The sequence below is a fragment of the Equus asinus genome, chromosome 3 (genome assembly GCF_041296235.1).
Source record: "Equus asinus isolate D_3611 breed Donkey chromosome 3, EquAss-T2T_v2, whole genome shotgun sequence".
NCBI classification, from domain to species: Eukaryota; Metazoa; Chordata; class Mammalia; order Perissodactyla; family Equidae; genus Equus; species Equus asinus.
Window position 1 is genome coordinate 51,466,315 of NC_091792.1, and position 72,089 is coordinate 51,538,403.

The 72,089-nt window shown below is 37.0% G+C and overlaps 2 long non-coding RNA genes across 2 annotated transcripts; both read right to left on the reverse strand.

Annotated features, from left to right (window-relative positions):
* Positions 1–5,569: 5,569 nt before the first annotated feature.
* On the reverse strand, positions 5,570–30,020 carry LOC139044798 (uncharacterized). Its single transcript, XR_011502008.1, has 2 exons — positions 9,736–30,020; positions 5,570–9,490 (listed from the first exon to the last, which is right to left on the reverse strand). It is a non-coding gene; the product is annotated as an uncharacterized lncRNA (long non-coding RNA).
* A 5-nt stretch (positions 30,021–30,025) lies between these two features.
* LOC123284194 (uncharacterized) lies at positions 30,026–46,696 on the reverse strand. Its single transcript, XR_006524991.2, has 3 exons — positions 46,485–46,696; positions 34,345–34,456; positions 30,026–30,508 (listed from the first exon to the last, which is right to left on the reverse strand). It is a non-coding gene; the product is annotated as an uncharacterized lncRNA (long non-coding RNA).
* Positions 46,697–72,089: the final 25,393 nt, after the last annotated feature.

Genomic DNA, 72,089 nt, shown 5'->3' on the forward strand with positions numbered 1-72,089 from the left:
ACAGATTTAAAATATTTTTTCCAGATTTGGGAACTATTTCCCGTAATAAATCATATGGCATGTTGGCAGAAACATTTCTCTAGGCTCTATCTGTCTTTAATTTTGGATGTTGTTAGTATATTTATTTCACTGCTTCACAGGCCTGCTTCCCTGAGATCTATGGGGTTAGTAATATTTTTACGCAGAGTCACAATAGCCCTGTGTCATTCATCCCAGTAACGTGCATGAGCTGAGAAGTTGGCTTGTCTTACAAATGTTAAGAAAAAATGCTTCATGCCAAACTTCTTAACAGTGGCCTCTTCTCAGAGAATAAATCATTCTATGTTTTCTTTAAGATTCACTGCCAAAGTTTAAATATTTATAACTTCACATGAAGCAGGAATCAGGGTTTTGAAGTCCCAAAGCATAAGCTAAAGTCTTAAGTTCTGTAATTAATAATAAACTGCATGTTTGTACGGATACAACAGGTGTGTAGAAGGTCTATGTTTTCTATTTGACAAGGAGAAGTGAAAATTAAGTGTTCAACACTCAAGCTTACTTTTCCACTAGCAAAAAGGGGCTATCTTATCAATTTAATCTCACTGTGTAGATATACGGGTGGCAATGATTTGAGCGAAAAAAGTAAAGAAGCAGGCCAAGAAAAGCAGAGGAGACCAAATACAAGCGTCAGAGCAGAAATAGTTCAACGGCCTAGTAAATAACTAAGTCCAAGAAGTTGCTGACTGAGAAAGCTGAGCAAGACCCAAAGCCCAAAGTCCCTGTGGAATAGTTTCCCATCATGGTGTCCATAGGAATGGGGAGAGCAAGGGCAAGCAACTCAATAAAATGACGTGTGTGCAACACTGAGAGTAGGACAAAGTGCTTGGAACAATTAGTTTTCCCAACCTCAACTGCCTTTTCTCACTCTCTCTGGTTAGTGTCAATTCCAATATAATTTGACAACAGGAATACAGGTGAAGCTAACTGAGAAAAACTGGAGGATAGTGTGGACAGGGGTCAGGGAAAAGTCACTGTTCTCTAAGACACTTTTCTAACAATTACAAGAAGAAAGAACAAATTTAGGGTCATTCTTGAATTCCTCCCTTAAGTCAGGTTTTATTTCCAGTGTAGGAGGTAACTTGTTTCTGTGCTTTCTGGCCAATAGCCAAGAATCTTTCTTTTACTTATAAAGAAATTTCCATAAGGATGTGGAATGGGAATCAAAGAGCAAATGGAGAGTGAAAAAGGTTGTGGAGCCAGGGAACACTCGTCACCCCTACTCTCCCAGTCGCAAAGTTCCACCCTACACCCAGCGGACAACCTGCCCTGATCCCAGAGCCCAGGGGATGCCCGCCTCACATGATGGCAGATCTTTGGTCAGAATGAGTTCTCGCTCTTTCACACAACTCTGGTTATAATCCGATCATCTCCCCTACTCTCCTCACTCCTTTTAAATATTTAGCTTTCTTTGCGAGCTCCCTCAAACAGTTTAAGTTCGGAATCTTCATTCTTAAAGGATCAGCGTTGGTCCTTCACAAGAATAGTACTAATTAGGAACGATTTTTGGTCTCCTCCATTAACTCAATCCAGATCTGTCATCTGATATTGCCCTGAGAGACTAGTAGAAGTTAGACGTGCTGATTTTTAACACTGTGTCTGCTCTAAAGCCAGAGTGAATTCCAAAGATTTAAAGCAAATGTCTCTACTATTCAGGAAGAAATCACTTCCAGCTTAGTGATTCTTGACACAGTCTGGTAAGCCTTCTATAACCTCCACTATAGCTTCAGTAAATAGCTGTCACTGAGTCAACTCTCTCTGGGCCATAAAGAGCTAATGTAGACCAGTGCTAATTGATAGAAATAGAATGCGAGGCACAGATGTGAGCCACACGTGCAATTTTAAGTTTTCTACTTGCCACATTTTAAGAAGTAAAAAAGAAAACACAAGTGAAATTAATTTTAATAATATTTTTTTAATGCGTGTTTAAAATATTATCAATACAACATATAATCAATGTAAAATTTGTTAATAAAATGCCTTACTCTTGTTTGTACTAAGTTTATGAAATCTATTGTGTCTTTTATGCTTATAGCACATTTCTCTTTGGACCAGCTGTATTGCAAGTGCTTAATAGTCACTTGTGGCTAGTGACTACCGTGTTGGACTGAATAGCACTGGTCTTAAATAGAGGGCCTGGGGGTGAGAGTTTCTTTTTCTCACACGTGCTGGGATTCCTTTGAGACACACAGTTCCCTAAAAGAAACTAATTTTTCTAAATCCTATACAATTTTTTTATGACTTGAAATATGCACTAAAGATACTTTCAGACACTTTTCCATTCATTGTGATTCTGATTGATTCTAACCTCTTGCTTTTTGCCAAGTGGGTGACTGTCTTTGCATCTCTACCCTATTTCACCCCCAGCGCCTGCTCTACCACCCCTACACAGGAGCAAATTTTCCACAAATTTAAAGAGCCACACATTTTTATCATGGTGCCGAGATTTCCTCCAAGCAACTCATTTGGTTTTTCTTCAACTTAACCTGCAAAAGAGAGAGGGTGAGAAAAGAGAAACTGTGTTCTTTCTGTTTCGCTGGATCTTGCTGCTACAGTGGATTTTGGCTTGAATACCAGCTAAAAATATTACTAATCAGGTGATGGACAATCTCTATCAATTGTCACTTAGGAAAAAAATGTTTGCTGAGACTACATGACATGTGGACCAATTCTCCATGAAGGTGTCTGCCTCCACCCTAAGGCTGTTCAGGTTTAACTGATTATTTGTCGGGGTTTCAAGCCCCTATCTTTATTTGTGCTATAATCTCCTCCATCAACATGTAAATTAAGCTGTCAGTTTACTTCATTTATGTTTTTACTCTTCATTAATCTTAACTTTAGGACAAGCCAATAATTCTCTACACAATTTCAATGTAAATGAACACAAAATATTTCCGAAATACTGATGACAAGCTATTGTTTAATTTGCAGCGTTTTGGAAGAAATGGAGTTTTTTCCCCAAGATATTTTTCTAGACTCTAGGTCCTCAGTATGGTGTCTTAGCTCTGAGCCTTCAGGTCTCAGTGGTCTTGTAGATTTCCTGATAGCTATAGAGAAAAGTAATCCCAACAAGAGCAAAGAGAAAGCTGTTGTGTGTGCAAATGCCCTACTTTTTACCAAACACCATATAAAAGAACAAAATGGAGGGGATGAGCCTCACCTGAACTAATATGCTTGTCTTTAAAATAGGAAATGTCTCATTCAAGAAAAATGCACTCTCCTTATGGCTCTAACTGGTCGGGGAAGACACAATTTCTGCAGGCAGAGCTGTGCGTTCTCTTCTCTGGTCACGAGAAGGTAGACTACAGAGCACCTGGACAAAGGGGAATGTTTTCAAGAATGCCCTCCAATGGGCACACAGTGTGGGCAGAAGAATTCAGTAAGAAATTTAGCCGTTGGACTTTATATAGGATTTCCCCCACTAGTGTAACTCCTTCTCCAGAGGATTGCCCTATTAGTTTTCTTTTCTTCTGGGTCTATCTTAGCAACTGGCATCTTCCATGTCCTCAATAAATATTTGTTGAATTAATAAACCTAATACCCAAACTTCTAAATGTCCATTATGGGTACTATGAGAATAATGTTGAAAGATACACTTTCAGTTAATACAGGGTGGAGAATACACTGGTTCAGGTAAATTGTTATAAGCTGAACAGTTGCTAAATTATCGTAATTTTTTCAAAGAAGTTGGGAAAAATCCCCCTCCCCCACTGCCCCAGTCCCTGCCCATCACCCAACCTCCCAGGTCCATTCACTAGAGAATGAAGGCCTTGGTGAAGCAAGGGGTCTTCACTGGCCTTCAGTTCTAATCGGGCAGGTTGTGGACAGCAGTGCTTGGAAGAAAATGTTTTGAATATAATTCTCAAGTGTGTATGGAACAAAACCCTTTGGAAAAGCATATGACGTTAAGTGTCTTAAGATATATTTATACTCACTGAAAAACATTCCTGAAAGGAATTTTTTAAAGGTTTTTGTTGTTTTTCTTATGTTTTCATAAGTCTCTCAAGAGTAAACTATGAAAGAAACTAACTGAAGATAGGGACCTTTTTGTGAAAATAAATTCCATTCTGATTTAGTATGTGCTCTTCGAAACCTCATTCATCTCTCTTATGATTTGTTTGTTGTGTTATTAAAAGGTTTTCTGCATGACTTTGGCATTGCAGTAGTAGAATGTTTTAAATAATGTGGGAAAAACAAATTATCAGTGTTTATCGGGGTAGGGAATATTTACAAATCTTCAATTAAATTTGCAGTAGTTGGTCACATGGAGACAAAAACATGAAAGAATATCTGAGAAAAATATTTGAGATGAGAAGAGAAAAATAAAGCTGTCACGAACATTTCTGATGCCTTTTTTATAGCTGTAACTCTCTACACTACATTGTGTCATTATTTACCCTGCAGTTCAAATCTTACCTTCCATTTTGTGTTTGGGAAGAGGAAAAATGGACAAATTCTGAACAAGATCAATAAGTCAACAAAGAAAAAAGATATTTAAAGAATTCTCATAATCTGATTATGTGTTCTTGAGCTCTCTCTAAAGTTTGGATATGACTAAATGAATGAGTGTTCTAAAATCCTATTTTTACCATTGGTGAAAAAAATAGTTTGTCAAGAGTATTCCTTTTATAGAATGAAGCTTCAATACATGACAGAGCACTGAATTTTATTAGGTGACTTAAACCATAAAAAAATAATAAATTTTTTAGAGAATTAGGCGATGGAAGACTTATGAAAGTTTTATTAGCATCTATCAGCTAGATTCAACAAATAAATTTGGTTAAGCATGAGAGGAAACCCATCTGTTTTATCACAGTCAAAATGCTTTCAGGGGCCAGCCCTGTGGGGTAGCGATTAAGTTCGCACACTCAGCTTTGGTGGCCAGGGGTTTGCCGGTTTGGATCCCGGGTGTGGACCTATGCACCGCTTATCAACCACGTTGTGACAGGCGTCTCACATATAAAATAGAGGAAGACAGGCATGGATGTTAGCTCAGGGCCAGTCTTCCTCAGCAAAAAGAGGAGGATTGGTGGTGGATGTTAGCTCAGGGCTAATTTTCTGGAAAAAAAGAAAAAAAAAGCTTTCAATAAAAATTAGTGTTGGGGTCCAAATATGTACATAAAATTGCTTTACCTTGGGATACATCCAACCTTAATACTACTAGTCTCATGAATTTTAATCCTCCAAAATAAATTTATAACAAGACAAAAGATAAATAAAGAAATAGAGCCCCCAGTAAATCCATGGGACTTGGTGAGGTCCTTACCCTGAGGACTAGAGATGCAGGTGTTAGGAAAATTAGACTATATTTTGTGGGTCTGCTTTCCTCAGATACAGTCTGTGCTATCTCAAATATTTTCTCCATGTGTTACACTTTTTCTAAATCTTGTTACTTCCTTTTCTTGTCAAAATCTTGCTTAGACTCTCCCCTAAAATATATTAGTTCTATTAATAATCAGTATTATTGATGCAATAGATTCTTAAAGATACAACATAAAAATTGTTGAATGTGCTAAATAAATTCCAGTATTGATAGTGTAATTACATTTTATCTTTATTTCCAGTTTTTCAGGAAAGGAAGACAGCATCAACTGAGAAAGATATTTTGGAAGGAACTACAGAACAAATTTCCATGTCAAAGATGAGGGTACATGCTAGTTAATCTATTCTGTTTATTTCAAAACCACTTTGTAATGGACTGGAAAATAATTAAAATTTTGCCTTTAAGAATCACAGTGGAATGAAGGGCGTTAATTATTCCAAGAATTGGAAAAGATTTTAGAAATCATGTAGTCTTGTGCTCTTCATTTTATAAATGAGGATGCCGAGGCCCAGAGAGGATCAATGTTTTCTACAAGATCATGTCGCTAGTTAACAGCAAAACTAAAACGGCCACCAAGGATTCCTGTTCCCCATTCCTGTACGTTGTACCATGGCACCTCATTTATACTAGCAAAAAAATAAGTATCATTATGGATTTTAAAAACCACTATCCAACATTCACATACACCCTTAAGTGAGTGCATATGTTAGAACACACCAATTAACATTGTGTATTTTCTTCAATTACCTCAATTTTTCTCAAGGTAGTCTTCCTCTCTTCAGAAGAACAAATGTTTTGATGAAAACCTTAAACTTTTAAGGAAAAGTCACTTGATGGCTAATGTTAGATGAAGTAAAAAAGCAAAATAAACTTTTGTCAATAAGTAAGGCACAACACTATAGTAAACTGTCTGAAGAGTAGACTACTTAGTCCCAAGCACTCTGAGACTTGGCAGAGTTTGTAGCAGGTCCTCTGCTCCCACAAGGGCATTAGAAGGTTGGTTCTTTTTCTTCTAGTGCAACATGTCTGTGGAGTGGTGTTAAATAATGGTTTGGACGTAAGAGCATCTCAAAGTGGATCATATGCGACCTTGTGCATTGCTCCCACAGTCAGATAAACTCCTTCCTCCTTTCTTCCAGCCTCCACACCAGACCCTTTAAAAAATCCCATATGTTATTGCTTTGTGAAACTCAAATCTTGTGTATTCGTCCTTGAATATGACAGTAGTGTATACTTTATTTTACAGATGGAGAAAGTCTTTGTCATAAAAATCAATAACTTTAAAATATATATTAGTTAACAGTAACTTGGAAATGATTCAAAGGAAAAATAAAGCTATTTTCAACATTAGTAAATCCAAGGGAATCATAAAACTTTCAGTGGTGTTTGGATCAAAATGGAGACTGCTCTTTCTTTAGTTAATTGAAGTCACATAGGAATGTAAGATACTTCTACTATATGAAATTTCTTAAAATCTTTTATATTTTTATTATGTATTGCCTTTACTTTAAGTTTCTAGATAGAACTAAAATGGTCAAGGTACATTTCTAAATCTAATTAACTACACATTCAGAAAAGCATTTCTCTCCAAATATCAAGAGCAAAGTGTGTTAATTTCATATATCCCAAGCTTGAAAATATTTTAAGGCTTTTCAAGTTTTTCTATTTAACTCACATGTTCAGCCAATTTATATTTAAATTAAAAGTATTCTTATATTTTTGGTCACAATTTTAGCTTCTTAAAATCTAAAAAGAAAACATTTTTAAAACCTAATAGAAAGATTTCTGAGAAATAATTTCAGTGCACGTTAAATACACTAAAACCATTTAGGCATACAGGAAAGGAGATTTCACTGCCTGGATTAAATTAAGAGTTGCCTTAAAAACACATATTTTAATACATAAAATATATTTTCAGATTGTTATTCAGCTTAAGTACATGTTTATAATATCATTGCTTGAAAAGTGAAACTAATAAATTCTTTCATAATTCAAGCTGAGAAAAATACTAAAACAGCAAAAAAAAAAAATGGTCATAAAATGAAATATGTAGGTGATGGCTGATTTATGTCTTTTTCAGTCTTTTAGCTATTTCAGATGACTTGCAGTTTAATAATTTAGTTTAATAGCAACAATTAAACTCTTTCTCTAAGTATCCAATTTCTTTTTGACCATGTCACTTCCATGTGTTCTCTTAGATATGAGTTAACAAGACACATGAGCCCAGAAACTATGAGTACGCTGCAAGGGAAAATGCTCCTGGAGAACATCTGCTTTGGGTAAAGCAATTAAATTACAAAGATCCTGGTGGTGTGGTCAGGATTCTTTTCAAGAGAAGAGCAAGAAGCAAAAGAGGGCAGTGGGAACCCCTGACACCCTCCTTCCTTACGGAATTTTATTATCAGCAATGAAGGGGCCAAGAAAAATCTGTCTTCTTTTGTTTTCCTTTGTATCAATTTCCTCTTCTGAAATAAGGAAGTCTAAACAAAGTGGTCTAACTTTTGAAATTATATATATATATTTTGAAATTACATATATGTAAAATATACATAATACATACACATAATATATACACATATATACATAATGCATATACAATATACACACATATACATGGTATATCTATCTGTACACACATATACACACACACGTATTCCAGTTTTAGGTCTATTTAGATGTATTCTCTGAACAGTAAAATCTACCTTAGAGATATTATAGAGACTGTCAATTTTCCTGAGATTTCCACGCCTATTTTAATCTGTAGAGTGATTGAACATCATTCTTATGAACATGTGGGCTCAGGATCAGTGCTTCACCTATATACCTCCAAGACCAACAGTGAAAAGCTTTCTAATCAGGCTTATGTGGGGCAAAGGCTGGTGTAGGAAGTAACATGAAGTAGACTGCGATTTGTGGAGAAATAGTGGCTCATATTAAAAAACAAGATTATAGGAGAAATCAGCTATTATACCATCTGTTTAGATACCCTTCTTAGCATCATTAAAACTTTGATGGAATAACATTTGTGGGATTCATTAACATTTTTCTTTAGTGATAGTGTTTGAGATAGTAAACATTCAGAATTGAAGGCATTCGTCACACCCACTAGGATGGGCAGGCAGGAGCCAGGAGCACACAGTGGCGTCACAGCCTTCAGTAGGTTGGCAGGAGTGCCCACGTTAGTTCTCTTTCTCTTTGGTTACCCAGTTGCCTCTCAGGTCTAGACATGAACCAAGAACAACTCTTTCTGGTCAGAGATGAAGAGAAGGAAGCAAGGGACATCTTATGATACTATTCTGAATGAAATGAAAAAATGTGGGCTGTATGACAAGCTAAGCACTTTCAAAATATGGATTAATAGAATGAAGCCAGTCGTAGATGGGGATGTCTCTCAACATGTACTTCAAGGTCTACCAGTGGGCTGTGGACTGAAGGGCTTAAAAAAGATCCAGACATGCAAGTTGTTTCATTTGTTCTTACAGGTAAGTGGTCCTAAAGTTCTTGGACTTCTATTTTTTTGTATAATTAAAGGTAACTTACTAAAACTAAAAAGCATTGCTGACAGTTGCTAACATTGGGTATGCAGACACTAAAATGAACATGCTACTAAAGTTTGCTGAAGACTTTAATTCCAACGTCTTACTAGAATTCCAGTGATTTGACAATGTTATAAAACCTCTTGTACAGAGAGTAGAGATAAGGAGTGGTAAAAGTCAAGATTTGAAAACATATCTCCCACTAGCAAGTGCTCTTTATACGTCATTCAGCTGAATAATAGTTTGGATCATGAGGGTTTCAAATACCTTCATAGACTGGAAGGGGATGACAAATCTAAGAGGAAATTTAATTAGGAACAAAAATTACACAATTTTAGACCTCATTTTGAAATATCAGCTGAAAACATAGAATTAGGGACTCTCTGCTTTACATATATGTATGAGAAACAATTTCAAACTTTAGAAGGGACATTGATGAACTTGAGTTTGTGCAGGGAGCAGTGAACGGTCTGGGCAACACGTAGAGTTAAAAGAACTGGAAATGTGTGACCCAGAGAAGAAAGGATTTAGAGTAAATGAAATAGTTGTCCGATGGAAGAGGGATCCTTTATTCTATAGAGTTCCGTGGCTTCATCTGCAGAAACACAAAGAAGAAATATGTTAGACAATTACATAAAAGAGGACGCTTTCTTCTGCATCTCAGCTTCCTACTCTGAAAGAGGATAAAAATATTGATCCTTATACCAGGAAACATCTAATTAGCGTGTGAAATCTTTGGATCATATAGTGGAGGTTGTAACATACATCCTATTACCCCCCTTTAGAATGAAGGACTACTTATCCTGGCTGCCAAGAGTGCTGCTGAAGGACAGTTCTTACCTTTTTAGAAAGTTGTAGCAATGGTACATCTGGGATTAGGCACATGCAGGGCTGGCGGGCACAAGTGAGCTGCATAAGTAGGTAGTCCAGAACACTGGGAGCCCCATGTTATCTACCATTGATATCCTGGTGCCTCTCCCTCCACTCACTCCTATAGCTACATTAGGGGACCCACCTTACAACAAAGGAAATGAGACAATGGGCACATGACCATAAGATCTAGCGATTGTATCCCATACCACACCCTCCAGAAGCTGTTGGGTTGAGAGAGTGATAAGAAGATTGTTGCAGGCACAGCTGAGGCACCAGGTTGGTACGCCACCAACTTAACCATTCAGGATGCAGTATAGACTCTAAATCAACGATTGCTATATGGTGGTGTGTCCCCAGTGGATAGAATTCAGGAATTTGGGAACCTTCACTCTCTCTTATCCTCTTGGAGAATTTGTGCTTCCATTCACTGAATCTCCTGGGCTCTGTGGGTTTAGAGGTCTTGGTTCCCAAGAGGGGAATGTTTCCAGCAGGGGACATAGCATGCATCCCACTAAACTTAAAGCTACATCCTCCCCAGGCACTTCAGGATCCTCAGGCCAAGGGACCAGTAGGCAAAAAGAGGAGTTACCATCATGGCAGAAATAACTGACCATAATCATCAGGGAGAGGGGCAGCTGTTGGTACACAATAGGGGCAGGGAGGAATGTGTTTGACACTCAGGTCATCGATTTGGACACCCCTTGACCAATTTCGATGGTAAATGGATATATGCTGCAATCTGGCCTGAGAACAGCATGAGGACTCAGGGCTCAGATAACTCAGGGATGAGAGTTGAGGTCATGTCAACAAGTCAGCCACCCAGGTCAGCAGACGTGATAGCTGAGAGTGAGCAGTACCTGGAATGGACAGAAGAGGAAGGAGACAATGAGTGTCAGTTGTGGCTTTGAGACCAGCAAAGGGGTCTATAGTCAGTCCCGTTATCTTTCCTTTTTTAAGTTTTCCCCAGGAAGAGTGTATCAGAATCATGGAGGAGCTGCTCTAGGAACGTCACTCTCCCCTCACACTCCAACACCACCTCCTAGTCCATGTAACTAATGTCTTTCACCTGAAATAGTCTTTACCTTGTCTCTGCTTCCACTCTTGGGTCCTACATTATTCACCACATAACAGCTAGAGTGAATTTTTGACAACATAAATCAATCATGTTATTGTTCTGCTGAACAGACTCCAAAGGTTCCCCATTGTCCTCAAAATAAACTTCAAGTTCATGGCCCCAGGCTGCACAGAACTTATCTCCTCCTACCTCTCTCCCTCTAGCTCACGCTGGCTGGCCACATTAGCTTCACTCTTTCTTGAGCACATCAAACTCCTTCCCACATCGGGAGCTTGCTTTAGCCTATCGTCCCTTCTGCTTGGACCGTACTTTCTCCTGATCTTCACATGGCTGGTGGGTTCACTTCCTTCAGGTCCTTGAACAGATGTCACTTCCTCAGAGAGGTCTTTCCAGACCACTCTAGCTGAAATACCCCACCTCATCCATCACAACCTAATTGCTTAGGTTGCTTTAATTTTTTTCAATGTACATGAAACATTGTACATGTAACACTTTCTCATGAGACAGTTATTTAAGTATTAACTTGTTATTTAGGTATTACTTGCTGTTGAGGTAGTATTGTCAGAATCCCCACTCTGTGTGAGCTTCATGAAGATGAGTCCTTTTCCTCTCTCATTTATCTTTACATCTCTAGCACATAGCACACCGTTCAGCAGGTATTAAGTGCTCAGTAATGATTTGTTGAATTAATGAATGATGCAGACATTTATTAAATGTTGACCAACCGATCGTTTCATTGAACCTGTTGCCTTCTTTTGTGGTGAATTTGGTTTCTTTTTCGATCTAAGAATAAACCAAAAATAGGGACCATTCTTAAAGATATTGCAAACAAAAGATCGTTATATTCTTTATATTTTAAAGAAAGGGTGCTATTTACATGGCTCGGTTATACTGTCTATTGCTCTGAAGAAAATTGCTCTTGAGCTCACTTTAGTAAGAGTGTTTGATCTGCCTGGCCCAGATTTTAATTATAAACTTCCAGATGAGTCATTCTTTCTTTGGGAACATTTATCCTACCTGTTTCCACCACTTCCTCGGGGGAGGTTAATCTAAATTCTGATAATGCCAAGAAGGGCAGAACTTGAGTTTTGTTCTTATTATTAACAAGTTTAAATGAGTTCTTTTGAAGGTTTCCTTTTATTTGAAACACATTAATTGTGACTTTTTAAATTGAAGTCAGCCATTAATACATAATTCAGAGTACTGACATCACTGTTCTCTTTCTCAATGGTACAGACAAAGCACTTTGTAAAGCAAAGCCTGGCCTATTGTTACAGTAAAGTTCATGAGCATTCAAGCCTAATATTTTGAAAGCAATCTTTTAAGTAACTAGAGACACTGTCCTACCTTTGTATGCAGAAGAACTTGTTGATTTACATTTTATTTAAACAAAAGGATTTGATGAAATGTCCAGCTAATCAACCTGAGAGTTCTTTTATTTTTGTTTTGTCAGAAGTCAGGACTACTTTACATTCAATTTAGATATTAAATGACATTTCTCAGGAACATTCAGAATTAGAGACAATTGCAAAAATAAAATTGGAAATGAGCCTGCAGTTCCCTCAGTTGGAGATTTGGGGGCGTGGTGAGTAAGATGAAGTACTATTTTCAGGTGACTCACATGACCTAACAGCACAGCTTCTCTGCTTTCTCCCCCTTGAAAGGCAAGATCCTTTCTCAGACATAGGAGGACCTGTTAAACTTCACCTCAAGACAGCCTACAAGGGGCAATGTGTGTTCACCTTCTGCAGTAGACAGAATAATGGCCCACAAAGATTCCATGTCCTAAAACCCTAAACCTGTGAATATGTTAACTTATACGGGAAAAGCTAGTTTGCAGATGTGATTAAGTTAAGAACCTTGCGATGGGGAGGTTATCCTTGATTATCCAGGTAGGTCTAGTGTAATCATAAGGGTCCTGATGAGAAGGATGCAAGAGGAGTCAGAGTCAGAAAAGAAGGCAATGAGACAACATGAGCAGTGGTTGGAGTGATATGGCCACAAGCCAAGGAATGCTGACATCCTCTAGAAACAGGAAAAGGCAAGGAGCAGATTCTCCTCTGAAGGCTCCAGAAGTAACAAGCCATGCAGACACCTTGATTTTAGGGACTTTGGACTTCTAGAGCTGAAAAAGAATAAAGTATGTGTTGTTTTAAGCCACTAAGTTTGTGGTAATTTTTTACGGCAGCAACAGGAAACTAATACACTTACATTATCTTGACTAAAGCTAGGGTGGAACACGTGTTTAATAGTCCCCTAAAAGCTGCTCTGCCTGTGTGGGCGGCCAGGAAAATCCTCCCTGTTGTGGTTAACATGTCAGGTTTGCAAATAGGGGTGATGCTAATTTATCTGCTCAATAAGATAGTTACTGAGTACCTAGCACGCTGTAGGAATAACTGTAGGTACGAGGGTTACTGCAGCAAAAAGACATCCTAATGTCAGGGGCCCTACCCGTTAAATATTTGCCTGCAGCTCCTCCTCTTGGTTTTGGTATAAAATAAAAGCTCTTTGGACTGTGGTTTTGAGGATACATGATACAAGTGAGTAGAGATCCACTTCAAATTACAAGTTCAGTTTAAGCTTAAGCACTCTTTATATCTTAATTCTCTTCTTTATCTATTCAAATCTAGTGCAATGATTCTTGAGTAAAAGGCATAATCCCACAGAAGGCATAGCAAAATCTCAAGAGGTACATGTGTAATTTGAGTAAGGCCACTTTAGAATGGCCATTGCTTTAATTCTTGTTATAATTTCATACTTTTTGAATTTTCAAATGAAATTAAATGAGAACATGAGACTTAAGGTTGAGAAAGTCTGATTTAGAGTCACTGAGGTCTGTCAATTTTTCCTGGGAAATTCCCCCCCATATCTTATTTTTACTCTTTGCTATTACTGTGACAGCATCTTATTGCATTATATTGACTTCCTCAACCACGCCGTTATTTCCGCCATGATTAGCACCATGCCTTAGTCATCCATGTACTCCACAACTAGTATAGAGTTTACTGTTTAGTATATGCTTGATACATGCTTAATAAATTTGAATTCCTGTTCTGAAATTTTCCACATTCTTTGCCTAATATTTTATAATTCCCAGAGTACTTTTCACAATGCTGATGCCAGCAAGGCATTCAGTACTTCTGGTCAACCAATGAATTATTTGGCTAAGCTATAGTTATACCCTTGTATCCTGTATCAATTTTATCTTTAGGTTATTTGATTAATCCTCATTGATTATTTTTATTAAACTTTTTTTTCTGCAGTGCTAATTGAAGAGTTGTTAGAAATAATTAAATTACACGTTTATAAAATTAATTTCTTATCTTATTGGCTAGTGGTTAGGTTTTTTTTTGTATTTTGTGCTTCATAAATCATTAAATTAATATGAAAATATTTATTTCCTTGTTCTTTAACTTCTTTCCTCTCAATTTTGTCTTCCACCCTCCTCCAAGTGTGGTAATTTTCTCCTTTTAAATGTTTTGATTTCTAAATGACTCTATCCCTTAATGTATTTACATCTTATTTTATCTGTAAACTATAATGTTAATTTGAAACCTAGACTCTTCCAGGTAAAATAATCACTTACAATCTTACTAATATCGCTGTTATAAAATATTATATTAATGAAAAAATTTCAATATAATTCATCATGGAACAGTAATTTTCTTTGAATTGCTAACTGGTTCACCACCCATACCCCCAGTGTCTCAGTCCAGATAGAGCAGGAGCCAGAAAGAACTCTTTATCTCTTCCTTAAGTATCTAAAAAATAAAAACCAAAACCTTCACTGGGAAAGATCACTACTCCCATTGGATTTTTAAGCCAAATGGTTATAATTTAGAAAAATCAAATTTTGTGACTTCTTTACAGACTAAGTTCTGTGGTTTTGTCTGAAAATAGGTAACTTTGAGATGGTACAATATAGTACTTTAAAAACAGACTCTCTTATTAGCTGACAGAGCGCTTTCCAAATAGCCATCAAAGCTAATTATACCTGAAAAATGCATTTACTTTTTAAAGTATTACTTACCTTGATTACTCATAAATTTTTTTTGTTGCTGCTTCTGAGAGAAGTCTATTCTTTCTGTAGTGAAAGTTCATAGCACATAGCAGCACAATAATTTTATCTCTTTTACTCATAAAATAATTGCTGAATGGGAAAACACAATCCCATTGAAGGAAAAAAAGGAAAGACATTTTTGGGGCTGGCCTTGTGGCCAAGTGGTTAAGTTCACGCACTCCGCTGCAGGCGGCCCAGTGTTTCACTGGTTCGAATCCTGGGCATGGACATGGCACTGCTCATCAAAACACGCTGAGGTAGTGTCCCACATGCCACAACTAGAAGGACCCACAACGAAAAATATAATACAACTATGTACTGGGGGGCTTTAGGGAGAAAAAGGAAAAAGATAAAATCATTAAAAAAAAAAGGAAAGACATTTTTCAGTAATTCTGTCTATGATGTTAGCAAGATGGCAGAATAGGAAATCCAGCGCTTTCCCCACAAAAACTCCCATAAAACAACATTTGGGCCAAAAACCTTTATGACAACTCCATAATCCAGTCAAAGAGTTGCAACACCTCAGATGAGAACTAAATCAAGAAAAACACTTTGAAATGGTTAAGTAGAGCAGTTTCACTTTACCTATGTCAGCCCCTCCCCCAAGCCAGCACAGCTGAGTGCTGAATGCTGAGAGAGATCCATCCTGCCAGCAATTTCCTCCTCAGAGGAACGAGTAGAGTAGACGAAGCATGAATATGAAATCCCCAGTCATTCAGGGTGCTGCCAAAGAGACCTACTTCTGTTTCACTGCACTCAGAGCACTGAGGCAACCAACATAGTTAGTACTCCCAGGCAGTGAAGAACAAAGAAAAGGGGCAGCGTCTCTCAGCATTCTGTATGGTATTACAGGACTGAGAGAAGGTGGACAGCCCTGAGACATCTCCTTCAGGGAGAGAAGTGGAACTTGTATTCAGCCTCATGGCATTCCAGTGCACTCCCCTAGGGAAAAGGGGCAGGCAGCTCTCAACAGCCTGACCTCCTCTGCAGGATTGAGAGAAGGTGCACAATCCTGATATTTCTCCTTCAGGAGGAAGGAAGAGAAGTGGAGCTGACATCCATCATCTGGGCATTTCAGTGCACTGCCCTGTGGAAAAGGGGCGAGCGGCTCTCAGCAGATGGAGCAGCTCTGTGGACTAGGGAGAAGGCACACAATGTAGAATTTTCTCTTTCAGGAGGAAAGGACATAAATAGAGCTTGGACCAAACATCCCAGAATTTCAGTGCACTGAAAAGGGGTAAGAGGGTTATAGTGGCCTGTGTGGCTCTGTGAGATTGGGAAAAAGCATAAAACTTTGAGACCTCTCTCCTAGGAGGAAGGAAGAGGAGTGCAGTGTGCATTCAATGTCCAAGCCTATCAGCACACTGCTCTGGGGAAAAGGGGAGGGTGGCTTACAGCAGCCAGCATGGGTCTGTGAGATTGGGAGACAGCACACAAACCTTAAACTTTTCGCCTAGAAGGGAAGAAGAGGAATGGAGTGTGCACATCACAGAAAAGGTTTGAGCGGCTCCCAGAATCTCTAGCTGGTCTTATTAGTAAAGGTCTTTACCTGATGAAACCAATCTGTAAAGCCTGGAAGAGGTGGCTGCTGCTTCAAATAGGCAGACACCAATACAAAGCCACAAGGAACATGAAGAATCAGGGAAATGTGACACTACCAAATGAACAAAAGAAATCTCCAGTAACTCACTATACAAAAATGGAGATCTATGAATTGCCTGACAAAGAATTCAAAGTAATTGTCCTAAAGAAGCTCAGAGAACTATAAGAGACATAAATAGATAACTAAATAAAATCAGGAAAACAATACATAAAAACATGAAACTATCAACAAAGAGGTAGAAACTATAAAAAAACTACCAAACAGAAATTCTGGAGCTGAAGAAAACAATAATTGAATTGAAAAATTTTAAGAGAGAGCTTCAACATAACACTTGATCAAGCAGAGAAAAGAAAGAGCAAACTCAAAGGCATGCCAGTGGAAATTATCAAGTCAGAGGAGTAGAAGAAAAAAGAATGAAACAGAGTAAAGAAAGCCTATGGAACTTACGGGACATGATCAAGTAAACCAATATATGCATCAAGGGATAAAGCTGATTTAAAAATTAATGGCTGAAAATTTTCCAAATCTGAGGGAGGAAAAGGACATCCAGATTCATGAAACCAAAAAGACCAAAATAGGAAAAACCTAAACAAGTCTATACTGAGGCACATTATAATCAAATTGTCAAAAGTCAAATACAGAGAATTTTGAAAGCAGCAAGAGAAAAATGCCTAGTCATGTACAAGGAAGCCCCCATAAGACTATGAGCAGTAACCTTGTAGGGCAAAAGGAAGTGGAATGATATATTCAAAGTGCTGAAAGAAAAGAACTGTCAATCAAAAATACTATGCCCTGCAAAAGTGTCCTTCAAAAAATGAAGGAGACATAAAGCCATTCGCAGACAAACAAAATCTGGGGGAGTATGTCACCACTAGACCTGCTTTACAATAATGCCATAGGGAGTTCTTCAAACTGAAATAAAAAGATGCTAATTAGTAACATGAAAACACAAAAGTATAAAGGTACACATATAAACAAATATAGAACACTGTGATACTGTAATAATGGTGTGTAAATCACTTTTAATTTTAGTATAAAAGTTATAAGACAAAATATTAAGAATTACTATGACTATAAAAATTTGTTAATGGATTCACAATATAAAAAGATGCAAATTGTGTTATCAATAACAAAATGTTTGTGGGGAGAAGCAAAAGTATAGAGCTTTTGTATGTGAGTTGAGTCAAACTGTTATTGGTTTAAAATAGACTTATAAATATAAGATGTTTTATGTAATCCTCATGATAAGCATAGATATATAGATATATATATACATATATAAAAGATATACAAAAGAAAAAGAGAAAGGGATTAAATAACATCACTACAAAAAAATCAACAAAACACAAAGGAAGATAAGAAAGAACTACAAACCAGATGGAAAAGAATTAACAAAATGACAATAGTAAGTCTTTTCCTATCAATAATTACTTTAAACATAAATGGACTAAATCTCCAATCAAAAGACATAGAGTGGACAAATGGATAATAAAACAAGACCAAATTATATCCTGTCTATGAGAGATTCACTTTTACATTTAAAGACACACATAGGCTGAAAGTGAAAGGATGGAAAAAGATATTCCACGTAAATGGTAACCAAAAGAGAGCAGGAGTGGCTCTATTCATATCAGACAAAATAGACTTTAAGTCAAATACTGTCACATGAGATAAGGAAGGATATTATATAAAGATAAAAGATATATATATCTTCTAATTCATCAAATAGACATAATAATTATAAGTATATATGAACTCAATGTCAGAGCAGGTAAATATATAAAGCAAATATTAACAAAATTGAAGGAAGAAATAGACAGCAATGCAATAATAGTAGGTTATTTTAATACTTCAGTTTCAACAATGGATAGGGCATCCAGAAAGAAAATAAAAATGGAAACAGCAGACTTGAATGACACTATAGACCAAATGAACCTAACAGAACACCACTCAACAGCAACAGAATATGCATTTTTCCTAAGTACACATGGGCAATTTTCCAGCATAGGCCATATGTCAGGCCACAAAACAAATCTTAGCAAATATAAGAAGACTGAAATCATACCAAATATCTTTTCTGACCACAATGGTATAAAACTAGAAATCAGCAACAGAAGGAAAATTGGAAAATTCACAAATATGTGAAAATTAAACAACACATTCTCAAACAACCAGTGGATCCAAGAAGAAATCAAAAGGAAAATCACAAAATATCTTGAGACATATGAAAATGAAAAAACAATAGATCAAAATTTAGGAGATGTGGCAAAGGCAGTACTCAGAAGGAAATTTATAGCAATAAATGCCTACATTAAAAAAGGAGGACAATCTTGAATAAACAACCTGAACTTATACTTCAAGGAACCATAAAAAGAAGAACAAACTAAGCCCAAAGTTAGCATAAGGAAGGAAATAATAAAGATGAGATCAGAAATAGAACAGAGACTAGGAGAACAATAGAAAAAAAATCAACAAAACTAAGACATGGTTTTTTGAAAAGACAGAAAAATTGACAAGGGGCTGGCCCCACGGCCTAGTGTGACCTAGTGTGGCCTAGTGGTTAAGTTCAGTGTGCTCTGCTTCAGTGGCCTGGGTTCAGTTCCTGGGCACGGACCTACACCATTCATTAGTGGCCATGCTGTGGTGGTAACCCAGATATAAAATAGAAGAAGACTGGCATGGTAAATTCTCATATCTATGCCAGGTAAATCCTGGCATAGCTCAGGGTAAATCTTCCTCAAGCAAAAGAGGAAGGTTGGCAACAGATGTTAGCAAAGAAATATTGACAAACCTTCAGCTAGACTAAGAAAAAAAGAGAAAAGACTCAAATTAATAAAATCAGAAGTGAATCAGGAGCCATTAGAGCTGATGCCACAAAAATAAAAAGGATCATAAGAGATTACTATGAACAATTATAGGCCAAAAAATTGGATAACTTAGAAGAAATGGAAAATCCCTAGATAAATATGACTTACCAAGACTGAATCACGAAGAAATAGAAAATATGAACAGACCAATAATGAGTAAGGTGATTGAGTCAGTAACCAAAACTCTTCCAACAAAGCAAAGCCCAGGACCAGATGGCAGCACTAGTGAATTCTACCCTTCATTTAAGAAAGAATTAAAGCCAATCCTTCTCAAACTCTTCAAAAAAATTGAAGAGGAGGGAACATTTCCAAACTCGTTTTATGAGGCTAGAATTATCTTGATACCAACCCAGACAGAGACACTACAAGAAAAGAAAATTACAGGCCACTATCCCTGATGATTATAGATGCAAAAGTTCTCAACAAAATCTGGCAAACTGAGTTCAACAGCACATACATCATGATCAAGTGGGATATATCCCTGGGGTGCAAGGATAGTTCATTATACAAATCACTACATGTGATTTGCCACAAAACAGAATGATGGGGAAAAAAATCATATGATCATCTCAATAGACGCAGAAAAAGCACTTGATAAAATTTAACAATCTTTCATGATAAAATCTCTCAACAAATTAGGTATAGAAGGAATTTTCCTCAGCATAATAAAAGCCATATATTATAAGTCCACTGCTGACATAACAGTCAATGGTGAAAAGCTGAAAGCATTTCTCTAAGATCAGGAACAGGGCAAGGATGCCCACTCTTGCCACTTCTATTCAATATACTACTAGAAGGCCTAGCCAGAACAATTAGGTAAGAAAAAGAAATAAGAGGTATCAAAATAAAAAAGAAAGAAGGAAAATTATCTATTTGCAGATTACATGATCCTATATGAAGAAAACCCTAAAGACTCCACAGGAAAACCAACAACTGGAGATGGTTTCAAGATGGCAGCATAGGCAGGCTCTGAACTCACCTCCACCCACAGGCACAAGAAATTTACATCCACTCTTGGAACAATTACCCCTGAGAGAGAACTGAAAACTGGATAAAAAGAACCCCCGCAACAAAGGACTGTGCTGACTGAGGTGGAAGAGGCAGAAATTCCCTTCGGGAGAGAAGAAAGCCACCTTTAAGCAATGACACTTCATGGCCTGCTGGGAGCAATCTTAATGTGCAAAGCCTTCCCTGAAGGAGTGGGGGACTTGAAGGGAGAAGCATTACTGCTATACACAGCTTATGGACTCAGCACAAGCAAGATGAGAGTCATAATATCTGGCTTTGCTGGCTATTAATTACAATGGGGAATAGTCCCAGAAAAGCTATAGGATATACAGGGGAAAAAGTCAGCTCTTAAAGGCCCATGCACAAATTCACTTGTTTCAGAAAGCAACCTAAAATCACCAGAAAGAAAACTGCACAGTCCTTTTGTGAAAGAGACTCACTTGATAGGCTCTGGGTGCCTCTCACTGAGAGGTGTGGCCTCCCCAGGGACTGAGACATTGGTGGCAGCCATTATTGTGACCTAGTACAGGCGTGCTGACATACACACTGGCAGACACCATTGGAGTTCTTCCCTGGCCTGTTAACATGAAGGGGTCTGCCCCATCCACTAGAGCACCAATTTAGTCCAGCTCAGCCAGGACAGGCAGCCACCCTAGGGACTGGCTCCACCCAACGGCAAGCACTTGGGTAACTTGTGGGCCCACACAGATGGGGTGCCTGGAACCTCTGCAGCCAGGTGAGGGGGTCTGCCTCTGTAGGGCAGGGCATGCATGAGGAGCAAGTGGAATGTATAGGTCATTGGTGGAGTGTGTGGGGCCTCTGCAGGGGGGTGACTGGGTCTGCTTCAGTGGGTTGGGGTCTGCATGGGGAAGGACTGTGTTGATGGAGTGTGTGGCCCTGTGGGCAGTGGGGCTTCTCAGCTGCAGCAGACTTGTGCTTCTCAAACAACCTCATAGAGGATAAATCCCACCTTCCAAATTCTGAAAGAACTAGGCACTCCCATGCCTGGGGCCAGGCTCACTCAGTTGCAATCCTGAAAGAGCTGACAACAGCCTTGCTGTTGCTAGAGGCCTACAGCAATTGTAAGCCCCTGAGCCGAGCAACCAGTCATACTGGGGGCCTACTCACTTAACAGAAAAACTGCAACAGCAATGTGCTACTAGACATTGCAGTCAACTATTCTGGGGCTCCACATGCCAAATAAAGTGACTGAAGGGCCCATAGCAGTGACACACAGCTGAGCATTATAACCAGCTGGCCAGGGGACAGCCTAGCCTCCCCAGGCACCTGCAGCAAGAATAACCCTACCACAACAGAAAGACACATGTGCCCACAAATGGGACACTCCTGGAATGTTTGGAACTGTTTTCAAGATGAAGTACAGTCCTGGGCCTCATAAGGTATCTCTTACATAAGGCCACCTCTCCAAGATTGGGAGACATAGATGATCTACCTAAACACAGATATAAGCACAGAGAAAGAGGCAAAATGAGGAGACAAAGGAATATGTTCTAGGTAAGGGAACAGGACAAAACCCCAGAAAGAGAACTAAATGAAACAGAGATAAAAACTACCTGACAAAGAGTACAAACTGAGTCATAAGGATGCTCATTGATCTTGGGAAAAGAATGGATGAACTCAGTGAGAACTTCAACAAAGAATTGGAAATATAAAAAATAACCAATCATAAATGAAGAATACAATACTGGAAATGAAAAATTCACTAGAGGGACTCAATAGCGGAGTAGATGAGACTGAAGAACAGAGCAGTTAACTGGACGAAAGACTAGAGGAACTCACCCAAGCTGAACATATAAAGGAAAAAAGAATTAAAAAGAATGAGGACAGTCTAAAGGACCTCTGGGAAAACATCAAGCACACTCATGTCTGTATTACAGGTGTCCTAGAAAGAGAAGAGAGAGACAAAGGAGCAGAGAATCTATTTGAAGAAATAATAGCTGTTCCTAACATAAGGAGGGAAACAGACATCCAGGTAAAGGAAGAACAGAGAGCACCAAACAAGATAAACCCAAAGAGCCCCACACCAAGACACATTATAATTAAAATGTTAAGAATTAAAGATAAAGAGAGAACCCTAAAAGTGTCAAGAGAAAGGCAACAAGTGACATACAAAGGAAACCCCACAAGGCTATCAGCTGACTTCTCAGCAGAAACCTTACAGGCTAGAAGGGAGTGGCACGATATATTTAAAGTACTGAAAGGAAAAAACCTACAGCCAAGAATGCTCTACCCCGCAAGGTTGTTATTCAGAATGGAAGGAGAGATAAAGAGTTTCCTAGACAAGCAAAAACTAAAGGAGTTTATCACCAAGAAACCAGCCATACAAGAAATGCTAAAGGGACTTCTTTAAGTGGAAAAGAGAAGACCACAAATAGGAATAAGAAAATTATCAAAAAAACCCAAAAGCCAATAAAATCACTGGTAAAGGCAAATATACAGTAAAGGTAGCAGATCAATCACCAATGAAGCTAATATGAAGGCCAAATGTCAAAAGTACTAAAATTATCTATTTCCATGATAAGAGGGTAATGGATACACACACACACACACACAAAAGAGGTTAGATATGATATCAAAAACATAAAACATGGGAGAAGGGGAGTAAAAGAGTAGAGCTTTTGGAAAGAGGTCAAACTAAAGAGATCATCAACTTAATATAGATTGCTATATATGTAGGTTATTATATATGAACCTCATGTAATCACAAACCAGAAACCTATAAGAAATACACAAACAATTAAGAGAAAAGAACCCAAACATAATACTAAAGAAAGCCATCAGACCACCAAGGAAGAGAGCAAGAGCAGAAAGGAACAGGGAAGAACGACTAAAACACCCAGAAAAAAAGTAAAATACCCAGAAAAAAAGTAACAAAATGGCAATAAGTACATACTTATCAATAGCTACTTTAAATGTCAATGGACTAAATGTTCCAACCAAAAGGTATAGGGTGACTGATTGGATAAAAATCAAGACCCATATATATGCTGCATACACACCTCAGACCTAAAGACACTCACAAACTGAAGGTGAAGGGATGGAAAAAGGTACTCCATGCAAATGGCAAAGAAAAGAAAGCTGCGGTAGCAATACTTATATCAGACAAAATAGACTTTAAAACAAAAACTGTAGCAAGAGAAGCAAGAGACAAAGAAGGGCACCACATCATGATAAAAGGAGCAATCCAACATGAAGATATAACACTTGTAAATATCTATGGACCCAACATAGGAGCACCTAAATATATAAAGCAACTATTAACACATATAAAGGGAGAAACAGACAGTAACACAATAATAGTAGGGGACTTTAACACTCCACATTCTGCAGGATAGATCACATGTTAGGCCACAAAACAAGTCTCACTGAATTTAAGAAGATTGAAATAATACTAAGAATCTTTTCTGACCACAGCAGTATGAAACTAGAAATCTACTACAGGAAGAAAATCAGAAAAGCCACAAAAATGTGGAGATTAAATAAAATGCTACTGAACAATGACTGGGTCAATGAAGAAATCAAAAAATTCATGGAGACAAATGAAAATGAAAATATGACATGCCAAAATTTATGGGATATAGCAAAAATGGTTCTAAGAGGGAAGCTTACAGCAATACAGGCCCACCTCAATAAATAAGAAAAATCTCAAATAAACTAACAGAGCGCCTAAGGGAACTGGAAAAAGAAGAACAAACATGGCTCAAAATCAGTAGAAGGAAAGAAAGAATAAAAATCAGAGCAGAAATAAACAAAATAGAGACTAAAAAACAATAGAAGAAAATCAATGAAACTAAGAGATGGTTCTTTGAAAAGATGAACAAAATTGGCAAATCTTTAACTAGACTCACCAAGAAAAAAGAGAGAAGGTTCAAATAAATAAAATCAGAAATGAAAGAGGAGAAATTACAATGGACACCTCAGGAATACAAAAGATTATAAGAGAATACTATGAAAAGCTATGCCCCAACAAATTGGATAATCTAGAAGAAATGGATAAATTCTTAGAATCATACAACTTTTCAAAACAGAATCAAGAAGAAATAGAGAATTTGGATAGACCAATCACCAGTAAGGAGATCAAAAGAGTAGTCACAAACCTCCCCCATAATAAAAGTCCAGGACTGGACAGCTTTCCTGGTAAATTTTACCAAACATTCAAAGAAGACTTAGTACCTATCCTTCTCAAACTCTTCCAAAAAAATTGAAGAGGAGGGGAAGCTTCCTAACTCATTCTACAAAGCCAACATTACCCTGATACCAAAACCAGACACGGACAACAAAAAAAAGAAAATTACAGGCCAATATCACTGATGTACATCAATGTAAAAATCCTTGACAAAATACCAGCAAATAGAATAAAACAATACATTAAAAAGATCACACATCATGATCAAGTGGGGTTTACTCCAGGGATGCAGGGATGGTTCAACATCTGCAAATCAATCAATGTGATACACCACATTAACAAAACGAATAAAAATCACATGATCATCTCAACAGAGGCAGAGAAAGCAGTTGACAATATACAGCATCTGTTTATGATAAAAACTCTGAATAAAATGAGTATAGAAGAAAAGAAGCTCAACATAATAAAGGCCAGACAAACCCACAGCTAATATCATTCTCAATGGAGAAAAACTGAAAGCTATCCCTCTAAGGACAGGAACCAGGCAAGGATGCCCACTTTCACCATTCTTATTTAACATAGTATTGGAAGTCCTAGCTGAGCAATCATGCAAGGAAAAGAAATAAAAAGGATCCAAAGTGGAGAGGAAGAAGTGAAAATGTCACTATTCGCGGATGACATTTTATATAGAGAAAACCCTAAAGAATCCACCAAAGCTTTTAGAAATAATAAATGAATACAGTAAAGTTGCAGGATACAAAATCAACTATAAAAATCAACTGCATTTCTATTCATTAACAATAAAGTAGCAGAAAGAGAAATTAAGAATACAGTTCCATTTACAATTGCAACAAAAAGAATAAAATACCTAGGAATAAACTTAACCAAAGAGGTGAAAGACCTGTACAATGAAAAATACAAAACATTGTTGAAAGAGATAGAAGACACAAAGAATTGGAAAGACATTTCATGCTATTGGATTGGAAGAATTAACAAAGTTAAAATACTTCCTAAAGCTATCTAGAGATTCAATATAATCGCTATCAAAGTTCCAACAACAATTTTCACAGAAATAGAACAAAGAATTCTAAAATTTATATGGAAGCAAAGACCTCAAATAGCCAAAGGAATCCTGAGAACAAAGAACAAGGCGGGATGTGTCACACTGCCTGATTTCAAAATATACTACAAAGCTACAATAATCAAAACAGCATGGTACTGGCACAAAAACAGACACATGGATCAATGGAACAGAATTGAGAGCCCAGATATAAACGCATACATCTATGGACAGCTAATTTTTGAGAAAGGAGCCAAGAACCTACAATGGAGAAAGGAATGGCTCTTCAATAAGTGGTGTTGGGAAAACTGGACAGCCACAGGCAAAAGAAGAAAAGTAGACCATTATCTTACACCATACACAAAAGTCAACTAAAAATGGATTAAAGAGTTGAATATAACACCTGAAACCATGAAACTTCCAGAAGAAAATATAGGCAGCATGCTGTTCAACATTAGTCTTAGCAACGTATTGTCAAGTACCACGTCTGACCAGGCAAGGGAAAGAACAGAAAAAGAAAACAAATGGTACTACATCAAACTAAAAAGCTTCTGCACAGCGAAGGAAACCATCAACAGAATGAAAAGATAACAGCTGGGAGAAGATATTGACAAACCATATATCTGCCAAGGGATTAATATCCAAAATATATAAAGAAATCTTACATCTCAACAGCAAAACAACTAATAACCCAATTAAAAAATGGGTAAAAGATATAAACAGACATTTCTCCAAAGAATATATACAGATGGCCAACAGGCACATGGAAAAGATGTTCAACATCACTAAGTATCAGGGAAATGCGAATCAAAACTACAATATCACCTCACACCCATTAGAATGGCTATAATTAACAAGACAGAAATTAACAAGTGTTGGAGAATATGTGGAGAAAAGGGAACTCTCATACACTGCTGGTGGGAGTGCAAACTGGTGCAGCCACTATGGAAAACAGTATGGAGATTGCTCAAAAAATTAAGAATAGATCTACCATGTGATCCAGTTATTCTACTACTGGGTATTTATCCAAGGAACATGATAACACGAATGTGTAAAGATATACGCACCCCTATGTTCACTGCAGTATTATTCACAATAGCAAAGAATTGAAGCAATCTAAGTGCCCATCAAGGGACGAATGGATAAAGAAGATGTGGTGTATATACACACAATGGAATACTCCTCAGCCATAGGAAATGATGAAATCTGGTCGTTTGTGACAACATGGATGAACCTTGAGGTTATTTACGCTAAGTGAAATAAGTCAGAGGGAAAAGTCAAATATCATATGATCTCACTCATAAACAGATGACAAAAACAACAAGAAACAAACATATAGAGATAGATATTGAATTGGTGGTTACCAGAAGGGAAGGGAGGAGGGGGGAGGGCAAAAGCAGTGATCAGGCACATGTGTATGGTGATGGATTTTAATCAGTTTTTGGGTGGTGACATGATATAATCTACACAGAACTCAAAATATAATGATGTACACCTGAAATTTATATAACGTTATAAACCCATGTTACTGTAATAAAACATCGCAATCCAAAAAAAAAAAAAAAAACAAAACAAAAAACAAAAGGAAAAGAAAACCAAGAATTGTTAGAATTAACAAGCAAATTCAATAAAGTTGCAGGATACAAATAATCAACACACAAAAATCAGTTGCATTTCCATACACTAACAATGAACCTTTCAAAAAGGAAATTAAGGAAACAATCTTATATACAATAGCATCAAAAAGAATAAAATACTTAGGAATAAACTTAACCAAGGAAGTGAAAGACTTGGACACTGAAAAGTACAAAACATTGATGAAAGAAATTAAAGGAGACACAAATAAATAGAAAGACATCCCGTGTTCATGGATTGGCAGACTTAATATTGTTAAAATGCCCATACTAACCAAAGCGATTTCTAGATTCAATGTTATCTCCATCAAACTCCAAATGGCATTTTTTCCACAGAAATAGAAAAACCAATACTAAAATTTATATGGAACCACAAAACCTCGGAATAGCCCAAACAACCTTGGGAAAGAAGAAAGCTGGAGACATTCCACTTCCTGATTTCAAAGTACATTACAATGCTTACAGTAATTAAAACAGCATGGCACTGGTATAAAGACATACATACAGACCAATGTAACAGAATAGAGAGCTCAGAAATCAATCCACACACATAGTCAACTGATCAACAAGGGTGACAAAACTACACAATGGGGAAAGGACAGTTTCTTCAGCAAATGGTGTTGGGAAAACTGGACATCCACAAACAACAAAATGAAATTGCATTGTTATCTTACACCATACACAAACATCAACTCAAAATGGGTTAAAGATGTAATGTAAAATCTAAAACTATAAAGCTTCTAGAATAAAATATAGGAGAAAATCTTCTTGACATTGGTCTCAGCAATGATTTCTTGGAGATGACACAAAAAGCACAGGCAACAAAAGCAAAAATACACAAGTGGAACTACATCAAACTAAAAAGCTTATGTCATAGCAAAGGAAACAATCAACAGAGTGAAAAGTGAACATACAGAATGGGAGAAAATATTTGCAAACCGTATATCTGGTAAGGGGTTAATTTCCAAAGTATATAAGGAACTCCTACAATTCAATAGCAAAAAACAACCTGATTACAACATGGGCAATGAACTTGAAGAGATATTTCTCCAAAGAAGATTTACAAATGGCCAAAAAGGCATATGAATAGGTGCTCAACATCACCAGTTATTAGGGAAATTCAAATCAAAACTACAAGCTATCACCTCACACTTGTTAGGATGTCTATCATCATAAAAAGAAAAGATAAGAGTAGGCATGGATGTGGAGAAATTGGAACCCTTGTATACTGTTCATGGGAATGTAAAATAATGTAGCAGCTATGGGAAAATTTGTGGAGGTTCCTCAAAAAATTACAATGACAACTACCATATGGTCCAGCAATCTCCCTTTTGGTATACATCCAAAAGAACTGAAATCAGGATCTTGAAGATATATCTTCACTCCCATGTTTGCTGCAGCATTATTCACAGTAGCCAAGATATGGAAACAACCCAAGTGCTCATCAACACATGGATGGATAAAGAAAATGTGGCATATACATACAGTGAATATTACCCAACCTTAAAAAAGAAAGAAATGCTGCTATTTACGACAACATGGATGAACCTGGAGGACATTACGCCAAATGAAATGACCTAGTTAAAGAAGGGCAATTACTTCATGATTCCTCTTATATGAGGCATCGAAAGTAGTCCAATTCATTGAAGTAGCGAATACAACAGTGGTTGCCAGGGGCTGCAGGGGAAAGAAATGTGGAGTTCTTGTTCAATGAGCATGTTTCAGTTATGCTAGATGAATAAATTCCAGAGATCTGCTGTACAATAGAGTGCCTAGGGTTAACAATACAGTATTGTGCACTTAAAATTTGTTAAGGGGTCCAACTCAAGTTAAATGTTCTTACCACCAAAAATAAAACGAAACAGAAGGACACGAGGAAACTCTGGAATGTGTTAGATATGTCTATTACCTTGATTGTGGTGATGGTATCACGGGTGTTTGTATATGTCCAAACTCATCAAATTGTACACATTAAATATGTGTAGTTCTTTGTATATCAATTATACCTCTGTAAAGACGCTAAAAAAGAAATTCTGTTATGATGCTACAAAGCAATTCTGTCTAAAATAATCAAATACCTAACTGTGGAAATGTATTTAAAAGTAGTAGCAATGTTCCTTTAAATTTAATGCTGACCACAATGCTTTGTAATTTTCCTTTCAAAAACTGGATTTTCCCAGCATGACACCCAGTGCTGGCATCAGTAAGAGACACTTAAAAACACTCATGCCAAGGAGTTAACAGGAAATATCTTGGCAAATTCAGAGTCAAAAGGAAAGCACAAAATTGTCAGAACACATATCGTGTTTCTCAGAATTATCTGTATCATGTTGGAAGTTTTTATACGGAAGTGTGTGTTGACACAAATGATTAAGGCCAGGATTCCTACAATTGACAGGAAAATGACCTGTAAATAATGACCTGTGATGGACTTGTCATATAGTCATTAAGTGAAATATTCTAGTACCAGTTTCCTCCCTTTGGTGTCCCAGTTTCCGGCTTCTGTGAAGTACTTTTCCTCTGCAAAGATCACTCATTTTATCTGAGACCATCAAGTTTTCTTTGGGCTTTATCAAGTGATAATTTCATTCTCTCTCTTAGTAGATAACAATATCAAATAGAGTTTCACAAGTCTTTTTGGAACACATTTTGCTTGCACAGAAATTTTCTCTGGAGAGCTTCTTATTTCTCTTTGCATATAAAAAACAAAATGAAATGCTTGAAATGTTGAAAGTTTAGAATTTCTTCCATTTAAGATGAAGAATTAATTCTTATAAATCATTAAGCAACCAGTGTGCCAATTACAGAATCTGTATTTTTTTATTAAGTTAATAAAGTTCAATATAATTCCTTGGGAAATGATATTCAGAAACAAGCAAATGAGTTAAATATTAAAATTCCATTATTTTACCATATATATAATCCAATGTAAATTTCTGGAAAAATTATTTTATTAACTGAACACTGAATCAAAGCTTCTCCAACTGAGGAATATAACTCTTAAGGCTTGCAGAAGACTAGTAGTGGGGACAGTGAATGAAACTGTAGTGCTCTTTCAGTTTTGAGAGGCTCCAGCAGGGCTCCCTTCTTTGTCGTTTCTCCTTCTCAACCCAAGGAGCACTCTGCGACCAGTGGTCTACTCTTTTTCCGTCCTTCTTTCCTTCCTCCTTTTCTTCTTTTCTTCCTTCCTTTCCTTCAAGTTGATGGTTGGGGGATTACAGTGGAAAAGTAATATGTGACAAGTGCTTTCTTCTAAACCCACAAGTAAGACACATGTATTCAGGCACTAATAGGAAAAGAAAAATGGAGAATTTGAAACCATGTCACAATGGCCATATTATATTAAATCAACGTATGATGTGATAAAAGCTAACATGTAATTAAGGCTGAGAAATGCTTACAGAAATCACTCCATCACCAAACAGAGGTGAGGATTCCATTACCAAACAGAAAAAATTCAATACCCTGCAAATTGGATATTCAAGGATTCACTATGTTGCTCTTTCTAAATGCTAATATTGGGATAACATTTTTTAGAACACAAAATGACCACTTTTAAGACCCCTATGTAAATAGTCTCACATTAAATAATATCTAAGAAAGAAATAACATGTTGGTTTTCTACAAATGTTTGGAGGTGCAGAGATAAAAGGCAACCTCTCATTTTATAGATAGTAAAAGTGAATTTGAGAGAGTTTAGGGCAAATGTGACTTCCCTATTTTCACATGACCCAAAACAAAACTGGTCTCTAAATGAGTGAGATTCTGATATAATATGATATATGTCCTGTAAGGCAATTCTAATTATGAGACCAGGATTAAGATTTCTTTGGAATTGGCAATTTCTGTTCTCTCTCTGCCATCCTCCTGCACTCTCTTTGGACTGCACAAGTATCAATCAACACTGCTGTGTGGTTTACTCTAGAGGCCGGTGAATATGAAAAGAGAAATAAGTCACAACTCCACCCTTTAAAAAACTTCACAATCATGATGGAGAGACAGGACATGAAAAAATTAAAGGATAAATGCAATACTAGGCAGTCAAGTCCGTTCCCTTTCAGCTTAGTCCTCATTGGGGTCTCTCTTTCCAATATCTTCAGCCCTTGAACCATTCTCATCAAAGCTGAATGAAAACTTGTGTAAAGCACCTCTTTGACTTTACCTTTTGTCTGTTGAGACCATCAATGGGTGTCCCTTCAGAAAGAACCTACAACTACTTATCAGGTAAGCAGCACTTAACACAGCATGAACCATCCCTCTACCCAGCCTCCAAATTACTTTTCCAACCTTAGGTCTAATACGTCTATATTAAAAAATTTGCTTCCATGTTCCTGTTCACGCCATGCTATGTTGGATCCCGTATCTTCATCTTGTCTATCAAAATTCTGCCATCACCTATGGCCTAGGTTGAATACTACCTTTTTCATAAAGCTTTTCTTGCTTTATGGAGTTGGGTGTGATCTTCTGGTGCCTAGAACATCTTTAGAAACATGGTTATATTGTTCTTGAGGCACTTAACACGTTCACCCTTGAACTATACTTTAATTTCTCCTAATAGTGTATGTTCACTGAGAACTGGAAATATCAACCTCTGACTCAGCCATATTATTTAGAAAAATAGTACAGCTTTTGTCATAGGCAATCTCAAGAACTAATATAAAAAATACTAGTTAAGAAGGAATTTATCATTTATCTGGCCCAGCTTCCCACTCAAAAAAGGAGAAGCAAAAAGAGACTTGGTTTTAGTTTTGAATAGTTATAATCAAAGACAATCTTTGCAGCATTAGAGTAAGCATAAATTTCTTAGGAGAAAAATTTTGTTTTTTAAAGATTGCCACCTGAGCTAACAACTGTGGCCAATCATCTTATTTTATTTTTCCTGCTTTTTCTCCCCAAGTCCCCCCGGTACATAGTTGTATATTTTAGCTGTGGATTCTTCTAGCTGTGGCATGTGGGATGCTGCCTCAGCATGGCCTGATGAGCGGTGCCATGCCCACACCCAGGATCCAAACCGGTGAAACCCCAGGTCGCTGAAGCAGAGCATGTGAACCTAACACTCAGCCACAGGGCCAGCCCCAGAAGATTTTTTTTTTTTCAATCAGACTCAATTAAAAGTAAAAATACTTGTTCTGCAAGAAACTCTACTAAGAAAATGTAAAGTCAAGCCACAGGCTGAAAGAAATATTCACAACAATTTAACAAGATGACCAAAAAGCTGGGGGGGGTTGGGGGAGAAGAGATTTGAACAAACACTTCACAAAAAGACATACAAATGGCTTAATAAGCTCAGACGCAGAAGTTGAACTTCTTTAGTCATCAGGGAAATGCAAATTAAAACCATCATAAGATACTACTACATACTCATTAAACTAGCTAAAATTAACAAAACAACAATACAACAAAAAAACAATAATACTGACAATACCATCTGTGTTGAGTATGTGTAGCAATTGAGACTCATATGCTATTAGTGGGGGTGGAAAATGGTAAACCACTTTGGAAAACAGTTTGGTGATTTCTTTTTTTTTTTAAGTGTGGTGGTGGGATTTTATTGAAGTGACACACAACACTCCTTTTTTTTTTGTTGGTGAGGAAGATTGGCCCTGAGATAACATCTGTTGCCTATCTTCCTCCTTTTGCTTGACAAAGATTGTTGCTGAGGTAATATCTGTGCTCATCTTCCTCTATTTTGCATGTGGGATGCTGCCACAGCATGGCTTGATGAGCAGTATGTAGGTCTGAGCCCCCGATCTGAACTTGTGAACCCAGGGCTGCTGAAGCACAGCGTGTGAACTTAACCACTACACAACTAGGTGGGCCCTGGGTTTGGTAATTTCTTATAGTTAAATACATACTTTTTGTATGGATTCATTAATTTCACTTCTGGGTATTTACTCAAGAAAAAATGAAAATATATGCCCACAAAAAGACTTACAGATGAAAGTTTATAGCAAATTTACTCATAATAGTCCCAATCTAAAAACAACCCAAACAGGTAAATAGATAAGCAAATCATGAAATATTCATACATTGGAATACTACTCAACAAAAAAAAGAAATAAACTACTGATACATGCAATAAGATAGATGAATCCCCAAACATCAACCTGAGCGAGAAGAGTTAGACAGAAAAGAACATGTAGTGGACAACTCCATTCTATAGTGGCACGCGTGGTTGCCATGCCGACAGTGGAGAGGGCATTAACAGCAAAAGGGCTTGAAGAACTTTTTGGTGTGATGGGAATGCCCTATATCCTGAGTGTTGAACTCTCATGACTTCACAGTAAAAGAAAAAAGACCAAATGTGCCTCTACAAAGGGTAGATGCTTCCCCTTGGAAGTCTACTTATTTATACACTAATAAATTACTTATGAAATATGTCCCATTATTTCAACTTAATTTTAAATATATTGAATTAGTGAAACTTTGTTATATAAACTTAACGTAGCTTTTGCCTAATTGCAACAGAGCTGACCATGAAAGAGAAATGAAATTTTACAGTTCATTTTCCTAAACTCTTGGGGCCAAATGTGTTTTGGGATCCAGAATTCTTTGAATTATAGAATAGTGACGTGGTGCATATACCATATTACACACCAGCCGCAGCATCCTTTAGTTAAAATGTTAATATTCCTCGTGTGAAACACATGGAAATTCATACCAAGTAAGTTAAAGACCATATATAGCCTCATGTCATTTTAGGACATGCTTTTGAGCCAAATGAGTTCTAGTACCACACTCCTCTAAAATTTTCAGTTTCTAAAGATTTTTGGATTTTGGAATTGTAGGTAATGTACTGTGGACCTGTAGTTCAATTTACCAATAATTATTAAAATGCCCTAACAGGGGTCAGCCCCACAGCCAAGTGGTTAAAGTTCCGCATGCTCTGCTTTGGCGGCCCAGGTTTGTGGGTTCAGATCCCAGGTATGGACCTACTCCGCTCATCAGCCATGCTATGGAGGCATCCCACATACACAATAGAGGAAGACTGGCACAGATGTTAGCTCAGGGCTAATCTTCCTCAAGCAAAAAAGAGGAGAATTGGCAATGGATGTTAGCTCAGGGCAAATCTTTCTCTCACACACACACACACACACAAAAGACAACAAAGAACATGCTTACTGTGTTTCAAGGTTATATAAGTTGCTGTGATGAACTGGTACCTCTGTCAAGTATAGGAATCTTGGCCAACATTAGATTCATGGCCCTGTTCTTTGAGCGTGGAAATATAATCCTGGCCAAAGATAAAGTTTCTGGTTTTAGTGGACTTACTTTGAGAATGAAGTAACATTTTTTATTTGTATGAAACATCCTTCTACTATTTATCTTCATTTTAAAATTTATAGCAATGTCAAAAAACTACAAGAAATGAAGGATCCTTCTGCAGAAAATACAATTTTCTCCACTAAAATGGATAAACAAAAAGCTCAACATGGAATCGAAGACATACAATATTAAATTTTTTGTTAGAATCATTGCATAGTTCTCATTCAACCGGGCCTGATTTCTTCTATGTCCTGGCCAGTGTTTATTGTAGTGTGTGTTTGTGTGTGTACACACACATTTGCCTCCATTCCTAAGGAAACACTGGTAAACATGATATGGCATGGAGGTAATGTGACATAGCACAAAGAGCATGGGGATGGGAGTTAGCAAACCTGGTCTTAAATTCCAGGTCTTTGCTTAAAAACCTTATGACTGCAGATAACTTAGCTTTTCTGAACCTAAGTTTTATCATGTGTAGTCTGAGAGCTGTATATGGAACTTTTCAGGATTGTTTTTAGGATAATATGAGATACCGTCAATCCTCTAACACAGAGTAGGCACTTGATAAGTGGTAATTATAATAATGTTTATTACAGTATTATTAAAACCTTAACAAACAACTCTATGATTGATTGAAAAGGGAAGTGTAATTGTGTTAGAGATCAGCTTAAAACCTCACCTTGTGAAATGTTATTCTGCTTCTCCCTACAAGACTATTACATATTGTCACCCCTGGAATTTGGCAAGAGCTATATTTGATAGTGTTTGATGAAACTGCACACTGTCTACTGTTTTATAACATGCCCTAAAAAGCCCGTGGTCAGGAATTACAATCCAACTAGTATAAAAAGTTTCAGAATTCTAGGAGAACAGGAAAAAAGTTTTTCACTCAATAGGAAAGATGTAAATTATAACTGGACATCACTAAAAAATTAAAGCTCTGATGGAATTTTGACATAATGAATGAGATTTAATTCATTTTAAGAAAGTTTGGCTATATTATCTGATGATGCAAGGGAGGGAGGGTGTTTTATTGTAAAATGTCGAGTAGGAACAATCAACTAGAGCCCAGTAAGCCATTTATTCTTGAAATAATTCTTTCAGATTGATTACTTAAGTATCAAATGCAGTCAAGCAATTGACTTATTCCTCTTTTATTTATCTATTTACTTTTTCACTACTTAGTTCTTATGGGAGAGCCTATCCAGGTCATCATAACACAAATGAAAACAACCGATAATAGAAAGAATGCTAATTGGTTTCCTCTCTCTCTTATCAGTGATCTGTACACAAACTGACGCTTCCACATTCTTCCTCTTGTTTGTATCCAACCTCTCTATATATGTAGACTTCAAAATTTTTTGGAAGTCATCATGAACTAACAAAGCAGTGCACAGCATTGATAACTATATTGAGTAGTAGACAGTACCATTAACTCGCACTAGAAATAGTGTATTTACAGTCATTGGATCAAATATTTATTGAACGAGCATGAAGCCAAGTGCTTAGGATAAAAGCTAAGGATAAAAAGACAAGACTCAGTTTTTGCCTTTTGAGAACCCAGAGTTAAATAGGGGAAACCTGTAAATAAACAAATGCAACCCAGAATGGTACATGCAATAACAGATTGTAGTCAAAGTTATAAACATTTAGGGAAATAATAAACATGCTGGGCCAGCAGAGACAGGGCCATTGCACCACTCAAAGCTCTGTGTTCTGCTCTGAGACTTCTGTGGCCAAACCAACATGGCTTCAAGCCCTTGGGTGAGCAAGGAACTGTCTATGAGTCCCACAATTCCACCTCCTTCAAAGAGACTGTCAGGACAAAATTCATGAATCCCCAGGCCTTTAATTTTAGCTTAAATTAGTCAATGTCCAAAGTCTTAGTGACCTCTTTAAAAAAATAGTATAATCTGTTGCAAAAAAAATATTTTGCAATAGATGATTCTGTTTACCTTCCTAAGACAACTTCGCCCAGCCCATCTGCCTTCTTCTTTCTTCCCCTCATATAACAATGCCCTTGAAAAGGTCTATTCCACAATGTAAAAATTCCTCTATACCATCAACTTCTATTTAGAACATTCCTTCCATCTCTGCCTCAACTGGACCCTGACTCTCTTGAGAACCCAATTTCACCTGTAGGCTTTAAGAAGCGGCTTCTATTTTTCTGTCACCTCCATATATTAAGCATCAAGCTGTAAGCTTAGCAGATTTCAGACATTTGCTTTCTCAGTGTCCAGTGAGCACTCCTACTGCTGTCAAGCTTGCCTCAGTCATACCATTCACTCTCATCCCTTATAGGTGGCACCTCCCAGCCACTCAACAACCCCACCTCTTTCACTGAAGGTCTTGACACCTACGTTACAGATAGGCTTCCTCTTCATTCCAGATTCCTGCTATCATCCTGTAAGATTTCCAGTCCATGGCCAACCTATTCTGGATTAGGATATAACCTAACCGCTTGTTTCCAATGTCCTCCTCTACTTCACGCTGACAGCCATTCTCAAGGCCCTAATCTGGACCTGGCCATAACCTGAAGCTAATCAATTTCAAATCATCTTCTGTCCATAAGGTAATTTTTTCAGTTAATTCTATGATGACTACTCTTTGACCTTTTCAGGGTCTTTAGTCCTTTGACCCTTCCACACTCTACCCTACCCTTGCTCCAATCCTAACCCTAACACTAACTGCAACCGTAACCATAACCATAACCATGATCATGACCATGACCATGACCATGACTATGACCATAACCACAACCAAAACCATAACCATAACCATAATTCTTATCTTTACTATCCTCCTGTTTAGTTAAGGTTCCATGGTTCATTATTTCAGCTACTTTTTTCCTTGTAAATGCCAATTCCTTCTGTTTTTTCATTGCATTCATTTAGCAAAAATAAAAATAAATCCTAAAGGAATCAATTTTTAATGTCTTGGGCAGTGAATGATATTGGAGGAAATAACAAACAGAACAAAGTAACACTATAAATTTGTCATCACCGACCTCATCTAGGTCATTAACAAATCTCTCACTGGCCTCAATTATTCACACATTCGACACTTTTCTCAACTTCTATTTACACCACAATAGACTCACAATTTTTCAGGTCCAGGTGAATTTACTTGCCAAAAGAGAAAAATCGAAGCTATGGAATGGGCACACCCTTAATTCCCAACCACTCAACCCATAAAACTAATCGCGTTTGCACCCATTCTAGTCTCCTTTCCTCTTGTTCAAATAGAAGAAGCATTGTTCCTGATCCTCTTAAGGTCAGCCCTTGCATCAGCGCCCTAGATTCAATCCCCTCTCACCTTCCCAGGAAGCATGCACATTATCCTGTTGCCCTCCTATATAATCAACCTCCTTTCTCAACAGTTCCTTCTCATAAACATTTAAAGAGCTCTTTTCATCTTAAAAGCAAAACAAAAAACATAAACAAAAATAAAACTTTCCTGGACCTCAGTTTTATTTCTATCATCTTATCTCTCTTCCTCTTCTGACCTTGACAGTCATATTTCTTGAGAAAGTTGAGGACCCTCACTGTATCGTCTTCTTACCTCCCCACTCTCTCCTTAACGTACTCTGACAGGCCTCATGTTCTACTGCTCCAATAAAACAGCTCTCATTACTATCAGCAATGACCTCCACACCACTAAATCCAAAAATCAACTTCCTGTTCCATGGCCTACTTCTCTCTGAGTAGCACTGACCACTTTTGGTGAGAAGTTAGTATAAAGTAATTGTCAAAACTGTGGACTCTGGAGTCAGAAGGTCTAAGATCGATTCCTGGATCTGTCAATTACTAGCTGGGACTTTAAGCAATTAGTTAAAGAAAAATCTTTCTATGTTTCAGTTTTCTTCTCTGTAAAATAGAGACGAAAATAGTACTTACTTCATAGAAATGTTGTAAGAATAATGGAAATGAATCTTTGTAAAGTTCTTAGAACATAGCTTGGCACCTAGTAAGTGCCCAATAAATGTTACTATTAATTCTACTGAACTCCTTCTTTCTTAAATAACTCTATTTTTTGGCTCCTAAACTTCATACTCTGTTGCTTTTTGTAGAATGGCTATTTATGTCTGCCCTGGATACCATAAAAAAGGAAAATGACATGTTCAGGAATTTAACAATGTCAAATCAAATAGAGAGCTTCTTTTGTGATCCTAAAAAAACCCTCATACTTTTATATATATGTATTTATTTTTATTTGTATACAGCAAGGCAGAAATGGCTGAAAATTAAACTTAACATTTAAGTATTTGGGTTAGTTATAGAATCAAAATGTAAAGTGTATTCACAGACGATCCAAGTGTCCTAAGTGAGAATTAGGACATTGACTAGAAAGAGTGGGGATATTTGGATAGAAGGTGAAAATCTTGAATCTGCTTTAAGCTTTCTTTCAATGGGGTGCTTTTTCTCCTCAAGACCTATGCCTACCACCCCTACTGTGTCTAGACCTATAACTAGAGAGATCTGAGTACATTCTACTAGGTACAAGTGAAAAATCCAACCTAGGAAGAAATAGGATACACTCCAAAAGGTTCGAGATCTTTCTAAGTTATATTGGCATAAACCTAGGAGATATATGTGAGAATATATTATAAGAGTGTTAGACCAAGGAGGATAAAATATGACATTGGATCAGGCCAAATTAATCAACATGGGTGTACTTATTCCTGAATTAATACAGTAGGTTGAACAAATAAAAGTCTTCTCTTTGTGCCTCACTTTTTCTATATGTTCCAAGGCTCAGTTCTGTTTCCTAATTGCTCCCCAGATAATAATATCAATACATGTTTTAAAATACTGTTTTTTTCCCCCATGACTCTCAAACATATATATCATATCTGTTTTTTCTCTGAGCCCTAGACCTTTAGATTTCAAATAATCTCCTCAAAATCTTGATTTGGATATTGAAGAGAGAGAAATTTCGAACTCTATATATCAAAAAATAAACTCATAATTTATCTCCTAAAGATAGTCACACTAGAGTGCTCCTCCTCTGTAAAAGGCTAGACTATCCACGTATTTGCATACATGAGAAACCTGGGATTGACTCTTGACACTTCCTTCATCTCCACTGCCAATAACCAATCACTAAGTCTTGTCTTTTTGTCTGCCAAATAGCTTTCTAAATCATGTATAATAATAAATGTTCTTATTTTGACATTTCCTTATTCCTTGAAGATTTTAGCACTTGGCTCACTATTACTCTCTTCAACATTTCAGTATCTGTGAAGATCATCTGTCAATATCATGGACTCTAAATTCTTTCACAACCTCTCTCCCAGTGATCTTTCTTGCCCCCATCTCAGGTAATAATTTGCAAGTTCATGCTCTTGTCTTCGTAAATGGCAGCACTGCAATTCATCCAAATTTTCCATTTCAAGCACCTCATTCTCCAACCAGCAGCTCCGTCTTTCCAGCTAGTTTTAACTAGAATGACAACTCTAACAATCGTTTCACCACTCTGGCACCTCAGCACATCAGTCTTCACATCTTTGCTCTCTCCTTGTGCCCTCTCTTTCTCCTTATCCAGTTTAAATTCATAGTCAACCGCTTCTCACATATGTTCTGAACTCCCTTGCCTTGGTCTCCCTTTTGTGGTACTGCTGCAAAATGACAACCCTGGTTAAACTCTTTGCCTAGTCTCTGCTTGCATTGACAGACCGTGTCTCTTCTTTCCACAGAGATTGGCTAACAGTTCACCAAACCTATTTTCCTTTCCCCTGGGTCCAAAGCTAGACGATATTTCCTATCCTCTGTTGACTTAAGGTGTAGCTATGGCACTGAATTTTAGTCAATGAAATGTGAATAGAAATGATGCATACCACTTCCAGGCCTAGAATAAATAAAATTTCTTGAGATACTCCACATTTTCTTTCTTCCCCCGTTTTCCTACTGGGTGTCAATGTCCAGGATAACCTTGGAAAACACATGCTGAGCTTCTATCAGCCACCTCCACTGTCATGTCCCACTACCTATTAGACTTTAGGTTACCAAAATATTAATTCTATTGTGTTGGGCCACTAAGATTTCAGGGTTCATCTGTCACAGCAGCTAGCATTACCTTAACAAATAGAACCACTGTAGAACCATATCTGTAGAAAATACACAACTGTGCTAATCAGTCCCATTTTTAAATTCATGATCACTAGCCTTAATTGTCGCCTAACATTAGCACTAAATTTCCCTACTCTATTCAGTCTCCTACTTTCCTAGATAACAACTCATACTTTTCCTCTTTCTTCAAAACTCACACTTGGTCTATCTACAATTTCAATCATCAATGCCTTCAAACACATGCAGAATTTAACCATTTCTTCACCTCCAGGTCCATGCTCTCTTCATCTATTTCTACTGAAATAGTCTCCTAATTGGTCTCTTCTTTCAATCTTTTCCAACACAGCAGCCAGGATAATCATATTAAAATGCAAGACCAATTATTCCAGATCTCAAAATCCTCCAGTAGCTTTGTATGAGTTAGAGAGTAGTCAAGAAAATAGAAACAAAGCTGGATATTTCATACTGAGGGGACTCTTGCATAAGTGTTGGACAACTTAAAGAGCACAAGGGTAACACAGAGATTGATAACTGTGGGCAACAGTTGCGTCACTGGGCCGGGGAACAAAAGGAAGAGGTTGGTTCCAGAACCTAGGAGCTTAGAAGAAGGGCTCTGCAGAGCTGGTTCTCATACTTCTAAGGGAGGAGCCACTGCCAGGGTGTTGCTGTTTCCTCTGAGGGTGTACCCCAGGGCTGTACTGGAAATGTCATAAAATGCTGGAGGCCGGATCCAACTTCTGCTTCTGGGCACTGCTGTCAAAGACAAGGACAATAGGAAGGAAGTCCCTTTCTCTGTCTTCTCTCTATGTATCCTGTAGGTAGAATCTAAAAGGAAGCCAGCTGGCAAATATGACTGAGAAATGTAATTGGCAAAGTCCCAAAGTCTCAGCATCATAAAGCCACCGCTTTGTCTACTCAGCACTCATAAAACTCCTCTACACATATTTTAACTTCCATGCAACAACTCTAACAACCTCATGCTTCCACCTAGCAGGGTCCAACTCTCTTATACAAATAAAGTCACTCTCACACTTTCCCCTATAAAGAGGAGATGCCAAGTCCTAACATTTACCATGTCCCAACTCTAGGGGATATTAAATCTTCTTGTTAATTTACAATTTCACTTAGAATCCTTACACAAAGTAATAAGGAAAAAAAAAGGGTGAAAAGAATTAGTGATTCCTCTGGACTCAGATGGATTCACTCATCTGTCTGTGGTCTGCTGCTGGGATGGCTGTGCTGGTCTTTGGGCTGTCTTGTGCATCTGGGGCCTTGGCTATAATGGCTTGTCTCTGTTCCATGTGGTTTTTCATCTTCCAAATGGCAAGAACAGGCTCTTTTACGTGGCAGTTGCAGGGTTCCAAAAGAGAAAGCAGAAGGATACAAAGTCTCTTGAGACCCAGGCTTAAAATTCACGCAATTTCACTTCTGCCATAGTCTATGGGCCAAAGGAGGTCACAAGGGCAGCCCATTTCAAGACGTGGCAAAATAGATTCTACCTCTTGAATGGAGGAGCTACAAAAATTGCTATTTTGCAATATGCTATACAAGCAAAGAAGGAAACATCCACAGCTCTCCTTTTTCCACTACATCCCCCTCCTCAATTGGCCTTGTGAGTTGGATTTTTTTACCAAACCGCACAGGAACCCACTTTGACCAGTAGTCTAACATGCTTTTTGAGTTCTAGGAGTAGCATTAACTTAAGTCTAGTGCATGGTCACCAATTAAACGTGTGCAAGCATACTTTGGGAAGGCTTAGAAAAGTTTTATAGTATATAATTGTGGGAATATTGCAGGTTCTTTCTCAAAGGTATCCAGCCTCCTTTTCAACCATAGAACTCCAGGTCAATGAATTGGCTTAGGTTTGAGAATTGGGTGAGAAACTGTGAATACTCAAGGCAGTTCTGCAGTTCATCAGACCTAGAGTTTTCCTATTATATTGACTAAGTAATACTTTAGAAATCTGCCCATATATTTTACTCCTAGGATATTTCACTCTTAGGAATTGAGAAGCCATAGTCTAAGATCCTGACAAACCAAGATATTCTGATTACCAACGTTTCCTTGATGCTCATTACAGTAACTGTATAAATCCTGATTCTTGAAGTTAGTTTTGCTACTTAACTTCTGCTACTCTGCGACTCCAGGATCTCCACTGAAATTAGGGATCCCTTTTCAGTGACAGCACCTCCCATTGCCATCTTTAGCTTTTAGAGGATACATATCATAGAGCATTACAAAGACGCTGGTGCATGCCTTAGTGAGGGGAATGTCCTCTGGACCCTCTAAAGGGATGTTGTGTGGTGGTACATGTGCAATTTTCACAAGTTAAGTCCATTCTTAGAGATTCCTAAATCCCTAAGCCTTTTTTTATACTAGGTTAGGAAATTCGTATCCAGTCTCATTGAAAGAGGGCCACTATTAAATCAAATAAACCAAGAAAAGTGTTAGAACAAATTTCATGCTCAACCCATCATATTAAATCTGGAAGAATAACACTTATGTGTATTACTTTGTCCTGATCCAATGTCACATTCCATCCTCCTTGGTCTAACATCCTTATAAGGCATTCTTACATATATCCCTAGCTTCATGCCAATATAATTTAGGAAAGTATTGTAATTCTTTTAGAATATAACCTGTTTCTTCTTGGGTTGGAATTGGAATGTACTCAGATTTCTCTCGCTGTAGAACTAGACACAATAGAAGCAGCAGGTCTTGAGGAAAATAAGCATCTCACTGAAAGGAGGGCTCAGAGTAGATTCAAGATTATCAGCTTTATTTGTGTTCACCCAAACATCCCTACTTCTTCCCAATCAACGTCCTAATTTTCTTTTAGGACACTTGGAACATTTGTGACTACAACTTCCACTGTAATTTTATAACTAGCCCAAATACTTAAATGTTGAGTTTAATTTTCAGCCATGTCTGCTCTGGTAAGTACAACCTAAAATAAATACTTCATAAAAAGGTAAGAGATTCTTTTAGCATCACAAGAGAAGCTTTGAGATTGTTAAACTCCTGAGCGCATCATTTTCCTTTCATATGGTCTCCAGTGTAGTCAGAAATAGCCATTCTACCCCACAGTCATATGGTACCATTACCACGATATCAGTCCATTGCAGCAGCCACTTGGTCCCCTAAGATATTTATTTCAATAAGCACTTTATCCCAAGCAACTGCCTGTGGTAATTTAATTAAATAGTGTATGCCATAGCAATATCAGTAACCCATTTTCTATCCTAACAAAGAAGTTGGCATTAATTAAATTTAAGGTCAAGGACATGACATATCTAAAACAACTCCATAATCCCATCTTTGAGGGTTTCCTGGGATCACTCTTGGCACCTGATGCTGTCACAATCAAGAAAACAGAAACCACATTAAGTATTTTGAACAGAGGGTATTTAAACAGAAAGTTGGTAACCCAGGCACGTGAAGGTGAAGGGACAAAAAGGGAACACTGCAGTAACCCAGATAGTAACTCAGAGGGGAGTGCCATCCCTAGGTCCTGGGGACTGCGAGTAGGTGAGAAAATGACCAGGACCTGGAAGGTTAAAGGAGGAGCCCCATGGCAATGGACCTCAGACCTCAGAGAAGTGAGTCCCAAAGGGCCGCTGCTGGAAGCTTTGAGGAGGTGCCTAGGGCTGCTCCAGGAAGTGCTCAAAGAAGGTGAAGGTTGAAGATGCTGCTGATCGATACAAAGAGAAAACAGGAAAAGCAGAAGGGCGTATCTCTTCTCTCCTCCCCTTGCCTTCCAGTCTCTTTCTATTGCCTTCTATCTGCAAAACTTAACAGAGAGCCATTTGACTAACTGGGAAATGTAATGTACAGAGTCCCATCTCCATCATCATAGAGAATAACATTGAAGGACGTCTTTAGATCCAAGAGAAAATAGATAAATAACTGACACAGGCTTCTCATCTCACCCAGAGTAAACACTAAAGTCCTACAATGATCTATAGGTTCTGCATAACCTAGTCCCTTGTTACCTTCCGATTTCATCTCTTAATCTTCTCCCCCTACCCTCTGCTTTTAGCATAAAGACTCTGCTCCTTCTTGATCTCAGTATGCATGCTCTCATCTCACAGCCTTCACACTTGCTGCTCACTCTGCATGAAATGCTCTCCCCGAGATCTTCATAGCTAGCTCCTTCATTTCCATCCACTCAAAAGTTACTTTCTCAGGGAGGCTGTCCACCTAAAATTTCAATACGCAATGCCATTTCAAATTCCTCTTTCTTGATCTCTTTTTTTTCCTATGTACTTGTCATTCTGTAAAATACTATTTATTGTCTGTATTTATCGTATTGTATACCTTCTTCAGTAGAGTTTTAGATTCACGGGGCAGAGACTTTTGTTGTTTTGCTCATGGCTGAATCCCCAGGGCAAGAACAGTCCCTGGCACACATTCAACATTCAGTAAATATTTTTGGAATTAATGAATATCCAGTAACATAACCCTAGTCCTCATCAACTCTTACCTGGACACATCCAATAGTCTAACTGCTGTCTCTTCAACCATTCTTGCCCCTGTTGATCCATTTTCAACACTGCTGCTACAGTGATTTTTAAAAATTAATTATATATTAGTCAATATTCCAAGCAGCTGGAGGGCAAGAGTCCTGCATTATTTATAATTATGTCCCTGCTTTTTTGCTCCAATCATGGCCCTATGTCGAAAATTGACTTACTTTGGTAAACTTTACTTATTGCGAGTTCCTTTAATCCTTCAGATAATGTAGATTTCTACATATGGCAGCTTTACCAACAGTTCTTCATTTTGCTTGTGGCTCTAATGACCTTATTTATAAATCTTTGCAAAGTCTCTCATTATCTAATTTGGCTTTCCACACCATAGAAAACAAATGGACCATTCTTAATCTGGTCTTTGTCATATCGACACAGGATAGGAATATATACATCTTCTGTAACACAAAAGTTATGGTCTTGAAATGTTGCCTGCAGACTGACATGTTTGTCACATTCTAGGTTTTTATTTCAAAGAAGTTTCTAATAAATTGAATATGCATTCCTTTGGAAAATTTCTTGAGAATAAGACATCATAAAATCTCACTTACGATAAGCACTCATGTAAAAAACAAAAGTCCTCTAAGTCACAAAATGTGAATGTGTATTTTCTATTTGGCATAGTTGTTTAAAGGTCTAAAGGGGATAACTGTTTAACAAAAATTGTTTAGCAAATTGTTCTTGTTTCTAAAATACAGTCACACATCCTGTTATGTGTTGTCAAGCTTCATTCATGTGCTCTCTGTAAAAGCTGCATACTTTTAGAAATGAACAGGGTGATATAAACTGATGGGAGGAGAAGATGCTACAAGATTCTGGGCAACAATTCATCATGCCCGCCTGTTATTTCTCTTTGTTCTGAACTGCCATATCCTTTGAGCTTTGCTTATGCCAAGCCGGTAGTTGGATATGCGTGCCTTCTCTTAGGGGGCTGCAGTGGCCTGGAAGTTAGGTTTTATTTGCTTCGTGTCCCACAGAAAACTTTTTACAGGGTAGGTACTGAAATTGGTTGATATAATTAATATAAAAATTGGACGCAGCGAGAAATAAATGAAGCAACTCTACTAACACATCGTTGTTAATTGTTAACGTTAGGAACTTTAATAAGTTAGGAACTTATTAAAGATAACACAGGTCTTCAGATTCAATGCAAAAAATGAATGCCCAGATTGATCAAATATGTAAAATTTGATGTTCTATGCAACAAGCTAGGCTTATACCTCTTGTGAGTGTGTTTGTGTGTATGTGTGTATTTGTGTTTAATGGTTCAAGCTAAATTGAAAGGAAGGATTTTGGTAATTCTCAAAACAGTGCTGGCTATTGTTTTTACAAAATACAAATTGCTGTCCTGCTTCAAATAATATGTCTGAATAGAAATTCATGCATGTTCATTTCCTACCTTCAGCTTTTGCCCTTCAGATCCGGGGTCCTACGACTTTGCAGGGCTGTCTTTTCCTCCGGCTTGTGCTTCTCTCCCTCACTTCCTTAGAGCAGATGTTATGCAACGTATTGAAAAGCAAATCGCCTATTTCAGAAAGGGTGATTTCTTTATGAGACCCTCTTAATCTCCGAGGAAAATGCAGAGTCACGCAAAAAATGTGCACAAACAGCTGGAGTACAGGTTGACGTTGAGAAACCAAACCTTTTTTTTTAATATATTGGAAAACGTGAGTGAAGATACTTTTTATAAGACTTCCCCGCTGTTTTCACAGCACAGCATGCAGCCCTGTGAGACCACATAAGCTATATTTTCACACAAACTTTTCTTAAAATGAGCCAGTACTGATCGTCTAGTCTTACAAAATACTTACACCTTTGATGAAAAAAAATAAATCCTCCACATCTAATGGTAGGGTTGTAAAAACATATCATAAGGGAATTTTTTTGAAATACTGTGCTGCCAAAACATATGAGTACAAGAATATACTTACTTTTATCTCAGAATTACTTTCACTGATTTATCTTGAATGTAATTATTTTTTTTCTATCATGATTTAACCTTGGCTTTAAGCAGGATTTATCTGGTTGGACAGCGGCCAATATTTATGTATTCCTTTAATGTTTAGTGAGTGCTTACATATATATATTATCTTACAAAGTAGGCATTCCTCTTAGCCCCTTCTCACTAACGTTTGGTGATTACTTTTACAGATGTTTTCCAAAGATGTTAAGGTAAAATCTAAAAATCCCAAAAGCTTAGAATATTATTTTTCTAATAATTTCTAATAAACTAATAATAATAATTTCTAATAAACTTTCAGAAACTTGTGTAATAAAATAAATGTCTTCAAACTTATTAGTGTAAACCCATGAAAGTAGGAGGAGAAATAATAATAAATTTAATTTATCAGTTTGCATATGATGTTAGTATTTCATCATTGAAGAGATGTTTTTAAGAATTATACTCGGCTACTAGTGACAATTGTCTGAACAAGATACATGTAGCTCTGTCTCATGTTAAAGGAATCTGAAGTTAAGAAGCTTGGCATGGTCGAGGGAAGTATGTTATAGATCACATATATATGCACTATATATCAGAGACTATGCTCTTTCTTTCTGCTCTGTACTCAGCACATGTTTTCCATTTTCAAGGGTACAGTGTAGTTTCTGGAGCTCCAGCATCAGATCACCATTTCTGTTAGGATACAGGAGAAAGCCAAAAGTTTTTCCAGAAGCCACACCCAATAACTTCCACTTATAGCTCACAGGTCATCCTAGTTGCCAGAGGGCATGGGAAAGGTAGGTTCTTGGCCGGCCCATCATTACAGGGATAAAACTAGAGATTTGTTACTAAAGAAGAAATTAAGAATGGGTCAGGGCATATAATTTGCTGTGTTTGTCCCTCATCCATAAAGGAACATAGGATTTTCCTACTTTTCGTTTCTTTTTTTCTTTTTTTTTTGAGGAAGATTAGCCCTGAGCTAACATCTGCCAGTCCTCCTCTTTTTTGCTGAGCTAACATCCGTGCCCATCTTCCTCTACTTTCTATGTGGGACACCTACCACAGCATGGTGTGCCAAGTGGTGCCATGTCCACACGGGATCCCAACCGACGAACCCGGGCTGCGGAGAAGCAGAACGTGCAAACTTAACCACTGAGCCACCAGGCCGGCCCCACGATTTTCCTACTTTTAAGAACAGTATTTATTCCAACTATCACCCCACATGTAAAAAATGTCCCACTAACAGATTAAAAAAGATCCTTGATCAATTTAATCCTCTGATTGAAAATTAATCAGAGAAAACAAATTGAGTTTAGCAAGTGAAGGCGACAGTTGAAAATGGAAAATTATCTACTCCAGTTCAAAAGACTATGATGGCAGTAAAAAAATAAGCTAGAACTAGAAAATGTGAAATCATTAGTAGTCATTGGGTGCATAGTGATTTACTAAGAAGTTTGACGAAGAGTAGATGTTCAGGGCACAAGCAGCAGATAAGAAGCTTCCAGAAAGCACAGGTCTTTCTCCTCTAGCCCTTCACTCTCCCTGCGGCGCCCCCTGTTGGCAGAGCTTAACAGGGAACCAGCGGGCAAAGCAGAAATCTTCAGCCCCTACCTGTATTCCTACCTGTGCGAGATCCTGTCCGTTGTGCTCCGCCCGCTTCGGTGGATGCTCACTCTCTCTCTATCAGCTCTTACGGCTTCTGGCATCTGGCAAATGGAGAGTGAGCTAGAGTGGGTGAGGGTGGGGGGTGCTCCCTGGGTCCGCAGGGCTGAGCTGGAGCCTGTGCCCAGCTGCAGTGAGCAAGTTCCACCTTGGCGGATGTGCCAGACAACTGGGACCCAGGGCTGGCCAGGGAGGGGGAGCGTGTGCCCCACCATCGCAAAGCCGACTCTAGAAAGATGGTTTGGAGATGAGAGAGACAATCACTTAGTAACTGGCACACTACTTATTACCTGTCTCTCCATCTAGAAAATAAACTCTTAAAGGACAGGGTAGCTCCAGTTCTTACAGGAGTGCCTGGCCCGTAGTAGGAGCTCCATAAATATTGCTGAATTAATAAAGAGGAACTCTCTGTTGTTGAAGAAGGGAAAAATATGAAAAAATCATGGCATCTTTATTTCTACCTTTTAGATTTTCCTAGTCCAGAAATTGCTCCAGCCAACGAAAGGTCTAAGCTGAGGAACACCTCTGCTCTTAGTCGTTGCTGTTCCATCTCTTTCTAACTATGTGTGACTTTGGGAAGCTACCTAACTTTAGGAGCACCAGTTTCATAACCTAAAAATAGAAACAACACTTACTGCAAAGTGTAATTGAAAGGATTGGTAAGATGATCTACACAGAACACCTACTACCATACAGGGCACACATTTGTTCAGTGGATTGTGCTGTTGAAATGATACTCATTTCCACTCCCTTCAACCATTGTGCCTCTGGCATTATTTCCAAGTAGGTATGGTTTCTGAATGATAATATAAACCAGCATTGATTGGGCGTTTATGTTTGTGCCACATGCTGTTACAAGTGTTCTCCCTATGTGAAGTCACTCAATGCTTCCAACAATTTGTGAGATAGATGTTTTTATTTTTCCAGTTTTACTGAAGAGGAACTAAGGCACAGAAAGTTCAGGAATTCTTCTTAGGTGCAGAGTTAGAAAGGAGCAGAGCCAGGATTCGAACCCAGGTAGTCTGGCTCCAGTGTCTGTCTTTTTAGCTACTGTTACGGTGTTTCTTTAATAAAACTACTAATAATCTTACTGTTAATGCTAATTCTGGGTATTTGCAGGACTGTCTTGTGCAATTATTAATAGGCATTGCACCAGTTCCACCAAAATTCCTGAGTAGAATCATTGGCTTAGAGAAACCACATCTGACTCAACTGAACACACCAAGAATGAGGCGAGGTGGCGTCTCCTTCCACAAGGGTATCTGGACAAAGCTTAAAGTCAGTCAACCTAATTATAAACTGTTATCCCTCTATTATGGAAAAACCCTGTAATTGGATACAAGAAAATCCTCTGTGAAAGCTTGTCCCTCAGGCAAGGTTTAGCCCTGGTCTCAGAAGCCCAATTAAATATGATCAAAACTGTGTTAAAAAAATCCAAACCAGTTATACTTAAAAAAAAATAGATTGAAGGGAAATACTTCACAACATTAAGGCAGCTGTCTTTGGATGGTTATACAATGGGTATTTTTTTCATTTTCTTTTCCTTTTTTAAAACATTTTTCTTAAATTTTTCTAAATGAGGAAGTATTATTTAAAAAAACATTTCTTAAGTAAGAGAGGAAAACGCTATTAAAAGCAGAAAATTTAGATAAATAAAAATAAAAGAAATTATACATGATCTCACCATTGTATGTTAAAACTTTGCTATATTTTCCAGGCTTTCTCCAGTGTAAGGACTCTCATATATTATGTATATGTGCAGAAATTTTTACCCCCAAATTAGGATCATATTGTTCATACTGCTTTATACTCTGTTTTTCTTTTCACTTATCAGAATACTGTGAGTCTCTTCATCTATCAATAAATACACATATGTAGAATAATTTACAGTATATTTATTTGTATTAACATATTAGAATTTTTAACCATTTTTCTATTGTTGGATATTTAGGTGGATTCCATTTTATAACTATTACAGCCCAAGATTTATACATTTGTTTTAACCACTTGTCTGATTAGTTCCTCGGAATAAATTCCAAGAGTGGAAATACTGGGTTAATGGGTGTATGCTCTAAGTCTTTTAGTGCGTATTGACTAATTGCCCTCTAGAAATGTGGCTCCAAACAACTCTTTTACCCAGTTGTATGTGGTTTTTTTTCTATTGAGGTAACATTGGTTTATAGCATTATATAAGTTTCAGGTGTGCATCATTATATTTCGATTTCTGTGTGGACTACATCATGTTCACCACCCAAAGACTAATCACTATCTGTTCCCATACACATGTGCCCTATTCCCCACTTTGTCCTCCTCTCTCCTCACTTCTCCTCTAGTAATCACCAATCTAATCTTTGTATCAATGTGTTTGGTTGTTGTTGTTGTTTTTATCTTCCACTTATGAGTGAAATAATATGGTATTTCACTTTCTCCATCTGACTTATTTTGCTTAGCATAATATCCTCAAGTCACACCCATGTTGCTGCAAATGGCAGGAGTTCATCTTTTTTATGCCTGAGTAGTATTCCATTGTATATATCACATTTTCTTTCCCATTCATCCTCTGATGGGCCCTTAGATTGTTTCCAAGTCTTGGGTATTGTGACTAATGCTGCAATGAACATAGGGGTGCAAATATTTACCCAGTGGTATGTTAGAATACCTGTTTCCTTAGAGACTTACCATGCTCTTTATCATCTTTCTCAATAAAATAAGCTAAACAAAATCTATAGACATTACTTTTTATTTCTTTAATAACTGCTGAGCTTAATGTGCTTTTGTCATCTGTTTTTCTTCTGTGAATTTCGTGTTTTTATCTTTTGCTCATTTATTTATTGTGTGTTTTTAAACTGATTTGCAAGAGTTGCTTATCTTATATTATTTTTAATATGTTGCAAAAGCTTTTACTAGTTGGTGAATTAATTATATAGAAATTCCCATTACCATGTATTTCACATATGGCATTTTAAAGAAAAGACCAAATGTACATTCAGAGGAGTCCTGGAGTGTACTACATGCCTAAGCAGAAACAAGAGCATACAAATCACCGAAGCAGAAGAGACTCTCTCAGCTTGGCACCAAAGTTACAGGAAAAAGTGCTGGGCTCACAAGAGACTCAGGAAGAAATCCAATAATTCAATCTGAGTGAGAACTGTTCCCTCAGCCACACAGAGAAAGGTTTCTCCTCACCACAGTTTCTTCATGAAACAAAACTAGAGCTTGATATCAACCCCCACAGTATATCCTTCCCAGTTCCTCTCTGCCGGGTCAAGGTTACTCATCCCTTAGATCTCAGCTCAAGCATCACTTCCCCAAGGAAGCTTTCTCTGACCTTGCCCCTAGATCAAACCTCCTTTTTTATGTTCATGAGACCGTGTAATCCTTTGCAGCATTTCTCACCATTATGATTTTATCTTTATTAACCTGATTATTTGAATCCTCTCTCTTTCTTGTTCACTAGAATGGATACTTCCCGAGGGCAGAAACCATCTGGTTTTGCAACTCTTCATCTCTGTATATTTAGCCTGTCACACAGGAAATACATGGCAAAGATTTCTTAGGTAAATTGATTATATACAAATATGCATTATAAATTATAATTAACATTCATTGAGAGTGAGTTCAGACATTCTCCGTGAATACTTGTGACATTTTCATGAAGTGCTGACTTTAAGAACCACTTTAGATATTATTAAATAGAAAAATCTAGACTTGGGAGATCGTGATTTACCAGCAAAATGTACATTCTGGTGTCCCAAGTGAGCAAAATACATTTTTCTCCCTAGAGTTCTAGGTAAACGATGGCTGTTTAAGTAGAATTACTTTCCATTAAATCCCTCATAACATTTAAAAAGGCTGTTGACTAGCCCCACAGAAATCTAAAGAATAAAGGAAAAAAAATCCTCTGTACTTGTACAGTCCAATACGATAGCCACCAACCACATGTGACTGGTGGACAGGTCAAAGATGGCTAGTTGAAATTGAGATACAATGCATGTGTAAATTACGTGTGGGATTTCAAAGACTGAGTATGAAAAAAAAAGAGTGAAAAGAGTCAATAATTTTTATATGTTGAAGTGATTTTTGGATATATTGGGTTAAACAAAATGTATTATTAAAATTAATTCCACCTGCTTCTTTTTACTTTTTTTATTGGGTCTAGTAGAAAATTTACAATTCAATATGTGACTCACAATATATTTCCATGGGATGGTGCTTCTCTTTACTATAACTCCCAGATGCTAACTGAAATTGGCTTTATACCTTATATTACCTATTTCAAAGAATTGAAAACTCAGAATTCTGCAAAAGAGATGTTTGAGTAATAAAAATCTGTTATAAAAATTTAAGTGCTAACACTTACTCACTGAAAGTCTTCAAGTTTCCACCCAATGTCCATTTTCTCTTATTTTACCCACAATTTAACAAATGTGCCTATTCACTTTCTAAGGTCAAAGAAATATACTGTAAGTGTTGAGAAAGGTCGCCACTAGCAAGTACACTGACATCTGAGAATTTCAGCTCCTACTCCTTTGCATCTTGTTAGCTGACCACCTACTAACAAGGAAGGTAATAAAAAATACTATGAAAAGAAGATGGAACAACAAATCTACGTTGTTGGGGGCCACATAGTGTGCTTAGTGCGGGAACAAGAGGGCTACACCCTCCTTATTCTCTGAGAACTTCCTAATATAGTCCAGTACAGTTACTGATGTTAGAAAAAGTTACATGATCCTAGGGCATGCACACTCCATTTAAGAAAACGTAGGACAAGTGCTATCCAAAGTGATGAAATAAAATATGGAATTATGGTGAGTTTGTCTACTAAGAACAGCTTCTTCTAAGATAAAGGGAGAAACAGTGATGGGTGGAGAGAGGTAGTAGGAGATGAGAAAGAATAGGGTTGTGTTCTGCTTGGTCAAAGTTTTATTATTAAAGGAGCTGACTTTAAAAACTGAGTCATCTTCTATTGTGTAACATAAGAATTCTTAGGACAAATATATATTAGATAAACAGAATGTCATGAAATAATATCTTCATATTGATACCAATTATTGTAACCCATTTATTAGTAGGAAAATGTTCTGCCCTGCTTCCTATGTCAAATGCCATCTTCCTTTGCTTTAATGACAAGATTTAATGGGGCCTTTGGATTATTATACGCTTTGGCCTAAGCAAGTGAATGACCATTAGGTCTGTTCACTTACTTCAAATCACATGTTATCAGTGAAACCTTCACTGCTGAGTTTCCTTTCATTGTATCTGCAGGCTGACCATTTCCTGTCAATGTCCTTAGAACGGAGAATATACTGAAAACTGAGGTCAGCCACTATGCCGCTAACTCTACCCTTCTGGCTTTGGAAGATAAAGCAGTTTTTATTTTGTTTTGTTTCAAAATATTATTTTTTTCTTTTTTAAAAAACCAATGTTAGATTTTTCTGTGATTTGTTTCTTGTTAAAAATCAGCAAGGTACATTTCCAACAATATATAGTGTTGTCCAAAGATTTACCCACTGCAAAGTGAATTAATTTCTTACTGTGCATCTTACGCTTCATTCAAGAATTTGCATGCTCTGTCCAGCACACAGTTTTTGAGACAGCACAGAGTAGGAGTAACTAAGATCTGAATATGACCCTTGTGATATGGGGACTCACGAAAGACTAGTAAATAATGCACGATGACTAGCTCAAGAAAAAAATTTTTGTTTAAGTCCAGCATATTAATTAGAACTATAATGCAATATCTTTCAGATATTGTCTATACATTTGTGTTCACAAACTTGTGTTCTTCTAGAATAAATTTCATAGGTTACTTTTCTTATTTCTTCATCTTTTTATCTTTGAAAATATAATTGGGTCATTATTTTGACCATGTTGATGAAAAGTGAGCATATCAATATTTAAAAGAAGGTAAACAAAACTCCAAATATAAATATCAAAATGGGAAGACTTTAACGGTACCGGGTGACCAGAGGACAGTTAGCTCAGCTGCTTGGAAGTGTGACAGTCATTCTCGCCCTTTGTATTTCTCATATTATTATTAGACTGGCTAATGACCAAGGTGTGAAGGATTCAGATTCTGAGCTCTCAGTAATTAGCAGTTTACAACCTGTTTTGATTGGAATGACTGAAGGAGGTGGAAACCACTTACATGTGGGGGGAAACGGGATGAAGAAGGAGACAGTGGCTGTTTATTTCTGGAAGGTTTGTTATTGTGTTGTCATTGCTACCACTTAAGTGAGTTCCTTTCTTTTCAGCTTCAGACCACGTTTTGTTTCCTGCTCTGTTGCAGAAAGCCGTCTTTAGGAGCAATAAAATCAACTAATTGCATAAAATGAAAAAAATATTACTTGAATCAAGAGGTAAAGGGATCCAGCCATTTTATGGTATCACGTGGTGAAGAATGTTCTTAATGACCACTCCAATGAAATTGTTTGCAATAGGCAAAATCAGGGCTGGATTCACACACAAGCAGATTAATGTAATTTTGACAGGTGCGAGGAAGGGCTCTCCCCTAGAAAGGGCCTAGACTGGGGTCTCTGAGCAAATCTAATCCAAGGAAATAGTGTACTACAAAAAGAAGAGAGAAGAGCCAGCCTGGTGGCATAGTGGTTAAGTTCACATGCTCCGCTTGCTTCAGTGCCTGGGTTTCCGCAGGTTTGGATCCCGAGCATGGACCTAGCACCACGGTTGCAGCCACACTGTGGCAGCATCCCACATATAAAATAGAGGAAGATTACCACAGATGTTAGCTCAGCAACAGTCTTTCTCAGCAAAAAGTGGAAGATTGGCAACAGATGTTAGTTCAGGGCCAGTCTTCCTCACAAAAAAAAGAAGAAGAGAGAAAAGAGTGAATGACGGTAAGTGTAGGCCTGAAGAAAAGACATCTTACTTTTTGTTTCAGTTCTGATTAAGCCCTTGAGCAGGAGTGGGATAGGGGAGAAAATATATCAGTTGCACAGTTGTCTTCAAAGTGGTTTTTGATATTATTATTTTATCTTTTTGTTTGTTCACTGATTTTTGGTTGGTTAATGTTTTAAACTAAGCCAATCACTCAGTTTCCTCACTGGTCAAATGCCAGTTGAACTACTTTTGGCTTCTAAATGGAAATTTCTGATTCTCTTGCAATTATCCACTAGTGTGATTTTTCTTTCTTTTTGCAAGTCCCAGGGTCTCTGCTTCTCTGTTACACGCACTCCAGGGACAGACGGCAGAGAAGACACCACCTGTCTGACAAAAGACACTACCTAGTTGGTGCTCTGAATGTCATGCTGAGAAGCAGTAGCTGTCACCGAGGAAGTATCGATTGTTATATAATTGTCCATTCGAGTGTTTGGTTATATTCCGTTTTGTATTATGTACTGCCTTATATTTTTAAACTTGATATATATGTCTCTGCAAACTGTTAAGGACAGAGACAACAATGTAATTCTTCTTTTATAGTCTCCAAATAAGAAATTCAAGAGAATTAAATAAACATTTAATAAATTATATTCAACAGTGGACCACAGTTATGAGGACAAGGCTGTGACCATTTTGCTTACCGTTGTGTCTCTCCTGCTCAATACGGTTCTTGACGTATGGTTAAGTGCTTCACAGATATTTGTTTAATGGATGAATAAACGAACTTTTTAAAATCACACATTAAATTGTCAGCTGAGATTGAGGCTGCACTGAAGGGCAAGAGTGGAGCGAAAAAAACTTCCTGCTCTTGGATGATAGGTACTACTAAAGGTCACGCGGAGACCATGTTTCACAGTTGGTTTGCTCTGCCTTATTGGCCTATGGTCAGAAACAAGGGCAGAGTCAGGGAAACTTGGATGGGGTCTAGTTATGCTTTTAAATCTTCAGAGCCAGGATATATGCCACCACCCACGACCCCATTCCCAACTCCCAGTTCCCTCATCAAAGGATGGACTTGGACTGAACGCCTCACTCTGTTTTGGTTAGGGGGACCAGCTTATATTTTCTGGTCAAGTAATACTATCCTTTGTGAAATTCACAGCACATGGTTTTGATCATTTTACACTTTAAACTTGGAGGAAAAAAAACCTCTTTGTAACATTTTTTGCAAGACCAGTTACAGCTCGTGGCTATATGAGCACCTAGATTCATCCAGAAGACTCACAGGTTTCACCCAAAATTTGTTAGTTCTGGGGCCGGCCCCGTGGCCGAGTGGCTAAGTTCACGCGCTCCGCTTCAGTGGCCCAGGGTTTCGCTGGTTCGGATCCTGGGCCCGGACATGGCACTGCTCGTCAGACCATGCTGGGGTGGCATTCCACATGCCACAGCTAGAAGGACCCACAACTAAAAATATGCAACTATGTACTGGGGGCTTTGGGGAGAAAAAGGAAAAATAAAATCTTTAAAAAAAAATTTGTTAGTTCTACTATTTCAACACATAATCCATTCTCTCCTCTTTTCATGCATGCTAGGTTAGAAATTAGGTGCCATGCTTTTGGCATTTCCGTGTCTCCTGCTTGGCACATGACGTGTTCATTAGATGTTGTTAAATGAGTGAATGAATGAATGGCCATTGTATTTTCTGTTACTATTAATACATTTTCTTTTTCTCCTTGGGAGGAGTTACTATTTTTCAGAATATATCTATTTATCCTCTGATTCATGTTCATGTCCTGTATTTTAAGACCTCATGCTGGGAAATCCTAATTTCCTGTCATAAGGTTGATTTGACTACTCAGAGTCTTCTTAACCTTGATTTGTTACAGCATGTTCCCAGCATTCTGATTCACGATCGCCTCATTAAAATTAGAACAAAATATACAGAGGGAATGTTTTCCATACAGTCCTTAGGATCTATTTTTTTTCAGCTCTCCCTCTGCCCACTGAATTGAAAATATAGCTAGAAACTTTAAAAAAAAGCTACTGAATGGATATTTCAAATTACAATTTACTAACCGGAGATAAATATGAAAAAAAAAAAGGTAATCTAATCATGGTCATCTAATATAGTTAGGAATATATCTAGGAATCCATTTAGGAAGTACAAATAAAAATAATAAATATTGATATATTTTTTAAAAATAAATGTCCTTAGGATGTAATGTACAACATGATAACATAGTTAACACTGCTGTGTGATATATAGGAAAGTTGTTAAGAGAGTACATCCTGCGAGTTCTCATCATAAGGAGAAAAATTTTTCTTTACTTTTTATTGTAGCTATATGAGATGAAGGATGTTAACTAAAGCTATAGTGGTAATCATTTCACAATATATGTAAATAAAATCATTATGCTGGATGCCATAAACTTATACAATGATGTATGCCAATTATTTCTCAATAAAACTGAAAAAAAAAATAGATGCCTTTAACCTTTGGGTTTACAACTTAGGTCTTCTGTCATCATAATTATTTGACATTACCAGAAAGATAACATTTTAAATGAATGCATCCTTTAAAAGTTTTCAGCCTCTCTTTTCAGTAGTCCATCAGATAAGGTAGTACAGGATTTTCCCCTTATGTTCTGAAGCAATTGGAACCAATTAGCTGATCTGGGGAACTCTCAAAAGAGTACTATTATAAAATTTTCTAATTCTAATACTCTCCCCTCTAAGATTTCCAAAGAAATGTTTGGAATATTTTTCTTTTAGAAACTTTATGCTTTTCCTTTTAATCTACAAATCTGACTTCCTGAGATAGTTTTTGAATACACTCCTTTTTGTTTCCGGTTATAGCAAGAGGAGATGAAATAATTTATTTCACAATAACTTTGGGAAATTTCACAAATTATAGCAAAGGTAAAACTTGACCTTGCTCCCATCCCTCTGTCTATCCCATCTGTTTGGCCTCAGCCCTCTCTGTCTATTTTGAGCCAAAGGACCTCACTCTGAGCAAGTTACTAAATATCCTGGAAAAGGTGTTGGCTGGTAACCTAAATTGCATCATCCCCAGTATTATATTTTATCACAGGATTTTATAAGCAGAATATCCTTGACAATCAAGAAGAAACGGTTGTTAGTAATGAAATTTCCTGTGGCAATATTTAAAAGTGTCCTACAATGGCCACCTGATCCAGTCAGACCCTGTGAACAGATACTTTAGGAAGTACTGGACAGGTGGCAGGGCTGGATAGATGTGTAAAAAAAGAAAAAAACATTTTTCACAGCAAGCATAATGTATGGGGGATCAGATGACAGACAGTTTTTCTCCTATTTCCCCAAAAGTCAAAAAACCCCCCAAACCCATGTAAATTCCCCACATATATGCCTCAAGCTCTTCAGTGGGTAGTTGTGTATATAAATAGGGTGAGGCGGTTATAAAAGAAACAAGAATGAGAAAGGGTTTTGCTGGTATATGTCCGTCTACAGAAAGAACAAGTCAACTACTAGACTCTAGAAACCCAATCAATTTTCTGATGGAGAGATGTCATATCTGGAGAGATGTCACATGGCAAGTGTCCCCGAATGCTGTACAAGTTATTACTAAGATTTACTGATTCAACAGCTATAGAATCACCTCTTGGACTAAATGAATTAAGAATTTAAATTTCAAGTATTCAATTTTTCTAGTTGAAAAGCTAAAATTACCTTTTAAAACATACACTTTTAAAACAATTTTTGGCATATTACTTTAAGAGGTAAGCTTCCTAGAATACTTTGTACATATGTTTTACAATTACTCCTAATTTGTGTATCTGTGTGTATGTGTTTGTAAATTTATTTATAGGTACTCATTATGTTTATTTGCATTTTATTTATAAAATATGAAAAAGGACCTCCACTTCTAATATATATATTAAAAATTTAAAAAGTTTATAAGTATGAATAAGTACAGTTTACATTCAAGTTAACTTTAAAGTACCAAATATTTATAAATCTAGTTTATAATGTGGATAAGTAATGACATCTGATTTGCTGTCTCTGTCATTCCATGAAAATACTCATGAAAACCGGAAAAAGAGAAACAAAGACTCGACGTTATTTTTATTCTTTCAGTTTTAAATTCTACATTTTGATCAATTTGAACAACTCTTACCACTACTTACTTTTGATTTTTTTCTTTTTTGTTTTCATCTTTTTATGCAATATTTGGTATGTCCAAAGAATAAATGTGACACAGATTTAATTTATAAGGCATACTAATAAGATGAACGACCAGGTACCCAACACCGCTGTGCTCTTTTCCTATGCCATCCTTCTGCCTCACCCTCTAGGCATAACTACTATTCTGAATTTTATGTTTGCCATCCTCCCCACCTTTTTTAGTTTTATTGCATACGTATACAGCCCTAAATACCATATTGGCTATTCTTCATCTCCTTAAGAATGTTATACACAGTCTTCGGGGATTTGCTTTTTTTCACGCAACATTCTATCTTTGAGTCATCTTTGTTGTATAAAACTGAATGATAGTGTTCTGTTGTACGCATATGCCACAATTTATTTATCCATTCTCCTGCTGATGAACAGTTGGGATCTTCCAGCTTTTTGCTACCGTGGACATTCTTTTACTTCCAGTGCACATGTATAAATCTTTCTCTAAAGTAAGTACCCAGGAGAATTGCTGAATTCTAGTGTGTGAACATCTTCAATTTTAGTAGGAAGTATTACTTTTTCTAAATCTGTTGCTTACACATCCTCATCAATACTTGGTAATATCAAAAAACTTTTCCCAATTTAGCGGGATAAAATAGAATCTCATGATGCTCTCAATTTGCATTTCCCTCATCATTAATGAGATTGGATATTTTTAATGTACCTATTCAATATTCTTGTTTCCTCTTCTGGGAAACGTAGATAATCTGTAAATGTTTTCTTCCTATTTTTTCTATCGCACTATCTGTCCTTTACTGATTCGTAAGAATCCCCTATACATTCTGCATACTAACTATTTATTGGTTATATATTGCAAATACATTCTTGTAGAGTATGGCTTGTTTGATCACTTTATTTATGATGTCTTCTGAGGAATATAATTTCTTAATTTTTAATGTAATATAAGTTATCAGTCTTTACTTTTGTAGTAGTGCATTTTCTGTCCTCTTTAAGAAAGTTTTCACTACTTGAGAAGATTGGATTTTCCCATGACAATGTTTTCCTATTTTTTTCTCTAAAAGTTTTAAGTTTGTCTTTCACAGTTAAATTCTTAATCTATCTGATAACTATTTTCATATGCATTGTGAGATTGGGATCTAATTTCATTTTTTCCACATGGATACCCAACTGTCACAGCACTATTTACTGAATAGCTTTCCTTTCCACAGTTATTAAATGTATTCCCTGTATCCTATAGTAAATGTCTAAACAAGCATGAGTCTCCTTCTGTGTTATCTAGTGTGTCACTCGGCAATGTATTTATCACTGTGCCACACCACAGTTTCCAAATTAGTTTAGCTCAAGAGCAAATCCAAATAATTATAAGGCACGTCCTCTCACCTTATTTTTCTCGTACAGGAAGTTCTGTTTTCTTGGTTATTTGCTCTTCTGCGTGTATTTTAGAATCACTCTGTCAAATTCTACACAAAACTCTAAGGATTTTGATGAGAATTATATTAAATGTATAGGCAAATGCCAGTGAGAATTAAAACTTTGTGATACTGAGTCTCCCAGCAATAAACACTGCTATCTCCCCATTTCTTTAGGTCTACTTTACTACCTTTCAAACAAGTTTTATAATTTTCTCAAAAAATATTTTCACAGCTTTTGTTAGAATTATTCTTAGGTATGCAATAGCTTTTGTTCCTATGGTAAATGGTAACGATCTTAAAATCTGATTTTGTTAGTATTTGGTGCTGATATACAGAAATATAACGGGTATTTTATTAGTGATCACATCACTAGCCAGCTTGCTAAATTCATGTTTCTAATAGTCTGTAATTTTGTGGGGCACTTTTGTTTCGTGTTTTACAAGCAATTATATCATTGGAGAATAATGACATTTTGGTTTCTTCCCTTTTAGGTTGTTTAACTTTTATTTCTTCTTCTTGTATTACTGTGCTAAGACTTCCAGTATCACGTTTAACGGTGCAGTAAGATTATATGTCCTTAACATTTTCATGATTTTGAAAGGAATTCTCTTAATGTTTCACCATTAGCAATAATGTTTCCTTTATCCTCTTAGTGGAAACCCCTTCTCAGGTTAAAGAAGCTCCATTTTTTTCCCGGTTTGCTAAAATTTTTATCATTTTCAGGGCTGAGTCTTTTCAACTTGTTGTTTTATGCATATTTAATCTTTAATGTGGTGAAAGATATTTATAGATTTTTAAATGTTAAATGTTGCTCATTTGTGAATTATGTTTTTTATCAACTGCTGTATGTATTTTGGGCCTATTGTAATTTTCTTCATGACTGAAACAGGCCTATAATTTTCCTTTCTTGTATAATTCTTGTTTGATTTTGGTGTCAAGGATATATTGCCTTCAAAGGAGGAGTTGGGGAGTATTTCTTCCTCTTCAACCATCTTTAAAAATGTTTATAAGACCAAAACAATGGTGCCTTGAAAGTTTTGTCCAATTTGCCTGTAAAATCATTCTGACCTAGTGTTTATTATATGCATATTTTATCTAGTGATTCAATTACTAGTCTATATTTAGGGTATTTCTTCTCTTTTTTCCTTCTTCTTCTCTTCAAAGCCCCCCAGTACATAGTTGCATATTCCAGTCGTAGGTCCTTCTGGTTGCCCTATGTGGGACACTGACTCAGCATGGCTTCATGAGAGGTGCCATGTCCGTGCCCAGGATCTGAACCAGTAACACCCTGGGCTGCTGAAGCGGCGTGTGTGAACTTAACCATTTAGCCACAAGGAGGCCCCTATATCTTCTTTTTTAAATCAGTTTTGTAAGTGCTATTTTTCTCAGAGTTTGCTCATTTGCATATATTTTCAATACTATGAGGTTTTTCTTGATATTTTCTTACTTTCTTTTTCTCTCTGCTTTAATGGTAGATTTGTTGTCTTTTTAATTCCTACGATTGCTTGTTGGTCATGTTTTCTCTCCTTTTTCCAGAACAATCTCTGTAGAGATTTGCTTTTGGGCTTAGGTGATCCTGTTTAGGTCACTTCTTTCTGCCATTTAAAAAGTTATCTCCTAACATCTGCATTCTTTGAGTTTATTCCATTGTTTTTCTGTTTTCATATATTGGATGATTAGCTCATTAATTTTCGTTTTCTCTGAATTTACATTTACAGGTATGAACAGTTATCCTCGAAAGTACTGCTTTCACAAATTCACAGGGTCTGATGTGTAATATTTGTATAATTGTTCACTTTTAAATACCTTAAAGTTCCCATTATGGTCTCTTTTTAATCCGTAAGTTATTTAAAAATATGTTTCTAGATTACAAGCATATGTCATTGCTGTTTTCTGTTATCGTATCTTAATTGCACAGTGTCCAGAGAATGGAGAACAGGGTCTCATAAAATGATTTTTAAAATTACTTCAGACCTGATTTTGGCTTAATGTATGGCTAATTGTTATAAATGCTTCATGTATACTTTAGATAACAGATATCCTTTAGTTTTTGCATGTAGAAATCAAACTTGCTAACCCTGTTGTTTATACCTTCTCTGTCTTTACTAATTTTTGACTGTTTGAACTAAGTGAAATGCATTGACATTTCTCATCCTGATGGTGGATTCACAATTCCTCCCTCTTGCTCAATGTACTCTTACTTTCCATATTTTAAGACTAATTTTTTCCATAGGGATCTGAGTTTATATTTGTTAGATCTTCTTGATGAATATAAATTTTTATCACGATTTCATGATATTTTCTAATCTTTAACAATGATTTCATTTTAATGTCAGTTTTGTATGATATTAATCTAGCCGCCACATCTTTCTTTTGATAGTGTTATTTTGGTCTATTTCTGTTGGAGCCAGCCTTCAAAATGGCGCCCAAGGATTCCCAACTCCCCTCCCTCCACACACACACACAGTGAATAGGGTTGACATATGTAATCACTAAGAAGTTACATAAATGGCAGTGTGTGCCTTCAGGCCCAGGTTACAAAAGACACCATGGCTCCCTGGATCATCTACTCTGTGGGAAGCCAGATGCCATGTTGTGAGAGTACCAGGCCTATGAGAGGTCCTTCAGCCCCAGTTGGGTCTTGAGATGACTGCAGGCCCAGCCTGCATCTAGACTGCAATCTCTTGAGATACTCTGAGTTAGAATTGGGCAATTAAGCCAGTTCCGAATTCCTGATCCATAGAAAATGTGGAATGATACATGTTTATTTTACATCATTAAGTTTTGAGATCATTCGTTATGAAGCAATAAATACATATTGAGAGATGATAGATAGATAGATAGAAGATACAATCTTATCACATCCTTTTACTTTAATGTCCCCATGTTCTTCTAGTAGGAGTGAGTAGCATATAGCTCTGTTTTTTAATCCAATTCAGTAATCTCTTAGTTGAGGGCTTTATTGATTTACTGTGATTATTGATATATTTTGACATTTTTCTACCATCCTATTTTTTAAATTGTCCTATTTCTTTATGCACCTTTTCTTTCTTTTTAAGTAATTTGGCAGTTTCTTTCTTATATCATTTTCCCCTCTATGATGTTAGCATTTATATCACATTACTTTTCATTTATCATTTATTACAGAAAATTTTGCCATTCATATTTAACTTATAACGTCCAAAGATATCTAAAGCTCTGCCTAGATACTAAGTTGACAGAATATAGTAACATGATCACTCCTTTTTGTGACTTATGTTCTATTTTTGCCTACTATTTTAGAGTTGTCTTTCTAAATAAAATGACAAATAATTAGACACTCTTTTTATTTTATGCAGATGCTACTGTTTAGATTAAGATACGTTTACTATTTTATTTTATCACTATTTTTTTCTTGCATCTCAGATTACTCTTCTGTGATAATTTTCCATCTTGCTGAACTACATCTAGAATTTCCTTGAGTAAACAATTGTTAGTGGTAAACACTCTGTTTTTGTTTATCCAAAAACAAAAATTTCACTCTTATTTTTGAAAAAAAATTTTACAAGTTAGAAAAAGATTGACTTCAGTTCCAGTAGTTCAGCACTTGCAGGATTCTCCTGTCTAATTTTCAGTCATCATTTGTTGATAAGTCTTTACTTCTCTTGATGCTTTTAAGAAGTTCTCTTTGATTTGGATGTTCTGCAATTTTATCAAGACACATCTAATTGTGGATTTCTTTTTATTTATACTTTTAAATATTCATTATGTTTCCTGGATCTGCAAATTCAGGTTTTTTATTTATTTTGCAACTCCTCAGCCACTATCTATTCACCGATTTCCTCCCTTCATTGTCTCTCTTTTCTCCTTTATGCCTTCCAACTACACATGTCTTGGAGCTTCTCATTCTCTCTTCTGTATATCTCAACTTCTTTTTATATTTTATTTTTTCCCCCTCTGCTCTGCATACTATGTAAGTTCATCAGATATATATTCGGCTCACTAATTATTTCTTCAGCTGTGTCTAAAAATCTGTTTAACTGGTTTATGGAAATTTTCTTTTTTTTAAAGATTTTATTTTTTCCTTTTTCTCCCCAAAGCCCCTCGGTACATAGTTGTATATTCTTCGTTGTGGGTCCTTCTAGTTGTGGTATGTGGGACGCTGCCTCAGCGTGGTTTGATGAGCAGTGTCATGTCCACGCCCAGGATTCGAACCAACGAAACACTGGGCCGCCTGCAGCGGAGCGCGCGAACTTAACCACTCGGCCACGGGGCCAGCCCCTGGAAATTTTTTATTTCAAAAATTGTTTTTTTTGGGGCCAGCCTGGTGGTGTAGTGGTTAAGTTTACATGCTCTGCCTGGGGTTCACAGGTTTGGATCCCAGGTGCAGACCCACACAGCACTCATCACACCATCCTGTGGTGGCATCCCACGTACAAAGTAGAGAAAGAGTGGCATAGATGTTAGCTGACAATCTTCCTCACCACAAAAAAAAAATGTCTTTTTCATTTCAAGAAATTCTATCTTCTTTTTTTAAAGTCTTGCTGACCATTACTGACAGTTGTGTATTGCTTACTCATATCTGTGGTTCCATGTTTTATTTTCTTAAGCATTTATGATATAGCTTATAGTAGGCAGAATGATACCCCACAAAGGTGTCTATATCCTAATCACAAGAACTTGTGACTATATTAGGATAAATGGCAAAGGGGAATTAAGTTTGCAGACGGAAATAAGACTGCTAATCAGAAGTTAGAGAGATTATGCTAGATTATCTATGTGGGTCTAAAATGAGCACTAGGATCATCAAAAGTGGGAAAGGGAGGCAGAAGAAGTGGGTCAGAGGAAGAGATGTGATAATGAAAGCAGGATCAAGGAAATATAACATAGCTAACTTTGAAGATGAACAGACTGTGTTGATCCAAGGAATGTAGGTGATCTCTACATGCTGGAAATCGCAGGGAAATAGATTCACCTCTAGATGTTCTAGAAAGGAACTCAGCCCTGCCAACACCGTAATTTTAGGACATCTGACCCCCAGAACTATAAGATAATAAATTTGTGTTGTTTCAAGCTACAAACTAAATTTGTTACTGCATCAATAGAAAACTGATACATAGCTATTACATATTCTGTTTCTGACTACTTTAATAGCTCAGGTCCTTAAGAGTCAAAGGTAATTGTTTCCCATATCTACTAGCTATTATTCTTTTTATTTATTATTTTTTTAATTGCAGTAAAATTGGATTATAACAATATATAGCTTTCAGATGTACATCATAATATATTTCAAATTCTGTGTAGATTACATCATGTTCACCACCCGAAAACTAATTATAGTCCATCCCCTCACATGTGAGCCTAATCACCCCTTTTGCCCTCCCCCCTTCCCCTATGGTAACCATCAATCCAATCTCCATTACTATGTGTTTGTTTGTCGTTGTTTTTATCTTTTACTTATTGGTGAGATCATACGGTATTTGACTTTCTCCCTCTGACTTATTTCACTCAGCATAATACCTTCAGGGACCATCCATGTTGTCACAAATGGCTGGATTTCATCATTTCTTATGGCTGAGTAGTATTCCATTGCACATATATACCACATCTTCTTTATCCATTTGTCCCTTGATGGGCACCTAGGTTGCTTCCAAGTCTTGGCTATTGTGAATAATGCTGCAATGAACATAGGAGTGCATGTGTCTTCATGCCTTCGCATTTTCAAGTTCTTTGAATAAATACCAAGCAGTGGGATAGCTGGATCATATGGTAGATCTATTCTTAATTTTCTGAGGATACTCCATACTGCTTTCTATAGTGCCTGCACCGGTTTGCACTCCCACCAGCAGTGTACGAGATTTCCCTTCTCTCCACATCCTCTCCAACACTTGTTTCCTGTCTTAATTATAGCCATTCTGATTGGAGTGAGGTGATACTTCATTGTAGTTTTGATTTGCATTTCCCTGATAGCTAATGATGTTGAGCATCTTTTCATATGTACTGCCTATTATTCTTATGGTTTACTTCTTCTAATGCTTGGTCATACCTTTATTTTGAACTTGTATTTTCTTGATCTTAATTTGTAGGAATTCTGTGATCATCATTGGGAATGTTTTCCTCTGCATCCACCAGGGGTCTAAGGGCAATAAAAACCTGGGAATTCATTTTATTCTCTGGATAATTCATTTTTATATGCAGATACAGCTATGAATTTTTTTTTTAATTTAAAGGAAAAATAATACACATATACATCATTTGAATAAAACGTTTATTCTTCAACTCCCTGCTCTGATTTTTACATTGTAATGATCAAGGGTAAGAACCAAAACCGAAACCAAAAACCTTTTTTCTCTTCAATTGAAATGTTTGTAAAACAAGATTGTGGATTGCAATCTTTGTCTGTAACATGTTTTCATATGCCAAAAGGAAAGCTTGAACGAGTTGGAAAATAAGAAAATTTGACCTTGTATATAACTTCTTGAGGAAGCTTTCGTATGCCTATGAATCTTTCTAGTTGAGACTTAATTCTGTAGGACTTGGTTGTCTAAATTATAGATACCTATGCATTCAACTTTAGCTGACTGCTTTTATTTATACTTCCATGAGATTTAAAGGATGGAAAGAAAAAATGTGAAAGGCATTCCAAGTGAATGAATTTTGCCATCAAAAACCTGGATGAGGGGCCGGCCCAGTGGGGGTTCGGATCCCATGTGCAGACATGGCACCACTTGGCAAGCCATGCTGTGGCAGGCGTCCCACATATAAACTAGAGGAAGATGGGCACGCATGTGATTTTCACCAATCCAATTTCTTCATATGTCTTTTCTTCACAAATATGGTAGAATTATTTTTATTTCACATTAACTGGTTGTATGACTAATTCTTAAGTGTAATTCTCTAGTGCTATTTAATTGCCCTGTGGGAAACACATCAAAGTTTTCAGCACCATCTTTTTTACTTAGCCTGTCATCTGTTGTGAATGCAAATTGTGGACATCTTCGAAAAATAATTTACAAGTGTATGAGCTGGAATTTATTTTATCTATTTTAAAGTACTTGAAATTATATCTTAAGAATTGAATCATCATGCCCATTCTTCTTCATTCAAGATTTAAATATAAAATTTAACTTGCCCTCTTTTTTATTAGTCAAAGCATGTGTGAGCATGACATATAGACCTTTCAGCAACTGGGTCAAAGACAGAGGCAGAAAGTGTATATAGATTTGTGTTGTGCATACACATATAAAATCAGATGGAATTATGTTTTAGAAATCCAGTGGCGATTTTGGTCTCTTTGGTTGACACTTTGAACATACTCTTGCTTCTCTGCTTACCTTGTATGAGTTAGAACGCCTTCTCCTACAAGTATCCTGAGGTCCCACTTACACTGGCCAAACCAGCAGAAAATGCACCAGCTTTTATATAATGGGATTTCATGAGGTCAGGTAAATTTCCAAGATGGTTGATTCAGTGCTCACCAACGTCATCAAAGACCAAGGTTCTTTCACTCCTTGTGTATAACACCTTCATTTTTATCTTCCTCCTAAAGTTCTGGCAAATTGCCTGAATATGTTCCAGGTATCCCTTCTGAACATGAAAATCTCAGGAGGAAGAAGAGGGATGACTTTTTGGTGACTTCCTCCTGGGAGAAAGGGAACATTTCTTAGAAGGCAGACATCCTTCTTTTCTTATTGGCAGGATGGAGCAAACTGCCCATTCCTGAATCGGTCATTGGCAAGGAGATTAGTCTTAACCTTAGAACAGGCAGACTCACTCTTAAGACAGAGGGTGGGGTCAGTTTCCACTGATGCACTTGGATGACTGTGAGAAGGTTCTATTAGGAAAGAAAAAGAGAGAATAATAAGTAAGCAAACAAGTGTCTATTACATCACTGAAACATTTGATTTATTTCCTTAGATTTCAGATTGTTACAAGAAACTCATTTAATTTCTGAATTAGAACTTCTAGTTTATATTCTTAATAAAGATTTTGAAATAGACAATACCTGAACTGCTAACTCTCTTGTTATATGATTGAAAAAGAATTCTGATGGCTGAAAAAGAGGGTTGACTGATCTCTCAAACAATATCTCAATGAATCTAATCATGGGAGTGAGACATCAAAAATATGTCAGCTCTCCTGAGCGTTGCTTTCATTCTCTAGGCAAGTATTCAGATGCAGCTGAAACTAAAAACAACCTTATTCTCTAAATAGAGTGTTAATTATTCTGAGGGACAGAGTAAAGCAACCATTTTTAAAGGTATGGTGACATTTGTTTCTGGTCATTAACATTCATCACATGTGCACTGGAAAATAGCTTGGAAAACATGTGTTGAACTCCTGAGTGACAGTATATTAACAAAAAAAGAAAAAGCACAGAAGTCAAGGGATGGCTAAAACTATATGTCCAGACAACGGAATAATGTACAGCCTTTAAAATCACATTTTAAAGAATACTAAAGAGCATAGAGGAAAATGTATAATATAGTATTCATTAAATATTAGGACACAAAGTGCAGTCATATTATGAGCCCATCAGCAAACTAATTGGAAAGATGTAGAAAATTTTAATTGTTTTCTCTATGTGATTTGTGCTTTCCGAAATTTCAAAGTTGTAATAGATTGTATTGTTACCAAGTGTTCTCTGCCCTCCCCATCAAAGACATATGCTTTTGCGCTCCATCTCTTAGATAGACGACTTGCTTTGATCAATTAAGTGGGAGTGGAGTAATGTCTGCCATGTCCGAGCAGAAGCTTAAGAACCACTGTGAGGCTCTGTCACTGCTCACCTCCTCTGGCTCTGAGCACAACACATCCAGGTAGGGGCCATTTGTCTTTTTGCATCTGTGAATGAAGAACGCACGTGCAAGTCACATGTCATGTAGAAAAGACATAAACCTTTGTCATTAGAAGCCATTGACATTTCAGGGCTGTTACCACCTCAGCATAATCTAGGAAAAATGGCCTAATATAGACATCATGTGCTTTGTGTTTCAATTCAGAAAATAAGAAGTAACATAGGGGCTGGCCCCGTGGCAGAGTGGTTAAGTTCGTGCGCTCTGCTTCAGAGGCCCAGGGTTTCGCTGGTTCGGATGCTGGGTGCAGACATGGCACCACACCCCAGGCCAAGTTGAGGCGGTGTCCCACATGCCACAACTAGAAGGACCTGCAACTAAGATATACAACTATGTATCAGGGAGATTTGGGGAGATAAAGCAGAAAAAAAAAGAAGTAACATAAAAATCACACTACAAAATATGAATGTCATTTAAAATCACACTGTAAAGGCTTTCAGGATGAGGAACATGAATATGTTTCCCTCTGGAGCTCAGGGATAGAAAAAGAGAATTTGTTCTAAGGCCCCTTGCACACTCCTATTGGCAGTGTTGGAATTTTCCTTTCTGTTTGGCATGAGCATCCTTTATTCTCCTGGTTCTCCTCTTCCTTACGAATACTTCCACTGTCCACCACCAACTATAAATTGTCCAGTAAAATACCTAGATTATTGCTCTTTTTCCTTCCTCACTTGTCATCTCTCATCCTTTCCCAGTCACTTCAGTCTGAGCAGGAAGGTCACCGATAATGTCTTCACTGTCAAATCTAATGGCCTTACTTAGTCTTCATCTTTTTAGTTTTTTTTAGCCCTTGACTCAGGTGACCCTTCCTATCCTTACTGAAACTTTATCCTCACTTGGTTCACGGGGCACTGTGATATTTTGTTTTTCCTTACACTGCTGGGACCACTCCTCTCTGTCTGCTCAGTTGGCATATCCTTATTTTCCCTTCTCCTACACGCATAAGTGCCTTAAGCTCTGTCTTTATCCTTCTTTTTCCAACAATATTTTCCAACAATATCTTCTCTGTCCCACGTGTCATTCAGTGCAGAGGAATGAGCAATGTATCTGTGAGTTGCTTTGATCTATTTCACTGGGAGACAGAGACGTGGCTATTGGTACATAAATCCCTTAGAAGACTGCATTGTATCCCTGAGATTAACTAGATTACACTACAGAGGTTAAACCTGTCTTCATTCATTAGTGAAAAATCTTCTCATTGGTGAAATTTTTCTAAAAATTGTCCCTTGAGAATTTTAATATCTGACCTCACTTTCTGGGGCCTTTTCTGGTATGATATATGATCACAATTTTTCATAAGCAAACCACACTCGACAACAAGAAATAGGACTGAGCTCGGTAAGATTTAATAAGTCATCTAATTGCCTGGGATTCCAAATATGAGTTCATGAGCTGTTCCATTCGTGTAGAAAAAGAGTCAAAATCTAAGCTAACAATTTTATAGAGCCTGCAGCAATAACACATATGCTGAGAGATGTTTATTTCCTGTGAAGCAATGAAACTTCTGTAAAACTTTGCCAGTTACTCCATTAGAATCTAATTAATTTTTTTCCCATCTTAAATATTTTTGAAGAAATAAAATCATTACTTATAGTCAGAAAATTCATATTCTCCCTGAAATCATGTATTGTGATTATCCATCTTCACACACAACGCTGTCCTGAAGAGATGAAATGTATCATGTTTTAAAGACCTCTAGAGAAAAAGATTTTAGAGCTTAATTTTGGTGACTTATTCCAATGACTAAATCCCCTCGGGAAATTATTTCTCATCTAACTTGAATATTTCACAATATGCTTAATTGTTTCCTTTTACTACATCTTCACTGAAAATGTCTGTAAAAGAACTTCTCTAAACTAGAAAACTGTTTTTTAAATTACTTCTTGCCAATTTTTTTAAATCTAACTAATCTTTTTTAAAAAAATAAATCCCAATTCATATCTGAGGTAGTCTGAATGCTTTTCAATTAAAGTTGCCATTTAATCTCCAACTTTTAAAATTATGTGTTATATAAATTCATTTTTCTTAACTTACAGTTCCCTAATTCAGAATATCCTTTGTTGTGTCCATTTAAATATACATTTTTATAAAATATATGCATTTAGTTAGACTTAAAGAAATGCTTTTTGAACAAACAA